This window comes from Dicentrarchus labrax, unplaced genomic scaffold (assembly GCF_905237075.1).
Source record: "Dicentrarchus labrax unplaced genomic scaffold, dlabrax2021, whole genome shotgun sequence".
Classification (NCBI taxonomy): domain Eukaryota; kingdom Metazoa; phylum Chordata; class Actinopteri; family Moronidae; genus Dicentrarchus; species Dicentrarchus labrax.
In genome coordinates, this window is record NW_026136709.1 from 5191090 (window position 1) to 5263178 (window position 72089).

General features: G+C 41.8%; 1 long non-coding RNA gene across 1 annotated transcript; it reads right to left on the reverse strand.

Moving 5' to 3' along the window:
- Window positions 1-2393: 2393 nt before the first annotated feature.
- On the reverse strand, window positions 2394-42112 carry LOC127369386 (uncharacterized). The gene is made up of 3 exons (XR_007886067.1): window positions 42059-42112; window positions 3063-3156; window positions 2394-2949 (listed from the first exon to the last, which is right to left on the reverse strand). It is a non-coding gene; the product is annotated as an uncharacterized LOC127369386 (long non-coding RNA).
- Window positions 42113-72089: the final 29977 nt, after the last annotated feature.

The window sequence follows — 72089 nt, forward strand, 5'->3', positions numbered from 1 at the left end:
ACACGGTTTCAGACTTTTTTTATTTTTCCCCCTACTGTTTTTTCTTTATCCCTCTTGTCTTTCACCCGAAGGTCTTGCTTGACTTATGCAAATTATTAGTCTGCACTTTCCATTTTTCCAATCCCTCCAGTGATTTCCGATTTAGAGATTACAAGTAAAGGAAGAGAGGGTTCAGTGTAATGAGCTGTCAGATTAATGCAAAAATGTAACTCTACAGCAGAAAAAAAAAAGCAGTATTGGACTCTTTCTTTCTTTTTTCTTTCCTGCTCTCAACACACATGGTGTCATCCTGGACTGGAATTTATGGGATGTTTGCTCTTCTAATCTTGTGAGTCTCATACGGCACTGATTTACGTGATACAGCTACTTGGCAGAGGCTCAAGTCCCCTGATTGTATCTGGTACGACACACACCAGCACACAATATTTGTCAAAACATGTGGCCTTCACGCATTCTTTTCTCCTTCTTTCCCTGTCTTCCTCTTCATATCAACTCCACCACCTCCCCCTTCTTTCCCTCCATCCTGTCCTCTACCATGGATCCTCCGAGGATCAGAAGCACGAAGGCGACACAAAACTCATGGTGACAGACAGAAGCATTTTATCAATGAGATCCCGCAGTCAGATGTCTGTGAATGTAGATGAAAATACAAACTAGAACAAATGTGTCTAATCCTGCTGTGGAATGTGATTGCATGTTTAAGAAAACCAACATGTCCAAGAGAAAAAAAGAGGAAGAGAAATCTAGAGATATCGGTGTATCTCCAGAGGTGTTGTCACGCTACAGCCGGGCTTGGCTTCTCCCTGACAACACGAAAGGATTAAACAAAGTCACTTGAATTCTGACAGGATTAAAATATGCGCTGGTATTTCAGTTACATTGGCTACTTGGCAAACTATTTAAGCTCCTGATTAGGTTATGTGAACATAGAGTGAGAATTGAAGAATTTGTTTGTGAGCTCAGTGTCTGCAGGGAGCAAATAGGATAGAGCTACAGGAGTGGTGTGGACTCGAGTCACATCACATGGACTCCACACTATTTTACTACCATTCTGACGTCTAAAAATGTCGAATTATGTTACAAAGAACTGTGCAATGAATCGGATTGCCCCACTTACCCTTTTGTTACGAGTACAACAGAAGAAGAAGAAAAAGAAATTCAATAAGAGATGTTGAAATTCGATTCAGAGTTGATATAATGCAATCCAACCTCAAACATTGTCACAGGACTTACATACCAATCATTTTCTTTAAAAACTAAATTAAATTGAGTGAAGAGCACAAAATGACTTGTTAAGAACTTGGACTTGGGATTAGTTGGTCTTAACTTGGGACTTTGGTGTTAATTTGTGACTTGACTTAATGGTGTTGACTCAGGATGCATTGGTCCTGACTTGAGATTTATTGACCTTGGATTTCACTTGAGACTGGTTGGTCTTGACTCGGGACTTGAAACTTGTGATAGGGCTTGTTGGACTTGATTTGCCCGGACTTGTTGTCCTTGACTTGACCTCAAACTTCCTGGACTTGGCTTTTGACTTGATGGTCTTGACTTGGGACTTGACCTCCAATTTCTTAGACTTGACCTCACCTTCATAGTCATACTGTATTATAACTAATAAGTTAAAGTTAAAGTAAGACTACTGAGGTTGCTAGAAATTTTCTGCCTGGCTTGAAGATACGCTACACCCCAGGAAGGTGCCATCTTGGGTGTTCCCTGCTCCCTGAGGCCTGTGGTGGCTGGGTGGGGACTCACTGTGGGACACTTGCCACGAGACACTGGGTCTTCGCTTTCCCCCTCTTATTTGTGTTAATCAGACCCACATGGAGAGAATTTGGGGCCACATATTCTCATTTATACACACACGGCGTAAGGATTCACATACTGCACGGGCAGGGAACTCAAGGTCACATCACAAATATCCCTATAAGGAAACAGACCACCACTGTAATTGCATGGGGGTAGTTTTACAAACCTGTACATTTATAACCTATACATCCAAACATCGCGGTTTTTTGATGAAAATGGTTGCCTCTGGAGAAATGCATGCATGCACTCTTTTGCTCAAAAAAAGTCTATTTATACAAAAACAAGCAGTGAAACGAGATACAGCACTGCGAGGCCACAGGTCCCCACTAGGAAAGAAAGTTGATTTATTAGAAGGGCAAGTGACTTCAAGTTGTGGAAAATATCCTTTTTTTCTGCCTTGTTTGCTGGACAAAGAGTCACTGTGCCATGTGAAGTGTTTTTCCTGTGAGCTTGGCGAAATGGCACTCTAATAAAGCTCTCATGGCAGACAGCTATTTGATTTAATTAAATGAAAAATCCATTTCACAGTCATCCAATTCTCAATGTCCATTCATAAAAATAATTCTGTGGATTGCTGAGCTCATTCATTTTATTCATGAAGATGAATAGTCCTGCCTGGAAATGGCTCCACACCACTCTAGTGTGTGTGTGTGTGTGTGTGTGTGTGTGTGTGTGTGTGTGTGTGTGTGTGTGTGTGTGTGTGTGTGTGTGTGTGTCTGTTTTGCATCTATTAATGAAGTTGCTCATGTGCTCCAACACATGACAAACATTCTTACAAAAGGTCAAACTAACATAGGCTCAGATAAGGATTTTCTTTTCATGGTTTTCCCCTCTAAATTCTGCTCACACACACTTCAGTGTCAAATGTGAAAGAGATATTTACGTCATTTTGTTCTCAAGTCATACACAACACAGTAACTTGAGTACACTATCAATCCTCATTTTCTCTGCCTGTGTAACAATAACAAGCTAACACCAGCATTCAACAGCTTTCAGTATCTCCATGGTTGTGGTTTTTCCAGCATTTGGCATACCTCTCTCCCTCTCCTCCAGCGCAGATCCCACAGTCTCATTACAGAGGCAGAGGCCAGAATCTCCCATTATCCCAGTCCCGTCTTATTACCCTGCCCATTATTCCCACTGCGAAGACAAAGTGAGACAGGAAATGAAATAAACGCAGTGCAGCGGTCGAAAATGAATGGCTTCTGATTGAGGCCACCGCTTTTCGTTGTTTATGGCGCCCGTCCACTTACTTGTCTTTTCCATCACTCGGATGCTGTGTCAGCGCTGAGTAGACTCAGTCACGCAGTGCATTCACTGCAGTTAGACTGCCTTTATAGATGCAATCTGCAGGGACGGAGACAGTATAAATGCACTCAGGAAAGTATGCTGCACACAAATGCAGTAGATGAGGTAAAGGTACTCATGATCATTACATGCAGAATTTTGTCCCACTCTGAATTAAAATCATTTACTTTGTCCTGGTTGGACTCTAGACGTAATTAACTGTTTCCAGAGAAGACATTTTTGACATCACTGAACATGAATGAGAAGAAAACAAAATATTGGAAGCACAGGATTGTTGAGAAACATAAATAATGATATTCCCTCAAGTTAAGTGTTCAGTGCAGAGCAGCTGTTTTTCCTTATTGATGCAAATATCAAGGGGGTTTTTTTGTGGTCTGGACGATATCTTGATATCAAATTTGTCATAACTCCAGCCAGCAGCCATAAATAACTGCCAAGTGACATGGACAGAAAGCAGATCAGACAGATTATCTTTGGTCTCTGAAAACAGAGGGGAGAACACAGCATGAACCTACATGAGAACTTTATTTCATAACATTTTACTGTCAGAGGTTCTACATTACATGATTACCTAGCTCACAAAGGTTTTTTACAGCAGAATATCATAGAATAAAGAAAGACAGTATAGTTTAGACAGGGCTGCATTGGGAAACGATGCTGCCACAAGTGGCGATGACATTCCCACAGATTCAGGGTATATTTACATCATTATCTTTCTCGGTCTGTGTTACGAGACTTCTTAATATCCCCATGGCATCTAAAGCTCTAAAGGGTCTTAATTTTCTATGCTGTGTATAGTTACATTACATGTTTTAAGTATGCATTCTGAACAGCCAAAATGTACAATTTCCAAGGTCATGGTCCATGTAGTACAGTTTGATTGACCACGTCATGGTTGTTCACACAAAACCTCAAATCTCTTTCCCATCAACAGTTCCAATGTTTTATTCATACAAGGTCACCACCTTCACCACACTAAAATGTGGACCAAAAAAGAGAAAGGAACTGATTCTTCCTGCAACACAGTGCAGTCTCAGTCAAGACTACAGTTAGCAACATGTTGTAAATCAGAGTGTGGAACTGCTCAAACTTCAAGACACCTGAGATCCATCTGATCATCTAACCGGCAGATTTCCAGGCAGTTTATCAGACATTGCAACTGCAGCCGATATGGTGGGAATCCAGAGGGATTCTACCCATTCGGGGGATAAAATTAGGCTTAATCCTCACAGTGTCTGTCTGGTCTAAGTGGTTAGATCAGAGGTTGGGTACAGTATAATGTTTGTTATCAATAACATTTTAAAATTTTCTTTACATGAAAGATTGTTTCATGCTGACAACATAAGGGGTAATCAATAACCTTTTTAAATTTACAAAAAATTCCTGATATTATGTATTAGGGGTAAGTACTGGTTAATTTTTAATAAAATTTTGTCTTTATTGCATTATGATATTGCTGCTATGATGACTATGAGAGGGCAGTTCCAAGCAAACCTTTTAAACTGTTTAATTGACAGAGAAAACTGTCAGATAATGTGTTCAACTGGACAGATGGAAAGTGATGGCTGTTATGACAGTATAAGTACCGTAAAATAGCATTAGTGACGGAAATGATCATATATTTGAATGGTTTTCTGCCGCACACAGCCATGATATTAAGAGAGAAACACTAGCAGGGTTACAGTAGTGTGTATGTATCAGAGTGCAGCAAAATGTAACTTCAATGTTTAACTTCAATTAAAGGAGAAATCTGAGCATAATTGGCTCTGATTTCACATTTAGAATTAAAGAACCTTTAATCCAAAAGTAAATGGTTCATGATGCTTTTCTTGGATTGGCCAGCGCAGCTTAAATAAGTGCCTCTGATTACCGGTAATGAGTTTGGGATACACTTTCCAAAACTCTTCACACAAAATGTATCACATCACAAGCTAATGCAGTAGATGGCTCACCAGGGTGATTATGCAAGAAAAATTGTTGGATAAACAACTGAACCTTGTAAACCGAGGCCCATTTTCTCCAACTCCCTCACTTCCTCCAAACCCCGTCGCTAATGAAAATATCCCCAACCATCACCACCCTCTGTTCACTGGAAACTCAATGACAGCATTACACTCTGCATTCCTGTCTACTGAAGTTCTGGGCTCCCGATTTCTGTTGGTAGACTATTGCTCCAAATGAGTCAGTGGGCACAGCTGTTCAAGTCTTGTTTAAGCCTCAAGCATGCAACAGCCAAATGTTGTTCTTTGCTTCTGTAACCTGTAAAGATAAAGGGGGAATTTTTAGCATCACAGTAACAACTTGCAGTGATCAGCGTGGGTTGATGCCCGTTACTTTTTCTCTGTCTGGCACCACCTCTCATCCCAGTGTGCAAACAATAACAGCCTGGCCTTCTTCCCTTCCCTGTAACTCTATTTACTTACGTGTCAAATTAACTTTCAGGCTCCACTGGTGGTCTCTCTCGGTCAACCAATTAGCAAGGAAGTGCGCTGCTTTTACCTTCCACCGGGATCCAGTGTACCCTGGACAATATACTCAGTTGCCAGGGAAATGCGATATCCAAACAAACAGAGAGGGGGACTGTTGACTCAGGATATTGCTAATGTTTTACATTAGCCAACACAAGCCCTGGTCTGTCTTGGCTGAGGAATACGCAGCAGCCTATCAGCAGGAGAGTGATCCACAGCCTGACAACTGCACAGGCTTTTAATAGTGCACAGCATCACCCAAAAGAGAAGCACACTTCCTGTCCCACACAGGCACTCTTATGAAATTAAATATTGTGGTAGCCAGAGCATTTGTTATGGCATTAGGCATATGGTCTTATCATCAGACAGCACTCTATTCTTCATGATAAAGTCAACCATCAGCCCCCCCTGTCCTGTCTCCTCTATGGTACCTCCTCTGTCTCTCCCTCACTGTGATGTTAGCATCACACTTCATTCATTAGGAAACAGGCTCTGCAGTTGTGTGGAACAAAAGGAGGGGGCAGGTTTAACAAATGCATTATCAACACTTTCAAACATGCAACACCAACTTCTTCTCACTTTTTTTGAGTCAGTCAATTATGTGTACATTTCATCAGAAGTTATTTTCCTTCTTCCAGAGAAAATCCAGTACTTCATGTGACGGTGCTGTGAGTGGGTTGCACACTACCCAGATACATTTATTCAATCCAGCCGGCAAAGTTATTGGCGTTCCAGTTGTGTTGTTAGTCCAACCGTCATTGTACACCTCTTCATTATGTTGATTAAGGCCTGAGGCTAAGTTAGCGTTATGTGGAGTTTGGCATGTTAATAGTAATTTCTGTCTGCATACTGTAATCATTTAGTGGAATAACAACACATACATTTATAGGGGGGTGGGCGGTGGACTTTGACATTGCTTCCATATAGAATTGTGGTTTAACTGATTATGAACTTTAAGAACTATCTTTGGTTTGTCTGGATAATGAGCTTCCTGTTTATAAAGAGTGAAGATTACCCGCGTTTTTGCTCTCCACCACTTTCATAAGAGCAGAAATCGTGAAATGTGCCTTTAAGATACTTGGGCTTATGGATGTTTATTTCTGTATGTTTCTATTTTGCTTAATGCCTTTTTGTTTCTTAGGTTCTAATGTATTTTTTGAATTTGGGAGAAAGGGCTTTTAAAATTTTTTTTAAAGTGTGATCCTGGTGTACCAGAATCAATCAATAAATCAGTAATTTAGAAATGAATGTAATTACTCTAAACAGTCATTGTGAAGAGATTTTCTCTGGTAATAGCAGATGGTAGAAAAAGTAAAAAATATACCTTATCAGTTATCAAGGCTTGAACATACTTCATGTGCCATTGTAAGCCTTGCCTCGCAGACATGTTTATACTATCAGCCACTGACAAAATGGCACCTCGTTATTACAAGATTTCAATGAGGCATTACAGCCTAGTTTTAGCAGCAACGCAAATGCAAATTGAGTGTGCAGTTGCCTGTAAGTTGCATCCAAACAGTTATAAAACTGCCACAAAAAATGGCACCTCATTCATTTCAATGAGATTACTAGTTTTTGCTGCAACACAATGAGATGCAATCCAACAACAAACCTGCATTGAAATCAGATATGTGCAATTGTATTTTCAGTATTTTTGAGTTTGAGAAAATACACCTATAGACACCTCATATCTAGAGATTAAGAGTTTTCTCCATCATGTTCCCTTCTGTTTAATCAACCCTTTAGCATAAGCCAATCATCAGCATTCTTATTTTGCCAGCTCTGTTCAAGGGTTTTTCTATAGCTCAGAAGCTACAAAAATATTTTTTAAAATGTCTGTCTTTCTGCTCTCCTGTACAGTAGAGGCTTGCATGTCACAGGTACGCTTTGGTCCTACTCTGAAGAAGGTCCATCTCGGGCGTGATTTGGCACAACTCGCCGCATTAAAAGTGGTAATGGCCCTCTTGGTTTTGTTTTTGTGTTCTATTACTACATATTAAAAAGTGGGGTTTTAGGCTCCGGAGAATCTGGAGCCTCTGGGCAGTTGCCTGCTTTGCCATATCAGTAATCTAACCTTGAACTATCTCATCTGTTATGAATCTTTACTGTCACTGCAGTGTATATCACACCACTCAGGACCTCTGGTGTCAAGGACCCTTTTAATGGCACTCTAAATTTATTTCATCCAAATGGTGAATAACAAAGATTTTTTATGTTTCACAATAAACCCCCTGCACCATGCTCACTTGAGCCACTTATTAGGAATAATTTACAATAACAATGACATTGTCAATGACATACAAAATGCATACATCACCTTTAATGAACAACACTGTTGCATTGGGTAGTTGTGCCTACAGCTCATGAGACATTAGGTAGAACTGAGCATGTACAGACCTATTTGTAGCTCTGAGACCTTATCTTGTGTTTGTTCAACCCAGAAAAAAAACGATGCATGTTGTCTGTTTCAACTCTACCAACTCATTTATTTCAGTTAGGGAGAAACAAAAAGAGTAAGACTGAGTCTATACTGGGATACATTTAATAACACAGGAAGTTTTTGGTTCAGAGACTGGTCTTGTTAGCCAAAAGCTCTGGACTTCTTTAACTTAGCAATCACAAAGACGATATCAGAGCATTGTGTTTGCTTTGGCTCGTACGCATGCAGCAAATACACAATGTGAAAAGCAGGGTAGCAAGTCACACACAGATGGTGATCCATGACTTTCAGTGACACAATCTCTTTGGTAAATTTCAAGACTGCTGTTATCCTTCACACCTGGCAGGACAGCCAATTAAAGTGGGCACAGATGTCAGCCAGCCCAGCGTTTCTGGTTGGATGAACATCTATCAATATAACAGAAGCCGTTTGTGTTTTCGGGGCAAATTCGCCCCTTTAAGTGTTTGTGAGGGAAAAAAGGATGTGCTTTAACGATGCCCTTTTTTGTGAATAAACCTCATTTACGAGATCGGGAAATAGGCAATGGAAACTCAAACAGAAAACAGAAGCTTTTTAGTTGTTGCTCCCTCACACACTCACACACAGAGTTGGATACAAACACACACACACACACACACACACACATGCGCAAGCGCTCACTTCACCGCAAACAGTAAACACACATGGGATCAAATGCATGCAGCAGTGAAGACACACACACACAAGAAAATCACATGAAATGAACTCAGTCACTGGACCACAACACACACACACACACACACACACACACACACACACACACACACACACACACACACACACTAACCAATGCCATTAAAAAAGTGAAGTAGAGACAATGGTGTGAGTCTCCGGCCGGGTCGAGTGAGTGACACACAGGGCTATAATTCCCTGCATTTCGGAGAAGCTTTCCAAGCCATACTGACGTCTCCGAGACTGGAGCGAGACAAGTAATGGCCAGTGTTTACCACCACAAACTTCCCCATCACTATAGGACTGACTCTATAAGTAGCACAGAGTCACTGAGCAGGCGAGGCAGCTTCAGTTCCCCCAATTCCACAGGGACAAATGGGGAGAACTGGGAGTGAGAGAACAGGATAGAGACAGGCAGAAACAGAGAAAGAGAGAGAGGGTACTGTGTTAGAACAACTCCACTTATGCTGAGCTGACTTTTGCCGACCCCTCCTCCTTTTATCCCCACCCCCACCCCCCAGCGGACACTGGTGCCAAACTGCCGGGTCGCGGTGGCGAGGGCGCATGTGGTGTATGTCTGCGTGCCTGTGTGTGTGTGTGTGTGTGTGTGTGTGTGTGTGTGTGTTTTGTGTAACAGTGTGTTGGGAATGAAGATGCAGAGCCAGGGCATACCTTGGGGCCATTAGTTCAGTCCTTGTCAGCCTCAGCAGAACACAGCATTAATTGGACACAGTAGCTGCGAGATCACAGCAGCCCCAACCAATTTGTAAAATGAGTAAATTGCCTGTCTTGTCATTCCTGGGCTCGCCTTTGCTGTGGAAGCTGTGTTTATAAGGGTAAAAGGGAGGGATAATGTCTAGCATATGAGGTGGAATAGGCCCTCATAATGGTGGTAAAGAGGAAAACACACAATTACAAACTCTTCCGCATGCACAAGTATACTATTACGGGTTTTTCAACTTGAGAGCTCATGACACATTTGTTCTTCTGATATATTTTGCAGTAGTTTATACGTCAGAGGAAAAAAGTAAGTCCTCTGGTTTTTCTTTATGTGAGCTTCAACTTAACTAGTGCAACTAATGAGATACCTGGTATGAACATATTTGTTATATATTTAAAACCTGTGCCATTATGTGCTATTATTATTATTATTATTATTATATTACAATATATAATCTATTATTTATTGTATGTATATCTTTCTTGTATACTCAAGTATCTATTATACATATGCTATATATCATATCATATCTTGTGTATATATATGTGTACATATTATATATACATATTATTATAATTATATTATTATTATTATTATTATCTACTGTTATTAACAATAACACTACCTTCATATCATCAGTACTATTACCACCATCTTGCAACTACAACTTCTTTGCACCTTATCTATCTATTTATGTTTTATATCTTTTCTACCTTAGTATTTTATTCTATTGTTGTATTTTATTCTATTGTTGTATTTTATTCTATTGTTGTATTTTATTGTATTTAAATGTACCTGGCTGCTATGATGACCCAATTTCGCTTTGGGGATTAATAAAGTCTATCTATCTATCTATCTATCTATCTATCTATCTATCTATCTATCTATCTATCTTATCTATCTATCTATCTATCAGTGCAACAGAACGGGACAATACATAGTTCATAGATGTAATAGAATAACTGTATCCATTGTCATTTATTGCTAAAAAACTTTTTCAGGCATCCTCAGGCTTCTGCATTTTTGGGCCCATAGAGCGTTACAGTCTGTCTCGGGCTGAGCCGGCAGAGTTCATGCATGATTTACATGGAAATAAGTTAATGCTACGGCTCTTTTCAGTTTTGCATACAGCTGCAATACAAAGAGTCATTTCAGAGTGTTGGTGACCATCAGAAAAACATCTTTTTGGGCCAGAGGGTGTAATCAGACTGTGGTTCGCTATGGCAAAATGGCCCCACAACCAAGTATAATTTAGACCTGACTCACTCGTAGGTCAGAAGTTGCCTATGAGAAACCCAGTGGACCCCAGAAGACCTCTAAAGAGCACAAGGACACACTGGTATATGCACAAGGATTCGTGATGCACGAATATCTGGTATCAGGACAGATACTGTGCTCATGTCCTCGTAATTCGGGCAGGTAGGCGGAGGACAAGCAATGTCAGCAGTTTGGAGACATTCATCTACGCATACCAGTACTCAGTATCTACAAGTACTTAAATTTAAGTACTTGTATTTGTTTTTGGTGTAAAAAAAAGTGGTATCTGTGCATCCCTAGCAGGCATTCCAGTTGACGCAACAACACAGTCCTGCTGACGGTTTCAACTGGTGGCAGTAATTAATGTGTGAGGATGTACTAGCAAACAGGTAAGGTAAGGTAAAATAGCAAACATTCACATACAAATTTCAAAATATATAAAAAAAACAGCTTTCTGTATATTGGAAGGAAATGCATTAAACCTTATTTGTTGGGCTCGAGCGATAAAACATTTGTGAATGTAAAGGCAACTATGATTGTTTATGCTTGTTTATATTACATAAAACTCCACAGGGCACTTTGAATTTCTTGTGCACTTTTTGCACGTGCACATTTTCATGAGCGAAATGGGAATTTCATATGTTCATTTATGAAAACCAACACGTGCTTTGAATGCACATGCGGGTTTTCTCATGTTCTTTTGTGCAGTGCGTCACATACACTATATTCTGTTCCCATGGACTCATTTCTCTGAGAGCTCTGAAGTAGCCGTAACACTGTTTGATGGAATTCTTTGTTTCCTGTGTCCAAAAACCACAGAGTGCTGAAACTGTACCCAAGTGAGCGCTGTGCACATTTATATAAACTATGTATACTTTTAAAATGTCTGGCTGCAGCGCAGAAATGACCCCGCATTTCACTCTAAACAATGGCTGAAATAGGAAAGTGTTATCCACATTAAACTGAACTTTCCGTCATAAAAAGGCAAGTCTTTGTTTTCCATGGTTCCTGCGGTGAGCGCGGAGGCCTGGGTCTATGAAGATGAATGAGTCAGTGCATTGATAGCAACTGGCATAGAAACACTGCAGCTCTCTTGAGCTCTGCACTTCTTCTACTATCCATCCGCCCGTGCATCCGTGCTTCCTCCCCGTCCGTCCCACACACGCTCATCAGGCATGCGGATGAGCACAAGAGCCTCCCACAAATCCTCATTTCCCTACACAGAGGAACACTCTCCCCTCCCTCTGTCTCCCTTTCCTCCTCAGCGGACCGGCTGCGGTCATCGTTGGTGTGTGTGTTCCTGATTCTCTGCCTCTGTGGCCGGGAAGGCTTCTTGGAGCTCTGCCTGGACATTTGTGATTCATCAGTGTGTTTGGTTGCTGCCTTTGTTCTTAACGGCGCTGGTGGAGAGGGTCCAGTAAAACGCTGATGACGCACTGCTGTGCTCTGGGCGTTCGACCCAAACACAGCTACTAACACCCCCCCCATTCCACAATCCTCACTGCCACCCCCAAAAAACTTCACTGGACCTCTGCTTCTTCATGGCCTCCTCGCATGCCACACCCTCCCACCCACACAAACAAACAAACACTCGATCCCACACATCCGCTAACAAAAAGCCTCAACGGGGCAGAGCAAAAGGAGGCACTATTTTATTTCTCATTTCACAAGAACAAATTACACTCCCATTTCCCCTCAGCTGGATTAGTAAATCTCTCCCCTCATCCCCTTGTGGCGCCTCCTCCCCTCTCCTCCTCCGTCATCACCAACTCTGGATTTGTGTGATTTTCCTCCATTACCTCTTCAGTTAGTAAATAAAGCCGAGAGTAGCTGGAGTCCATATGGAGCTAAAAGCACGCCTTGGGATCTGTGTATCTGCATGCTCCTGGGCGTTGCAGTGAGCATGCTTTACAGTGCAGGGCCGTTTGGTCAGCATCGTGTCAACACATTGCATGCATGTGTGGCATATTCCGCCGTGTGTGGTTGCAGCCGAGCGCGGGGCAGCTGACAGAAGCATAGCAGAGGGCCCCATCGCCCATCAGTCATCATAAATCTGCAGTCCAGCTCTGAGCGAGAGCGGAGACTGGAGGAAGGTATCAATCTGGCTCATTGTGCTTGTTGTTGGCAAAATTAATAACTCAACAGAAAACAAAGCAATGAATGGAAATCTACTCCAGCTGTCAGCAGAGAATGTAAATCCAGGTTCTGGCACCACTGTGATTTAAGGCAGCAGCAATAGACAATAATGCACTGTAGTGTTGTATTGTAGAGTTCTGTACTGTCTTTTGTGTATTTGATGGGTTTTATGTATTTTAAAGGCCCATCTAACGGTGATAGGCATAGCAAATTAGCTTAGGCTATAAATGTTGTGGCATGTGGCATTTCTTTATGCTACACAGATAAACAATTAAATAATGTGTAATATGATAGTTATGAGGTTTATTCTCACCGCTGGATAAAATGAAATAAATCATCCCCTTAGCAGGACCTCTGGAAGGTGTATGCCAGTACATTCATTACAACTTACATTAATGTACTGACAGTACAGTTCAGTACTAATTCCTTCCACATTATATCAGAAAGATAACAATGTTCTTACCCACAGGCAGCAGTTTTTATGTTTTCTGTGTCACATGATTACATTGTAACAATGAACATAAACATACACATAATATATGATATGTGTTGTCCAAAATATAAACTAATTAACAGAAATATCTGCATAAAAGAAAGAACAAAGTGCATACGATACTACCTGCATCTTTCAGCAGCCTAGCCTGATATCTGTGAACTAGAATGTTACAATAAAGTTCTGACTTTTATTCATAGCCGACAAAGTGAGTTTCATACCATTAGACTTACCTCTCCTCAGGCAGGAGCTTACATCATCAACAGGGTTAAAGGTCACATAGACAAAATACAAGCTCTGCAAAAATATACAAGCAGAATGATGACAGAATGGTTAATATGTTAAACAAGAATCTCTCCTTTGTTCTCACTCTTACTGAGGTTATTGCTCTCAGTATCTGTTTTTCAGTTCCAAACTACTGCTTATCAGAGTGCATTGTTGTTGCAGTTAGATTGCAAGAAATCAATATTGTTTTATACCAACAGGAAATCATATTTTATGTGTGCCTTTGGACATCAATCAAACTGTGACTTCTTAATGCCACTGCTCATTAAACTGCACAAAAAGAAACAAAAATGTTGTTATGAAGATATAAAATGGTTTTTTTTTTGTTCTTTCTGCCTCACCACCCATAATTTTTTTTAATTTTTTGCAGCTGTGAACGCCTTCATTTCGTTTGTGCAATTCATTGTGGGACACAACTGTGTCAACTGTACGCTCAAAAAACAAGTTTTTTCGTATGCGCCCTGACTTTTTTTAACTTCATAATGTTAGTTTTCCAATGTGAACATAATGTACGAATCTGCTTAGAATTTGTATGTAGTACACTGTAAAACCAGATAAGTTAATTTAACCTCTCTCTCTCTCTCTCTCTCTCTCTCTCTTCTCTTTCTCTCTGCCACCCCCATGTAGGTCTCTGTTTGAAGAAGGAAACTGGAGGGCCTTGTGGATCATGTAACTCGCTTCAAACCGATTTGGGTAAGGCTATGTGACAAGGAAATTGATTTTCCTTGTTGTTTTTCTTTCAAAATGGGTCCTACACAAAGCAGTACTGGGCTGTATGGCAGCAGGGGCATTTCCAGACTTTTTGACTCGGGGGCACACGTGGGGCACTGACTTATGCAGTGGTGGCATGAAGTACTATGTGTCACAGCTTCACATTCATACCAAATGTATGCAATTCCAAAACTGTACGGGGACCCCAGTCTGCAGAAATATTATAATATTAATTTTGTACTAGGGGAAAATAACATTCACAACAAACACCTGCATGGCTTTTGCCCAAAAACTGCATGGGATTAGCATAAAGTGGGCATGTCTGCAAAGGGGAGACACATAGAACCCAATATTTTCATTCTGATATCTTTAGGTCAGAGGTCAAGGTATCCATCACTATATTTAGCCTAATGTCGAAGAGCTCCCTTCCCAACATGCTAGGATGGCATTGGTTGGTAACAATGGATGCGTTAGGTCATCTAGTTTCATATGATACCAGTATCTTCACTCTTTGAAATGGTGCCTGCTACAGCCTCTGAAAACAGTGTGTGGAGTGGGAAAGGTTAAGGATAATGGGGTGGCAGGGGGGAACTTTGAGTCTCATATTTGGATGGACTAATTAATGGTCGAACAGTATTTGGTGTGTAAGTAGGCTTGGCATGATCAACTTGAATTCATTGTGGGAAAGCATTTCTCTTTGGAAATGTTAGTTTTCATTCTAACATAACCCTATTTGGATATTACGCCTTAGCCTATTCCTATTTTCAATCTGTATGTTTCAGTCTTACAAGAAAAAAGGATTTTAGGATGATGACGAACAGTTTCACAAACCTAATTCCTTAAAGTATCCTTCCAGACATGTAAAGACACATATACAAATATTCTGCTTTGAACAATGTGTGCCTGATATGATTCTTTTTTGTTTTTCTGTTTTTTTGTAACAAGTATTATCTCCACATCTAAAAAATCATCTACTCCTTCTATCTCAGTAAAAATTCCAGAATCTATGAATATGAAAATTTTGTTAATTTCTAAAGTTTTCCTGATGGACACAAGCTATCTCCTACTTCCATGTAAAGATAATAAAAATGTCATATATAAAGAATTGCTCCTACTACAACCCCATACACACCACTGGAGTGCTGCCATGCCAAGTTACAGTTAAGCTATGATCAGACAATCACTGTTAGAGGGAGGGGTTGCAAGAATGGTCAATTGTCAGTAAACAAAAGTCCAACAACATGATTTGAGGTCTATTGTAATCACTGAGTACCTTTCTGTGTGAACTCTCCTCATTCCAAAAGTTCAAACACCCACAGTTCAAGTCCATTACACGCCATCTAGCTCCGTGAGAAGCCTCAGGCAGGACCGCGCTCATCCCCATCTCTGGCAAAGACACACCTTTGTCTCATAATTGAATGCGAGACAATAGGCAGGGTTATTATCTCAATTTTACTATCCCCCCCTCCAGACACACACTCACACACATACTCCTTTCTCACTGCAAACTTCACAGAAGTCCCTTAGTCATAATTGTCTTCTGCCAATAGAGCGGGGAATTTTCTCCCCTCTGTCTCACAAAGGCGTCCCGTCACTCAGGTTTGCCACTTATCAAATCAAACATGGCACATAAAATGGGCGTCTTTGTCAGTGGGCTATGTGTGTGGGAGAGGATGGGAAGGCAGGACAGAGTAACAGAGGGTTATTCATGTCGCTGTAGGGTGAGGAGGGCCTTTCTACCACTACAGTAGACTAACTAACCATGATCACAACAACAAGGTGATTTACTATACTTATGTGTCTGGTTTCTTTACACAGCGCTGTCACGACTGTCACTGATGGTATCCTCTTTTGACTGACTGGCTAATACGCTGCAAAAATCTTAACCATCCATGTTCACGTTTAGTCTTAGTGAATTCAGTGTTGTGTATAATTGTGATTAAAAAAGAAGAAAGATAAATTATAAATAAGGGAAACCACTAAACCAGCATCAGCACTTTTACTTTAAGTTAATTTAACAATAAGAAACAAAAATCATTTTTGGCTGATTCAGATTTTTAAAAATTGATTCAAGACTCACATTCTTTTTCTTCTTCTGCTTCTGATTTGCTAATACATTTGTTTAATTACTGCTCAAAAATGCAACTGCATTTCTTTCCAACTGGTGACTAAAACTAAAGGGCCTATTGGACAGACAAGGAAAAAGCAAATAAATTACCAAAAAAGACGAAGAGGGGGAAAGTGAGGCGCCCACTGATGACCTTTCTGAACCGTGCAATGTGGAAAAGCTCAGGCAGGGGGAAAAAAACTCCAACATACTGTAAATCTAGTTTAAGGGGCCCCTCTCTCTTTCTGTTCCCGTGTCTCTCACTCTTTCTCTTACATGCAGGCCTCTGTCCTGGCAGCCTTGGAAAATGTCAGGCCGTGGACTGGCAGAGGATGAAGGGCTGTGGGCGGCGGAGGGGTGGGAGGAGGTTTTGGGGGGAAGGTTGAGGCAGGGGCGGAAGAACAACGTTTCTGAGGTTTTCAGACACCATATTTGTCTAACATTTCTACCCGTTTCGAACAAGTTCAGTCACAGTTCATGAAACAGAGCACCTCCATTTACCGGTCTCCTTTGACAGGCTTGTGCTTTATGCTCGGGGTATTGCGCACACCCATAAATGCAAGCAGAAAGAAGGTGCGCATGTGTGTAAGATGAATTCACAAAATACATCTTCCTCAGATTGTTTCAGCCCCTTCTGGATGTGAAAATCAGATCTGAAATCCTCATAAATACTTTATTTAAAGTTGGACTCTGCAGTTCCCCTTTTAGCCTCTTTTAGCTCATTGTTTTGGTTTCCAGGTTGTGAGAATCGCTCTCAGCAACCTAATTTTCAGCAGTTTTCAGTTAAAAAACACTAATAAACCTGCTGTACACTACCTACCCAGCACCAAACATCAGACAGAGACATTTAGCAACTACCTAGTGGAGCATTTAGAAGCTAAACAGCCAGATATTCTCTAAAACAGAGCTAAAGGGAGAGAGCATATTGGACTTAACTCGCCAGAAACACAACTTCAAATGAATGCTAATATTGCTCTGTGTCTGTTAAATGTGTAAATAGCATTTTTTTTTTTTGCTAACTCATTCTCCATATAAACTTTATAAGGTGATAAATGTTGTGTTTTCAGCTTGTTTTACGGCCTTCAAGTGGCCAAAATATCAGTCAGTGCAGTTTTAACTTACTTTCTTTCTTTATCTTCTTTTTTGCAGTTGGTGCAAATTTAATTAAAAAAAGATTTACCTGATTTTACATCATCATACGGTATGATACATGTGATGGACCTGTATGTATCATGTGTGCACAGTAATAAAGCCCAGTCTTGCAGATATTGGAGTTTTCTCATCTTAATTGATACATTCTGCAGATTGATGCCTTTAATTAAAGCTGGCCATCGACACAGTGTGTGTGTTCGTGTGTGTGTGTGTGTGTGTGTCAATGTGGCGCTACTGCCCATGATCCATCAGGAAGATTGGGTCATTCCAGGAGGGGGCAGACATCACGACAGAGACAGAAGGACCAGAGCTAGGTAAGAATACAGAGGGAGGTAGAAAGATAGACTCAGGCATAGTAACAGAGAGGAGAGCGAGAGGGGGGCACTGCCTGGGTTTATGACCAGGGCGGGCAAAGGGGAGCAGAGGTGGGCGGGGGGAGAGACATGGATCAGAGGCACTGACGCCTTCAGACAACAATGCACTGTTTCCCCTGTAATCCTGTGATTCATCGGGCTCAATGGAAGACACTTGATAGCAGATGATAATGAAACTTCAACCCCAGACAGCCTGGCTGCCAGGGGCTTTTCCTCACCAGGCCAACCGCTACTTAATGCACGCTGTCTGACCGGACTCTTCGCCTTTCATTTGCAATCACTGACACAGGGTAGTTCTGCACAGCGATGAGCTCATTCGGTCCTTAGGGGACTCATTTTTAAATCTACTGGTATCACCTCATTTCAGAAGTGTGTTTGACTCAGTGTGTGTAATGTTTGCTACCTGGATCAGGCTCAGGGGTGTTCTTAGGGGTTTGGGTCTTTTTGGGCTGTTGAAAAAATGTCTAAATATCAATAAGAACTCAAGAAAACTTAATTCAGTCCATCGTGCAAAGCAGCAAACCACTGCAAAACTGCACCTGTGAGAATGCATCTGTCTAAAGAGTAGAACTAGGCAGGCATTTATTGCAACATCCCTAAAGCACACAAACAGAAATACAATGTTGTGCAGGTTTCGGGTTTCAAATTTGGCAGTGCCAGTTGGGTAGGTTTGTAGGGCTGTCACTTTTTATTTGAAATTCAAACTACCCTTCAATCGTGAGAAAAAATCTGTCCAAATTCAATATTTCTCCGTGTATTAGCGCAACAGTCCCTGCTTTGTACTCCTGCGGGGGCGGCTATTGTTGTTTCTTTGCTAAAGGAAAATAGAAAAAGCTAGCAAGTTCATGTTCAGCAACACCAAACCATCTGAGAAGTATTGTTTGGAAGCATTTCGGATTAGGCTAAATAGAAAAGAATAAATAGAAAAGTCATGGATAACAGCTACTTTTACGTGACAAGCTAACATTACGCAGTTTACGGTAATGTTAGCGGTTTTATAGTAACATTGTAACCTAAATGAGAAACGATGAAAGGAACATTAATTCAACAAAGTATCCTAAGATAGGCGACGTGGCTTGTGTTCAAATTAATTTGATAGAATTTGAGCTTTTTGTCACTGTTATGTCATGGTTACAGAATTCAGCTTCATTCCCATGTAAACATCTGACATCAATCATGTAGTTTGTTGTGTTTTAAAGTGTTCACAGTGTTCAAATTTTTTTAATTTAATACTGGCTGTAATGCTTTGTGAAAACCTGTGGTCGCCAACACATATATGGCAAACTGATTTATGCCATTTTTCCTCCCTGCAGCTTTCATGCTCTGCCTTGCGTAAGCCCATAAAGTTGCTTTTACAAAGAATAAATGTCAATTCCAAATTATGGAAACAACAGCAGCCACAGGTAGTTAATACAATAAGAAGGCTTGCTGCCGTTTAGTCATCAGTTCTTTAACTTCAGCAGGGGAACAGAGAAGAGCGCAGTGAGGGGTCGACTCCCCCCGGCGATGTGTGTGGCGGCATTATTGCTGAGGGAAGCGTCCAAGTTTTGCTACATTCTGCACAAGGGGAGACGTGAGGGTTCTGCCAGAGCCTTTTCACGGTGAGAGAGCGTTCCAGTCCAATGAAAGTAATATGTTGTAGGCGGTGAAGGGAGGGGGGGAAATATAAATCCGTTGTTGTTTTAGCTCCTTCAGGGAAAATCCATTGTTTTTCTCATGGTGCCTGGCCGATGGTGAAACTGACACACATATATGCACACATTCATGCAAACACACATGCAAACAGAGACACGCACATACAAAATCAACAATATATATATATATATATATATATATGTAGATATGTGCGGACACAAGCTTGTACAAGTATTCTGAAATGCTGAAACACATATTGTACATGCTCTGCAGCACACACTCAAACACAAATATACACACAGAGAGCTAAAATGCAGCCTAGAAGAGTGTGGTGTGGTGATGAGAGGTTTGGCTGAAGCTTCACAGACGCTCTGGTTAAATCTGGTTCAGTCCTGAAGCACAAACCCTCTTCTAAATGTCTCAGCAGCCTTGTCATCAGACTCTTCTCTCTGAACGCTACACTGTAATAAGTCCTACAGCGTCCCTCCCTTCCATCCAGTGCGCCTCCACCACTCACACACTGACGGTACTGGTGAAAAGCTGGAGTGTGTGTTTGTGTGTGAGTATAGAGTGTGTGTGAACTCATTCAAAGCGTCCACATCATCAGCCTTCCACACCCTATTCCAGGCTCTCTGATGATGCCTTCCTCAGCTCCCAACCGCCAATTATTTTCAGTTCTTCACTCTTTTACTATGAATGGAAAGTAGAAGAAGTCGGCTGAATGAACAATGACCTTATGTTCTTTAAATAGCTCGTAAGTCGACAGGATACTTAAGAGTAATATCATTTATATTGTCAGGGAATTTTAGTCTTTCAGTTTTCCAAAGATATTGGACTAAAAGTGACCTGTGGACATTTGTTTTCTCCCTTGTGCGGCCTACTCATTTAATTTTTCTCATTGTTCCATTGTAATACATCTGCATTAGTACCTTTAGTTCTTAAATCCTTCCAATGTGCTTCATAAATCCAACTCATTATTATAGTTCTGTTTGTACATTTTGTTCATTCAGTTGTTTTTATTAAACTGCTGACACACCCAAGTAGAGGGGCACAATGTAGTCTGGGGTTCTTCAACCAGACAAAAAATTTTGTGGATGGGCTAATGCTGCATTTATCTAACCAAAAAACATAATAAAGTTAGAAAAATGTTGCCTTTTTACTTGAATAGTAAAATGTAGGTTATAATTTCCTGAATTCATACTACATCCCGACATACAACATCCTTTCAGTAACTTAGATTCTGTAACTATCCATATAGCCGTTTCCATTGTTAGTGGCGGAGTCCGCCATTCTTGTACAGGGTTATTATTTTATTGAATTTCTCTATTTGTCTCAAAAACATGTAAGTCCTGAGTTTATGGCAGCCTCTAAATCAGAGACTAAAAGTATTTAATTTTAAAAGAGTGAGGGGGAACATATACCCCCCATTCCCAGTAGAAATTATGCCCTCGGACCCACCTAAAAATCTTAAATCTGACAGTGGACAGATTTTGTATGTACCCATAAACAAAGTCAAGATGTGTTTAATGACATGTTGAAGCTTCATGTTTCATGAAATAATCAAAAAAACTCATGACTGAGAAAAGCATATAATGTTTCAAATAAAGTGCCGTGAAACTGCTCTCCGCCGTGAAATCAGAAAAATGTAAGAAATTGTCGCACTGTATGTGTGACAACAAAATGAGACCTGATCCTCTTCTCTGTGATCAGATTTTAAACCGTGGCTGACCGTGACCCTCTGACGCACACATACTCCAGAGAGAGATCCCGAGTTACAGCCCAACTCCCAGTACAATACTACTCTTATAACAGGGTTTGACATTTAAAATGCACCCCCACATTATGCAGTGTGCGGAGAAGGGGCCCCAGCACTGATGGTTAAAGAGGAAAAGGGCTTTCAACAATGTTACGCTTCCTACAATCATCAGCGATTTAACAGATGCAAACATTCTGGATGAGGGTAACAATAAGCCCTGAATTGCGGGGAGATTTTGACAAGAGTTAGTGATGCCACCGGATTTCACAGGCATGTAAAATTGGTTAAACAAAGACTGACACGTCAAGTACTGGCAGCCATTTTGGGTCACGGAGGATGCCTCTTTCCTCTGTGCTCACCAATCCGCCCTGTGGCTTTTAATGCAACTGCCTGGTGTGCTCTGATAGAGCCATGTCAGGGATGTTGGGTGACAGAGGTTAAAACCGCAGCATGTTTACCCATTCTGGGGCCAAATCTTCTCTTCCTCGGGATAATACTGGAGCGGGGAAGCCTGCCAGGAGCTGTGGCTCTTCCATACAGACTTCATTCCAGTCAGAACTGGAGACGAGACCACCAATTATTTTTATTCTGGGTGATTTGGGTTTCTTGGGGTTAGAATAGAGGGGGGGAGAGGAGTTGGTTGGATCGGCTAAATATAAATCCATGAAAGTATGCATTCTACATCACTACAAAGAGCTTTCTTTTTCTGTTTGTTATTCTCTAACTCCGCTGATGTCTTCTGGTTGTTTATTCTCTTATAGTTCACAATGCTAGCTCTATAAGCATGCAACAGCAAAGTAAATCAAGTAAGTGTGTCAGCCTTTTTAGCCTAAGAACTCAGAACTAACTGCATGTACTATTCCTTATCCCTAAGACGCTGAGGTGTCTGTTTAGGGTGAGCGTTTTGCTGACTACAGTCCTGTCCAGGGACAAACCAGGATGTCCCAGGGAGAGGCCAGAACAGCCCCAAGGCAAGGAGGGATAGACAGAGAGAGGAAGGGAGGGCTGAAAGAGAGGTGTGTTTACTGTTAGTTTTGCTGTTGGCCCGTCAGTAAACAGGAAAAGGGCCGTTCTGTCAAGCCAAAGCGTTCCTTAAAGCCACGGTTCAGTCCCGTCCGGGACGGTCCGGGGGATTTCCTGCACTCGGTTTGCCAAGACACAGAGGGAGACAACGTCTAAGGAAAGGAGGAAAGGAATGAGCGTGGTGCTGCCAGCTGTCCACCGGCACCACCATCAGAACTGTCCCGCTTGCTCTCCGCCCCCTGTCACTCCCTGACCCAGGGTGCCACAGCCAAGTTTCCAGCAAAGATCTATGGCCTCAAGCTGGCACTTAAAACCTCATTTATTCATGTATAAATGCAGTTAGGAAAGCATAGGTTGGAGTAAGGGTGCCAATGCTGACATATAAATGAATGAATTTTAAAAATCTGAAATTCTCACTATAAAATGTCGGGAGGCTTCTCTCTAGACGTTATGTAAATGACCCCGTGCTCATGAATCCTGACAGTCGACACATGATGCAATGGCTAAAGTGGTGCCTTCGTTTTTCCATACGTACTGGAAAGTGACAAGCTGGGGGCCTGTGGAGCAGAATATGGAGCTAGTTATAATATCAGTTTGCAAGCTAAGTTTACATCCAAGTGTGTTAAGTATGGAATTAGAATGGCGGAATGGAAATGGAAATATAATGTCCTCAATATCATGATTGTTTGTCTAGGCTGGAGTAGGTGGTTTTAATTAGGGAAAAAAACTCTGTAACATATACAGTACTTCAACATAGTGTAAAGACTCCTTCCATTAATCATGTGCATTTACGTATACTACCAACTTAATGCATGTTGGGCAGGCACAACAGATATAAAAAAAGCCAAATGTAAATATAACCAAATTAGATATACATTGCAACCTAATTGTTCAAACTAACTTTAGAGGTAGTTTGAGATGCACTCTTGTTGAATTATTGTAAATGCATCCATCTCTCTCTGATCTTTCATACTCTACTGTTACTACAGTAAGTGGATCAGTAAGTGGTCTGTGGAAGGAACTGATCTCTCTAGGCAGCTTCAACAACTTCAACACTTGTGATCTTACAATAGGTGTATTATGTAACTGATCCATAATCAGTGCAACCAGGATCTTTCAACTTTATCAGCAGTCCAGAATGTCGATATTACCCGTCACTATGTTCAATGTCCAATGCCAACTTTTAAAACATTCATGTTGTCTACAATCTCTGTGCATGGAACTATAATACAGTTATACTTTGGGAAATATCGTGGTTATAGCAAATGCTAAGTGAAAAATCATCTTCATGGTTAAAAGTCTCCTGCATGAAAGCCAGATGTGCTACTTGCCCATCTACTATCCCGACCTCCACACCCTAACTGTCCGCCTCACAACAAGAAAGACACACTCCTTCCTGCATTGGCACTGAACGTTGGCATCGGACATAATCCTGAGGGATACTGGAATGTAATCTGTTTGGGAGGGAAGCACCCGAGAGTGAATCCATGCAATTCATCCATGTGCAGTTGATAGACAGGTGTTCGCAGTATTTGGCAGTTACCAAACAAACTTAAAGTGCATTACCACCACACTTTGGACTTGAGTGGGGCCTACCCTGATAATCATCTGGAGTGGGAAAAGCAAGACAGATGTAATCTGACTGGTGATCTGGCTAATGTAGACAGATGTAGCTAAATGTGAGCACAAGGGTAAACAGGGCCTCTTTTCTAATTCCATGCCACATACACAAATGCAGCTGAAGTATGCAAGGTTTGTACATGTTCATAATAACGCCTGTGCATGTTTGTGAGTTTGATGCGTGCAGTGATGCATACGTCTGAAGGTAGCAGCTATCAGGTTTTATGGGGTCTGGAGATAAAGGCTTGTTGCATGGAGGTGTTACTGAGCTTCTACAGGCTGACAGTAGCAGCCCTGCATCCTGCTTCCCTCGTCTTCCCTCCACCTCCTCTTGCACTCCACACTCCTTCTGATCCTCTATCTCTTCCAGATCTATCGTCTCCGCCTTCTTTCGCCTCTCTATTTCTACTCCTTTGCCTCTCACCCCCATCCACCACTCTGCTTTTTATCTCTGCCCTTCAGTCTCTAACTTTGTGCCTCACACCGTGCATACCGGAACCCACTGTGGCCTAACTCTGGCCTCAACCATGCAAGCCTGGCAGTGAGATTTATTCATATGCCTAAACTGTTGTTTTGCTATTGTTGTTGTTTATGACAAGTTATAATCACAGTGCTAAGCCAGTTGCATGGAAGTTCCATCCTTTCCGTCCTGTTCTCCACCTCATCATTCACTGCCACTTCCAAAGTAGCACTTTAGCCCCAGACATGACAGATGGGGTATTATAAGTGGGAACAATACCAAAAGAAGGGTTTGTATGAATATGACATATGAAGAAAAAAGATCACTTGGTGGGAAGACCATATCCTGGAAGTCCATTTCGGGCACAGAACTCATTGCCTACTGAAACAGCTGCTGTGGCTCCTCGACCAAAAGAATGATGAAATTGAAGCGAGAGAGAGAGAGAGAGAGAATCCTCCAAAAGCATCGCCTCATCCCGGCAGAACAGGGGCTACAAGGCCTGACGTCTGCAACAATGCCAAGAGGAGATGATAGGCCGCAGTAAAACCAGTCTGAAGCGTCTAATTTAGGAGCCCTGGATGGCTCACAAAATACCGAGAGGGAAAAGAGAATAGCTCCCCGGGCCGACATGGAAATTGTCTGGGGGGAGTCGGAGCCAGTTAAAACAAACATGAAAATAATTGACATTGCCTCGCTGTTAGACAGCTATGATTTGTGTTTGCACTGCGACTGTGAAAGTGTTTGAGTGGCACTGCGGCTGGCTGTCATATCTCCCTGTCAGTAATGACGCTACAGTGTCTGCTGAGTCGGTGTTATCGGGAGGTCTCCAGCCTCTCCATGTGTTAAAAGCCTTCAACCCGCCAGGCCAATTAGCTGAGCCCCGTTTGAGGAATGGGAGGATGTCTCCCCAGCCCCGTGTGATGCTTTCCACTTCCTGTTTGCACTCCCTAGCTTCCCTCCGCTCGACTCACTTAGGGACATCTGGGGAACACATTCAAAGAAGTTCTGCTGCCACCAAGTAAACCACACAGTAAGTACTAACACACACCAGAGGCAGAAGAAGAAGCTCAGTCTCTTTCTTGTCTCTTGTGCTCAAATGCAAACATGCTCCAGATGATCTCTTGTCTTCTTTTCTCGTCTCTACTCTTCCCTTCTCTTCACTCCCTGCAGGGTCCAAGGCTATTATCCCAGTTACTGCTGACCTGTGGTCCGGCTGACAGAGAGGTCAGGGAGGAGAGTGATAGGAACGGAGATGAGGCAGAAAAGTGGCAGGCCAGGTCAAACCATGGGGACCAGGGGCCCCCGGGAATGGGAAGAGGGGAGAGCTCTTAGAAAGACTGCCAGAGGGGTGAAGGTGGGGTTCCTAACAAGACTGACTGCAGGGACGGGTCAGCTCCCAAAGGACATAAGTGCAGACACTAAAAATTAGGTGTTCAACTGGTTCTTGTTAGGCTGGTGATGCTTCTGGAACAGCTAACTCTACATCATTCATTATTAATTTAAATGATGCACTGAATCGAGAAAGCTCAGGGATTCCCACATTACCAGTTTGATGTTCCTCAAAAAGGACTTTTGATTTTTTTTCTGAAAAAAATCTTGCAAACTGGAGGTATGCTTCACAGTTTTTACCTGCTGTTTTCCACATCTAAGTAATTCAGTTCAGAGCCACTTTTACATGCCAAAGTCAAACCAACATCACATCTGGGTCTCTACAAACAAACTGTCTTGTAAATTGATTGGAAGGGAATTGGTTTAATGTCACCAAAATTAAGGCATTTCTAAAATTAACCATTTGGTTCACAAAGGGTTGTTGGCAGTGCTACACAGCATGGTAGCACAAAGCTGCCTTATTCTGTAGACCGTAGTTACAGAAACACGTTCAACTTTCCGGCTAACTGTTTATGCTAATGAGAAATGCAGAAAAACAGAAAATGCCTTAGATAGAAATATTTTTGTAAAACGTGAATGACCCCCTGAAAATCTTGTTTTCGCTGACCTCCAGTGGTTTGACTTCTCATCTTGCTGCAGTCATGTAAAAGTGTACGACATGTGTGTGACATCAAGGAGGCTGGGTGTGGTCAAAGATATATTATAATTGCATATGGTAAGTTTGTTGTTTTGCACACATTAATATTACTGTAATTTGTTGTAAAATGCAACATTGGCCACACATTTACTGCAAAGTCAGTGTTGTGGGGAAAATAATCACAAAATACAGGATCCATGAGATCCTGGAGAGACTGATTTTATACTGTAAAGTAATGAAGTAATGAAACCATTGCATAATATCCATTATATTAAGCTTGCCCCAAAAACACCTTAAGACTAAGATCATCTTAGCCCTTGCTTCACCCTCCCCTTGCAAGCATGAATGAGAAACTACAGTGGATTTGAAATGCTCAGTACCAGAGAAACATGGCAGTTCAACATGGTGGACCACTGAAGGCGACACAGTACCTTTTAGATGCTTTTTGGAAACATGGCCCTAATTGGCTGATACATGATATCAGTAAAAGGCCCATTAGTGCTCCATACACTGGTCATACCATATTACAAAAACACATATTAAACCTTCTGAAGATTGTAGCCCCTTTCCAATGCAGAAACAGTATCCCCACACGGACTACCACGCCCTCTTTTGTAACGTCCTATAAAACCACCACAGCTCTCTCGTTCCCTCCTTGCTATAAAAATGCTACATAATCAAGTATAAACATCCACCTTATTTGATAACCAAACCACACATGTACTGTTATTATAAAACCATTACTATCAGTGTATCAGATGACTATTTGCACAACTGTGAGTGTAATTTTATGAATCCTCAGCCTCGGACGCGGACGTGACATCAATACAACGGTCATATAGCGTCAGCTCTTTTAGTATCCAGCAGATAGCAGCATGTTGAGATAGCTGAAAATAGACATGGGAGGCACATTCCTTCCTTGTGTTTTTAATATGATAATTGAGAGTGTAATTACAGCTCGGTGCCAGAGAGCACTGGCCTGGTTCTGTATTTACTCTTAGTGTATCTAATCAGCTTCCTGCAAGTCTGGGGTCTATCTGAGGGCTATCGCCGAACAACGGGCTGGTTAACCATTGGCTCCATGCACCACATTGAGACAGATTAGATTTATACACTCCCTGTGTCGCTGCCAGGACATATTCTGGCTACAGTAACAAGCTAGTCGTCTAAGTCTGCTTCCTGAGTCACAGTCTGGATATGATGAATATTTTCTCCCCATATTTCCATCTTAATAAGACAGGGATCTGGCACGAGTCCAACGTCATTTTCTCCAGTGTATTATCTCTTAATGAGCGCCATCAGCTGGAGTGATGAATGGTTTTTTACCTCAACTGTGAGGCAAGTGGAAGCAGGAACATTCAGGAGCTGGAGTGGATTGCGTGTTGATGTGAACAGGCTGCTGTAAATGTCATCAGAGTAAATGTGGTTATATAAAGTGGAATGTGGGTCAATGGGATGATGGCCTTTATGCCACCTCCAGTCACTTCCAGACCAGTCAAGCAGAGCAGGCTTCATTAGATCACTGACTTCTGGTCACGAGTTCTGACTTATGGGTCACAGCACCAGCCTGTGTGTGTGTGTGTGTGTGTGTGTGTGTGTGTGTGTGTGTGTGTATGTGTGTGTGTGTGTGTGTCTCTAGAAAATGGTGATACACAGTGCATTCCTCGGTTCATTTTATTCAGGGCCAAACATGGACAGCGGGATGTCTAATCTTGATATTCCCAGCGTAACTAAAATGGAAAAAGAAAAACTAAAACTGGGCAATGGAACAACAGAAAAAGCCAGATCAGTGTACTGTGTACAGGAAGACTCTTGTACAACAGTACTTAGTAGTAAAATTGTTGTTGTAACTAATAAGCTTTTCAGCACTGAAATGTCCTTGTGTGGTGAGGGTTGGGAGGTACATTTCTCCTGGTTTTTACACATATCTGGGCACTGAAAGGTGTCTTCCACCTCAACTCTTTTATTCATTGCTCGCCGGAGCTGATCGCACCCATTCTAGGCAATGTTCTGAATTCCACCAGAAGCACTGTGATGCGACCCACTCATGTCAAGCTGCACAGAGCGGATTGCACTGGCAGGAAGTCAAACACAGAAACAGCATAGAGAATCTGGTCAATTAGAATAACATTGTGACAATAGAAAGGAAATTATTCAGTCAGAGGCAGGTTAGAGGAGATTTTAAGTGGAGAAACACACCACTTTGTATGCTTTTTAAGGACAAAATATACAAGTAAACATGTGGCAGTAGCTCAGTGGGATGGTAAGAATTTCCTCTATCCCAAAGCTATTTGTTTCCCTCCTCTTCCTGTTCAAAGCCGCTCCGCTCAATCTCATACTCATCTCACATTTCACAACGCTCCACTAAAATTGAAAGGTAACCAAAAACATTATATCAGTGCAGTGAATTATCTTCTGGGGAGCATGAATATCCACACCGAATCTTATGATAACCTGCCAAGTATCTGTCACAATACCCCACAATGCATCAAAGTATGGGCATCTTTAGGCCTCATTGTTTCTCTCTGATGTTCAACAGCTGTACAAGGACAACACAAAGTACAAGAGGCAATGATTGCACTTTTTAAAAAAGCTTCAGTATACCATGATGCAATGCTGCCAGAAGACATTCGGTCTTGAATATGGGGTGTGACTGCTGACACTCCCCAGTGTTCCCAACTTATTAGCAATATTTATACCTCTCTGTACCCACCTTTGACTGAAAGCAATAAGTTAATGCAGGTTATGTGTGGTTGAAATGCAATTTTAGTAGTTGCAACAAAGCTACAACTGAAAAGTGTGAAGGCCAACACCCAAAAGTTAAATCACTAGACTGATGAGAACAGAGGAAGAGGGTAGATTTCAATAATTAACTTTAGGATTTCCTGTCCATGTGCCCTTACACACATACTACACACCTACTTGCTCTTTGCCCTTCACTGTCCCCCTTCTTCCAGCAGACAGCAGTTTCCTCTGAGGAGAGCTGTGATGGGAGAGGAGATAAAAAGTTGCTCTCAGGATGAGGAAGAAGCCTCTGACTACTGGCCATCCGGACAGGCCCCGGCATGCTCTGTCTATCAGCCTGAGCTGCAAAAATGTTCTAACAAACCATTTGGGCTTCACCCCTAAAACCTTTTTTAATATTATTTCAATCTACGTGAAACAATTTACCAGTAGGGTGAGATATTCTGCTTCATTCCACTGTAAATGCTCCTACTGTGGCATGATGTTTCCTCTAAAATGGAAGTTTTGAACTCTGCTGAAGCCCAAAAAAGGCTTTTTATCTCCGTTCTTAAACCTGCATTAACTGATTTTCTTGCCACTTTGGGGAGGAAAATAAGCTGTAAACAATATATTAACATATTATCACCTTTAAGTTGTTAGTAAACACCTGCTTATTCAAACATCTAACAGACGTGAAGCAATTGGGCTTGTATTGCCTTTAATTGATAGTGACAGCTGAAGAGTTACAGGAAGGGGGGAGAAAGGGGGGATGACACACAGCAAAGGACAACAGGTCGGAGTCAAACACATAGCACTGGAACTGGAAGATGCTAAAATGCTGAGCTGAGGGGAACTGCTCACTGCCTTATATTCTTAATACAGTTTTTAAAAAGACATCAGTATCAATGCAGCAGATATATCAAAAATTCGCCTTACTTGTATAAACCTGGAGCATACATTACCCACAATGCAACTCGACCACTGACTCAGGGATTCAGGTAGTAACAGTTCATGTAGGCTGAAGCCGTTAGCCTCCAGCAGAGGTGAGGAGCGCGCTACAGAGGGCTGGTAAGCCCACTTCCTTCTAACTCCATACCATCAGATTGTTTTCATTTTCAGACCTGTAGTCTTCAGCAGCCAACTGACTCTGACTGACGCTGATAAATTACTTCAAGAGAGGCAATTTATCAGCGTCTTTGAGCAGTTTCCCCTGGAGCCACAAAAGGCTTTATTCAACTTTTCCAGATATGCATTAGACAGATATGAACAGACCTTGATGGGTAAAATCAGTTTCCTTTAAGAAAAAGTGAGTTGTCGTACCCAAGGCACACTCAGTGGTAAATTTGCGCTTGTAAATTAAATTATTCTAGGTTTAAATTCTAGGCTGAATGACTGGTGATGTTTTAGTCTCTTTGTTTGTACTGTGTGTGTGTGTAGGTGTGTAGGTGTGTGTGTGTGTGTGTGTGTGTGTGTGTGTGTGTGTGTGTGTGTGTGTGTGTGTGTGTGTCGTTGTGCGAGACAGGCGGCGCTGGGTGACTGGATTGGAGGCAGCAGTTGCTGCAGATTCTTCTTTTCCCTGGAGCAGACTGTGGCTGTGTGGTGGGGAGGTGAGTTGGGAAGTGAGATTGGGGAGGGGGTGCACAAGCAGAAAGCACGGACCCCTGGAGAAACAGTGGCTCCCTCTGTGAACAGACAAGAGGGCGAAGGGAGTGACTCCCAGTGCCTACCACCCTCCAACGCCCCCTTACCGCTCGCTGTAACTCTACCCCTGAGATAACCATCACACCCTGGGCCTTCTGCGTGCACCTTCTGGCCCCCCCTTTGCTCAAGGGTCACCGAGGAGGGGGCAACACTTTCACATCAATGCGGGCCTGTCTGGAGGCCTTGCATAGCTCTGCTGGAGCCGATAACTGGCTCACACATTTACACCGTCTTTGTTTTAAAGCCCGCCTGCCTCAGCCACGGCCGCCCTTAGAAAGGGTCTATAAATGCAGCATCTGTGTTTATATGAGGAACTGGGGGGTTTGCTCGCTCAACGGAAGACAGCAGTTATCATTATCTGTGATTATATGAAATGGTGGCTATATGATGACACTGCTATGAAAATAGGAAGACATTTTCTGCACTGTGTCGACGCCTGATGAGAAAATTGTTGGAGTAATTGGCCCAATGTGGAGGGAAAGCTTCCTTTGACCTGGTGTTATCAGACTCTCGCCAGCATTAGGACAGTAGATGTTTGCAGCGATTGGGTATCATGTGGGTACTGATCTAAATATTTGTCCAACCCGGCCTTAATTATACATCAGAGAGGGGCTTCTCCGAAAAAAAAGCCACCATGTCTAAAAATATATTGGGTGCATTAGTGTGGTTAGGGGAGCACTTTAGAGCAGAGTGGCCCTCCACTCATGGCGAGCTGAGCTGAGAATGACACTGCCGCTCCTGCTGTTCCTCGCAAATACAGAAACCCTTAAATGAAACGCAGATTGGCAGGCAGGCAGGCAGGCACCTCGAGCAACGTACCCAGCGGTTTGTCTGAGTTAAAACCCAAAGACACAACCATAACTGACACACACTTAGAGAAGAAGCTGTCTTCTATCCAACTTAAGTGCAGCAAACTGGTTTCACTTAAGCGTCTCTGTATTGTGACTGTTGTGGTGAAGATGAGCTCACATACATACAACAGTGACTGATTCATGAATAATCAGTCAGCGGACACCTCAAGGTCCATTTAGGACATGGACTACAGTTGGTGGGGGTACCTTTTCACGATTGGGCCCTGGCTGCCCACTGCCAGGAGTTACCAGCACTGGTGCAACTGTAATTTGTCACAGAAGGCTTTACCCCAGTGTACAAACTATTGATGCTTGCCTCCACTTCATTACAGTGTCATCCAGGTATGTTGTCATTAGTGTATAATCGCCTGAAAATAAGAATCGTGTTTTGGTTGCCTTAGAATGAGCTGTTTATATCTATGGAGAGAGTGGGTCCTCTTCCACGGCCACTGTAGTTTCTCCTACACGCTTGAAAGGCTGAGCTGTATTTACATGGTTGCAATCTGCAACTTCACCGGTAGATGCCACTAAATCCTACACACTGGCCCTTTAATATTAGGCTCCAACACCAATTGTCCTGTAATTTCTTGGTGGGGCTGTGATGAGATATTGTGATTCTAGGTGGGGCTATAGGTTCATGTAGCCCCACCCTATCACTGCCTATTGAGGTGAGACTGTTTTGCAAACTGCTGTTTCCAACATCAAGATTTTTTTCTTTTTCTTTTAAGCAAACATAAATGAGAAATTGGAAATAAATAAATTTGAGCATCTACAATAATCTTGACAACAGGGCATGGAAATTGTCCTCTCTCTGCTGATGAAGATGATTTGGTTTGATCAAAATCTCCAGTACAGCCACTGAATGTGAGGCTGTTTTAACAACTGACATTTTAAAACTCAAGAATGAACTTTAAAGTTCAAATTCATCCTGCCTGTGCTTGCATGGGAAATGCAGAAATGGTGAAAACCAAGAGAAATACTCCCAACAAAGTAAACAGACCATGGAGCCAGTTCCATTAAAGAAATCCATAAAGTTTAATTTTCATGAACCTCTTAAGTGAAATCACTCAGTCTTAAACATGTGAAATGACAGATGGTATTTGGCTGGTGAGCTGAGGCCTGTGGCCACTGACAACACACACACACACACACACACACACACACACACACACACACACACACACACACACACACACAGGGAGGGACCGGCAGGTTGTTTGCTCGACAACTGGTAATTGCTTTAGTTCCCTGCCATAAAAGCAATAAAGCCTTATCGCTAGGTAAATAAAGCTGACCTATTACCAACAAGGAGCACCGTAAATATTTCCCAATTATCAATAATCCAGCAGGGCGTCCAATATGCACCAATGTCCCTCCATGTCACCATAAAACTGAAGCTACAGCAACTAATAGCTGCTGGATAAGATAGCCCTGCATTCCTCTCCTCTGAGAACTCCTCTTGAAGGCGAGGAAAACAGGGCTCATTTGTGGAATGAAATATAACGTTGAGCTCAAAATGCTCGTTCTGCACACATGAACACATCATCCCTCTGTCTCTCTCCCCGGGCTGAATGGACAGCGAACCACTCAAAGGGATATCAGCTTTCTGTTTGTGTTGGTTCCATTGTGTCCTACACGGGATGGTCATGTAATTGCCCAGGAACAATACACAGTGAGTTGGCTGAATAAACACTGTGCTGGTTTGAATTGCAGAGCCTTTATGTTTACATCACGACGCTGACTTGCAGTTGAAGCCGGGATTGGGATTGTAAACAGGCTCGGTCACAAAGCAACAAAAACCACAGAGAAGTGCTGACTCTGGACTGCCAGCTCATCTAATGCAATCATAATGTTTTCTCTCAAAAGAGTCCTGCTGTTGCTACACTTGAAAAACTCCCCTCGTTATTGTTGGACTAGATTTGACCTTTTAGGTTTTCTCACTGGAAATAGATACGTCCCTGCTTTATGAAAACAGATCTGCTGAATTTACATTTGAAATTCCCACCACACTGAAGTTTGTGGTGATTGAGAGTCGATCTGTCTTCCCATAGGTACGCCTTACAGCTTCAGAATTTTATAAATGAACCAACAATTTTAGAGGTAATGACTCATCTAATGTTAAATTGCTGTGAGAGATATGGGAAAAGAATTTCAACGTGAGAAATGGTTGAACATCTTGGCAGAACATGGTAGACATGGTAAATGTGAAAAGTAATCCAAGGGGACGTTTACACAATAAAAGATATTACACACTGTAGCCGTTAATCAGACTCGAATCAGAGTCCGCAGAATGAAACTGATGAAGGATCATTTGGAAGAGCAGAATGGAAGTGGAAACTTTCTTCCACTGTATATGGGAATGTACTGGGTGCTGGGTGGATGGCTTGGCTCAGCAACCCCTTTGACTCCTCATTTATAATTATTAGAGGGCAGATGTCGAATGCCAAATAAGCCTCCAGATTTTTAAGGCGTTGGAAAATAGCTCAAGCTATTTAAGTAAATTGAATAATGGAGATCCTCTGAGTCTAGGCTCAGATTCAAAGGTAGCTTGAGCAAGGGGCTTCCTGGGACTGAGATAAAACCTGAACCCGAAGTGAATGTTTTGGTCAATACTGATATATAGAATAGGATGACTGGATCAAAATTATCTACATTCATGGTCCCCAGATGATGAATCCTACTGTCTTTGGTGATCCCCTAACTTTTCTTGCACCATCATGAGATTGACATTTTTGTTTTTAATTGTAAAATCTATCGGATCTAATCGGATTCTGTGAAATTCAGTACAGACATTCATGGTCCCCAGAGGATGAATTGCAATAACTTTTACCCCCTGACTTTTCCTGTGGTGCCATCATCAGTTTTAGTTAGTCTAATAATTTGGTTTTATGGCCAAATACCTGCAAAACTAATGGCACTCCCATCACCCTCAGCTGTACTTTGTGTTTAGTGCTAATTAATGGATGTTAGCAAGCCAGCACTAAACATTAAACCTGCAACAACAACAACATGTTAGCACTGTCATCATATGCATGCTACTGTGGCTATTTAGCACAGCGCAGGCAAGAAGAAAAAGAAGAAGAAGATATACTTTATTGATCCCCTAGGGGAAATTGTTCTTGGCTGTAGATTCTTAATTGTTATCAATTTAAGTTCTTTTTTTTTTCAACACCATGTCATGTAACATAGTGTCCTCTCCTGTAACACTGAAATTATCTGTTAGTAGCATTGTACCAACTGTTTTTTAGAAGAAAATAGCTAAATTAAAAAACCAAGGATGGTGTCAAAAGTGATTTTCCATTCTCTCCTATTGGATGACATATTAACATTAGATAAGTGCAGAAAATATATGAATTGGTTCAAATGCTTTTCATATGGTTCTCTAAACTTTTGGCACTCTGTTCTTCAGCATGGCAACTCCCATCTCATAGGCTAAAACAAACACAAAGCAATTATTATTGACCCTTTTCTGCACTCCACCTCTTAATAAAAAATGCTATACATATACATAATATACAGTACACCAGCTCCTACAGATTTATACATCAAACCTTCTGCACATACAGTTTTTCTTTGACACATTGTTGACTCTTTCTGAGGACCAGTGTGAGCTGGTGGCGGCAGCGTTTTATTATTTTTTTTATTTTCCAGTAGATGTTGGAGCACAGTTTAATTGCTGCATGAATCATGCTTGTTCTGCATTCCCAGGGTTGTGTATTAAATGCTTCATTAGACGGGCCAAGTGAACATTAGTTTCCAAAATCCCTCCTCGCCCTCTCACCCCCCAGGCGCTGGAGTGTGGGTGTGATGTCTGTTTCTGGCTGCGCGCCCACATGTGTCATATGGACAGACAAGTGTGTGTGTGTGTGTGTGTTTGTGTGTGTGTGTAGAACAACTTGTGTAATTGTTTATTCCTTTGCTTAAATGTCAGGAACACATTGACTCAATAGTATTAATTTTGTATTAAACCTATTAAAAGGTTGGGTAAACTGTGCTACCCTTTGTTCCTCAGGAAGTACCGTCCCCAGATTCTCCTCAGGCACATACTGAACTATTTCAGCAGTACACATGTACTGCTTAATTTCATGCTACTCATAGCTGACGTGTGCCACCCTAGGAGTGTTTTTCTGCCCTGATTTGACAAAAAAATGGTGTTGAGCAACTGTCAGAAGTAATTTATATTAATTATCCTCCCCTCTCGTTAGAGGTAATCACAGATTGTAGCATCTCTTTGCCAGTTGTAACATGCATAGATACGATTCAGTTCACACATTCTGTGTATGATGCCATTGTGTTACAAACCAAACCAAGAACACATTTAGAAATAGCTCCCTTGCAAAAGCATCCTCCCTTAAACCTTGAAGGTCTGGCAGGCCGCTGAGTCAGCAACGGAAATAGATTGCAGGAAATATCAAAGTTGGAAACTTTAATTATTTTTTGTCTATAAATTAAGAACTGTAAGCAAAACTGAGTAAGCAAAACATATCCAGTGTGTGTTGGCTGCACTGTTGGTGGCCTTTAAACTGAGATGCATAATTACACTTTATTTGTGCTCTGTAATATACAATAAAGACGCTAACTAGACCCACCCTGAAACAGTGCTGAGAAACCAGTCAGACTAAACAAACTTTTCCCATACATTTTGATAACAGAGGGCATGTTATCCCGTTTATATAATTTAAATAAAACCATCATAAAAGCTCAACATGTCCACACAGTCCTTCAGACATATAAAGATACTCATGAAAGGCGTGTAAGCTTATAATGGGACCGCCAATTTCATTGGCCTACAGCAGAGCAGAGTGTAAACTCAACACCTTCTGTAGTTCAGCTTTTATATTACCACAGAGTTGAGCAAGATGCTTTTAGTTTAGCTGTAAGTTGGGGAGTTTTTGGATACAGCAAAAATACATTATTTTTAGTCAGCTAGAGGTTGCAGTGTTGGTCTGTTGGTCAGTCCAGACTGAAATATCTCAAAAACTATTGGATGGATTGCCACACAATTCTGTACAGACATTTATGGTCCCCAGATGAATAATCTTAATTAGTTTGTTTCATTTCAATTTGAACAAATACCTACAAAACTAATATGAATCGATCAATTCTAATGTGTGAGGTCAGGACTACAGGTTACATCGCTGTCTCCATCTGTCACTATGTCATGAGGGTGGGTCTGAGCTACACACAACAGCAGCATGGCAGACAGGATGAAGTGTAGGTTCGACTGCATTCACACAAAATCTCTCAATAAGGCTCCTTGCTGCAGGGTTGTGCGGAGGTGTGTTTGTGTTTATTTGTGCTTTAGAACGTAACCAGCGTGAGACATTCTGAAAATAACATTGTATTCCTCTGATTCACTGCTTTGTTCTGGTACATTTACTCTCTGGCTCTCTCAACCACCGCTACTCTCGCCTTCTCTGGCTAATTAACTTTTAGTCCTGTGTTCATGAACACCAGCCAACAAGTCCTACTCACTGCGCCTTTACCTAACAAAAAGAGACTCATTTAATCCGATTAATAACTTTATTCAAACTGAGGATTTTGTTACAATATTTCTTTTAGGGTGATGACGGCATAAAATATAATGACAGACATTCAAAGGTTCCTTTGAATACCTAAATTTGCAAATGTTAACATGCTAACACACTAAACTAAGATGGTGGAAACACTGTATGTCATTGTGAGCTTGTTGCCATAGTAGCATTTGCATTTAGCTCAAAGCCTCACAGAGTAGCATGGCTGTAGATGTTTCTGTTCTTTGTCTTTTCCTTACATCACTTCTTCCACTAAATGTGTCCCAGGAACAACCTATAGGACACCAGATAATGCTTTGATGACCTGACTGAACTGCAGGTTAAACTGACTATTAGTCGTCTTTAGCCTGTGACACATTTTCAACACAAAGGTCCATGTGTGTTTAGATCCTGACATTTTAATGAAAATCCTTGTACAGACATACATGTTGTTGTTTTTTTTACTCACCCTAAACAATCACACACACACAGACAGCCAGCTGACTGAGGCAGACTGAGGGGCTGGGGCCGGTGGTTGTGTTGGTGCCTGGGGCCCCGGCGGGTTTGTTTGTGGTTTGTTTGCCGGGGTGGTGGGGGGGTGAGAGGTTTACCCACAGCGCTCTCTCTGGCACCAGCCTGTCCCAAAGGAGAAAAAACCAGCCTCTGTTCCTAGACGGATGCTGCCGCTTTGGGGATGTGGCAGGACAGATATGCGAGAGGAATACAGCAGGGGTTTATGGGATGGGACAGTTGGTCATTTTACATATTCAGTGATTAGGACATAGACACCAAAATCCACAAACAGATATACTTTAACACCCACTATATTTAGTTAGATTGAATTTAACAAATCCCTCCCCCGGGGATCAATGAAGTATTTCTGATTCTGATTCTGATTCTGATTCTGAATGACAAGTGATACTAAATGTGATATTAAAATTAAAAAAATATATGGTTAATGATTTTAATTTGATAGCCTAAAATGAAACTGAAACTTTTAACAAACGTCAAACAGCAGCACCCAGAAGTGATCCCGCCTGGGCTTTAACTCACTATAAATTCAAACATACAAAAAACTTGGACTGTTTGTTATATGTCATCCTAACTGGAGAAATGCAATCCATCCAATATTTGTGGAGACGTTTCACTCTAAAACCAGAAATTCAACCAGACTGGTGGTGGTGACATTATATATAAAGTCAGACAACCACCAGTCAGTAGGTTTCATCTTCTGGGGACCATGAATGTCTGTACACAATTTGGTGGTAATCCATCCAATAGTTGTTGACCAGTGATCAACTGTCATCGCTATCCCTAGAGCCATGTTGCTAACATGGCTAAAAAAATTAATTAGTCCCTTTGCTACTTTTGCACATTAGGACATTTCCAGTCTTTTGTACAAAATGCACAGACTGTGTTTGCTTGCCATTTAGCTGCAGATTCTTATCCTAAGTATTGTTGCCAAACTATGGTTTCTTCAGCAGAGAACACTAACCAGTTAAATGTTCTCAATTCTTTAAAAACCACATTCAAGGATCTTTATATAAAATATGTTAAAAAAAAAGGAAATGGGGCCATATATTATATTTAACTCTCAAATATCTGTACCTCTTTCCAAAATACAGTATTGATCGGGCTTTAAATGACTAAAATCACCAAAAACCAAAGAGTATTGCTTGCCATTTACTACACTTAAATATCCAGCCACTCTAGTGTGTGTGTGTGTGTGTGTGTGTGTGTGTGTGTGTGTAGGACTCCAGCTATTATCCACTTGGTCTGCCTCCACTATGATTTATTATTCTGTTTCCTAACAGAACCAGACAGGGCTCCACAAAATGGGCTTCCTAGTAATTGTCTTCTAACATGGCGAAGCCAGCAGTCAGCTTCAAAATATAAATAAGCTGTAATAATGGCTTTGAAAACACAGCAAATTAGAAAATCGACTTATCACAGAGACCAAGATATCATATGGCCTGCAGCTGAGACAGCAGCAGAAAGAGAGAGAGAGAGAACAAAGTGAACGCAAGCGAGGGTGAGAACAAGAGACAGACCTCCGACACGAGAAAAAATTTTGAGAAAAAGTAAGAGTGCAAACAAGGAAGTGGCACACAGAGGGAACGTGTATGGAAAGACAGCCAAGCAGTAAACATTAATTTATATCCCAAGGAGCCGAGATTAAGTTATTTTTTCTCCTCTCCTCTGCATTCCATACTTAGCCATAATAGGAGCCACCTTTATATTTAACTTGTGTTTAAAAACAAAAACTCTCTTATCCTGTTTTGCCCTGAACTTGGCCTGTCAAATATGCTCTGTAGTCACAAATCAATCTACAGAGGAGCCTACTGTATTTACAAATTCAGTTTTCTGACAAAGCCAGCTTTCAGTTTGTCAAAGAACTGGAAATATGACTCATAGGTATTAACAAGGTCCTAAAAGAGAAATATCACATGTGTGAAAATGAGTCAGAGAGCAGCTTAGCATAACCAAAACCATAATTATTATGATTTATAACGCAAACCTGGACCAAAAGCATCATTGTGAGATTTTACGTTGGAACACTGAGGAGCGGGAACGTGACTGTTTGCTCAGTACTTTGGTATATTGCAGGACTTGCTTGCTTGCTTCTTGATTTGAGTCAGATTTTGATCAAGGTCATTTTATTTCTATCTTGATACACTGGACCAACAATTTGTTTAATGTTATGGCATCAGCATTAGACAGGTTTGAATTGTATTTGTCAAACAGAACTTTTTCAGTAGTTGCTGCAGATACCTTCTCTTTCTTGGTCCACCAGACTTGTGGTGTTCCCCAAGGCTCTATCCTTGGCCCCTGTAGCGGATCGAGGGAGGCAGAAATGCCCCAGGCCCACAGTTCTCTAGGGGCCCACCTTTGGCCCAATCTGCCTGACTTAACATACATTTTGTTGTTTAGTTAAATATTTTGAATATGTGTCTTAATTGCAGCAAAAAGTCAGACTCAGACCAGTGCTGCTGTTAGCTCTGCTAGCCAAACAGATGACACTGTTAGCTAGCAGAAGCTAGCTCTGTGCAGGTAGCTGACAGCAGCCGTGATGATGATGAAGATGAAGGTGGAATACGTAGAGTTAGTCGTGTTTAACCATGTTGGACTGTTTGGATGTTTCATACAGGCTATAGTGGATTCAGACTGACTGTTTCATATCCATTATTCGTGATGCCTTTTTATTACATAATGTTTGTGGCTGCTGGTGCTGTAGACTGCAGTGTCGGCTGGTTATTGTAGTAATGGCAGTCCACACATTGCTTGCAGACTTGTTGCCTCATTTGTTGTCATGTGTGGGTTGTTTGTGTGATTACTGAATGCACGCTGGTTTAGTAATCTTGTTTTTTTCATCCATTATCTGATCATGGTTCTGAAACAGCCTATCAGAAGTTGGAATTAAGTCTTAAATATCAGCAGGTCGCTATTTAATGATAAACCCATGGCACTGTCCATGGTGGTGAAATAGCACACCTTATTGTCTATTCCGCTCTCCCAGCCTAGGTTGTCTACTGGTATACAGTTTCTTCACTGGCTACCAGTCAGTTTTACAGTTGATTTTAAGATTGTGTTTACTAAGTATTTCATGAGCTGGCTCCTCAGGCAGGGCTCTTCTGGCTCTTCCTGAGCTCAAGACTAAAGACCTGGATTTGCTCACAGGGAGAAGTTGAGTCCAGTGGAAGTTTGCTAAACTTTGACATGCAAATTTGCTCTGCCAATATGCAAGCAATAGCAAGCTGTCTGATAGTGCTGACCACTGAGGGAACAGAGAGCCTAGTCCATAATAGAGCAAGATGTTTTTTAAGGTTGGAGATGGTTTTTAGACATGTTGCACACTCCAGTTTTATTTAACCCTCTTCTGTATTAAGTGCTCAATAAATAGGAATGGTTTGAGGACAGTTATGCAATAGGAGTTAATGGAGTCCGCCATGTTGAGCTGGCATGTTTCTATTTGTTTGATTTTTTCTGCATGGTTTATTTAATCCTTATTTTCACCTGTAAACTTAAACTTAAAAACTTTGAAACTCTGTTTTGAAAGGTGAAAGATGTATAAATAAAGTTTGTCACTATTACTAAAGTATTACACCATAACAAACAGCGCTCTCCTGATTGGGTGACATCCTCGCCTTCATTATTCCCATGTGCTGGGCAGTTCAAAGAGCCTGACTTCCTGACAGTTTGGAAAAGGTGGATCAAAGTTGCTACTTTGGAATGGGCGTGGCTGCTGAATCAATCACAGAATCATCATTTGATGCACCTGCTCTATTGTAAACATGTCAAATCAAATCAGGCTGCTAATCCCTCATTTCACATACTTCAACAGCTCTTGCGTGCATGGCTTCAGAATAAAGCTCACAGTCAACAGAATTACTAAGATGTCCATTAATATTTCATGGCAGAGGTCTTTCTTTATGAGAGGATTTGAGTGAGTGTACTAGTGAGATAAATTGACTCAATAAAAGAAACTGTTATTTTAAAATCGTTCTTTCAACACTGAGTGTATTTCAGCCGTGTATCTGACATTATGCAAGTATTTCTGCAAGGAAATAAGATTTGCAAACATTTATTCAAACTAAAGAGCCAACATTGCTGCCCAAAAGTGCTGTATTTTTATATACACAAATAATCCAATCATGGGAGTCATTTTTTATACCCGTACAAGAGGATGTTTTTCTCATTTAGGCCAAATAAATGCTTTCCCCAAAATTATGCACAAGCAATTATGCCTAATTTTCCGTTTTAATCATGTTTTACTTACCTACTGCAGGTTTTGTTTTCTCCCTGTAAGCTGTGTCACGCGGCTCTGCTGTGCCATCCTGTTTGAGGAGGGAAATCTTTTAATTCAGGACCACAAACTCAGTATTTACTCAGCGTAGCAGATGATTAGCCTGTTGCTGGTGCGAGCCAACTTTTTCTCTCTTTTGGACCGGGCAATGAACTTGCTAATGTTTGTGTTTATATGAGTGTGTCTGGGCATTAATAGCACATTAGCTCAAGTCCGATCCAGAGGTTAAAGCAGCTGCCCCCACCTCCCTCCACCCTGCTTTTATAGTCTTGTTTACTGTCAGTTCAAATGACATTTGTTGCACAGTTCGTTTCAAAGAGCTTTACATGTCATGGGTGTTCCTGTCCTGGGAGAGGTGAAGCGGGTTCATGGATTTTTTGCTTGTCCGGAAAAGTTTTCCATCATAGAAAAAAATCATGGGGGAAATAAGAGACAGAATGAGAGAGAACGGAGGAGAGAGAAGGGTGACAAATGACTTACGAGGAGAGAGGAGGGCAGGAAAAGCTGCTTCCTTCCTCCCTCCATCACGATCACCCAGGGGCCGTGGCTCTCGGAGCAGCCGCTGTATTTTTAGCTCTAATCGGACGGGAAATGCCACCTCGGGGTCCTCAGGGGTCGTTGGGGAGCGCAGAGGGAGCAGTCCTGTGTTTCCTGAACCATCCGGAGCCACACCGACAGGGACACCCAGGGCTGACCCCTGGCCCTGCGGGACACCACAGCCAGGGTCAGAGAGCACTCAGTGTGCGTATGTGAAAGATTCAGGGGAGGCAGAGCTGGACAGAGGCCCCTGAATTATAGAAATTTAACATCTTATGGCCCTGGGAGAGCTGTGGTCAGGGGGGCCAAGAACATTTAGTAGTACCACTTTGTGTGTGTGCTAAAGAGAGAGGGAATACATTTTCAGTTTATTCTGTGCTGGCAATGACTTTATTTTCTGTGTTACTTTATATTTGCATTATTAATATATCCATAAGGTTTAATTAAAATTCTGATTTGTTATTAAATATATGATTTTATTTTTTGTTGTACATGTCATAGTAGCAGTAAAGTAAGGGCAAAAGTGGCCACTTGAAAAAAAGCTTTTCATAAAATTCTTTCAGATGTCCCATAACTCTGACCCTGCAACAGCACACTGTGTGGTAGCAGTGACTATGGGCAGCTGCCACATTGTCATGTGCTAATTTTAGCTAGCAAAATTATGGTGTAATGTCACTGCTGCATCTTTAACAAAAAATGTTTTTTTGTGTGTTTTTTTCTTTAACTAATGATAACTATACCACAATGTAAAAGTTCATTATATATAATGAATCAAGTTAATTATATGCATAATGGGCGGCTAATGCAAGTTTGCTCTAGAATCACTGTGACTTCTTTGCTTTCGATGAGGAGGATACAACATGTTGGAGAGGCTCTTAAGTCTGGGCAGTGCTGACTCTGAGGAGGAACAGGTTGTCTGATAAACACTTTTAGGGACTCCACCTCATGAGATATAACTGCTGCTTTAGTGATAAACACGTCAAAATAATCTGGACTAGTCTGCTGTAAAGCCAGAGTTCAGTGAGCGAGCGACTCAAGTGAGTTTGTTTGACTGTGGTTGGCTCGTTGAATGCAGTTCATGTTACGTGATCTCAGCGGAGTAACCCAAAAGTAAAGTAGCAAATTACTTTCTACAGGGATTACTTTTTTAGTAACGGGTAATACATTATCTTTTTTTAGTACTGACCCCCGATACTGTATATAAAACATGTTATGTATAATACATTATAAAGTAGCATAACATTAACAATACTCAAGGAAAGGTATCTCAGAAATGTACTAGTTTTTGGGAAAGTTTGGACCTACTTTGAGATTGAAAAGCAGTAAAAACCCTAAATAACATTCATTTAATTTGACAACTTTTTCTTAAGGGACTCCAAACAGTTTTTACACATTTCCAAAATTAAGATTATTGTCCAGCTGCAGCTGCACAGAATGACCTCCACAAAGGTATTATATCAAACTTAGCCAGCTAGACCTTACAATAAACTGCCGACTATAATATGATTGTTTTTTAGCTGAAGAATACACTCTTTCTTCTGCCAGACATTAATTAAGGATTACTCACCCATGCATTAGTTACCAATGGGGTATTTATGAGTGCAAAATATATTGCTTGGATCAAGAATTGGTATAATTTTAAAGGGAAGCTTGAGTTGAGTCAAGAATGACCCGGACCCTACTACGAAGGGATACGTACAGTACTTGAGTAAATGTACATTTAGAGCAAGTTTATATGTGTATCTGCACATAAGAATCTCTTTTGCGTGAAACCAGGCAATCCAACGAGCATGTTTCTGTCTGTGTTGATTGAATATTCCACATAATTTGAGTGCACTGCCCAGCAGATACCCGCTCATTAAGCGCCATGAGAAGTGGATAATCTTACTGTTCAATGCAGCCAGTGCCCCACCTCATTTATCTTCACCATTTACTCTTTTATGAATCAACATTTCCTCCAGATCAGGTCTCAACAAGGGCATCCTCCTGCGGTTCCATCCACCACTGTGGTGGTGTTTAGATCTAATGATTCCCTTTGATGTAAGAGACCCTCGCATGCTGGATCTTAAAGCCCGGGACTTTAAAGTGACCTTGGTAAGACAAGACTTCCCTCTCTGCCACCATTTTTTTGCTTTTGGGACATCCATATGCATGCAATCACACTGTAACTACATACACACAAACCCACAGTCCATCAATCTGATACAATACAAACTGTTGGAGGAGAAGCTAATCTTTAATCCAGATACTGAAAATTAGAGGCAGACTCCTCTCCCGGGCTGGCTCTCTCTTTTCCTTTTTCTTCCCTCTCTCCAAACGGAGAATCCCTCTCCCAGATCCTCTGGTTAGGAAAATGTTTAGTGGTCGGGCCTTGCTTCCTGTAATTACTCCATTATTCACATCCCACTGGTGGAAGGAGAGACAGAGGGGCAGAGGGCGCCCGGGCTTTACCCAGAGTACAGCAGGGAATTCAGCGCAGAATGTCAAACATGCAAACCGTGCATTCCCGAGTGTGCTGCAACGCACATGCAGCGAATCAGAGCTGCTGCAAATGTCACTGCAGTTTATGCTCGTTTAATGCAGGATTCAAATGATTTAGATTGATGTGAGGCCCAGCTGCAAAATGAATTGGGTTATGTCTGATCTCTAAAGGATAACCCTCCCTCCCACACACACACACACACACACACACACACAGCGGTCATGTCAGTGCAGTTTTAATGGAGTGGTCAATCAGAGAGAGTGAGAGCAGCCAGCCAAAGCAGCGAGGCAGCCTCTCTATTGAGTTAGAGCAGACATTAGCACCAGGCCTGTCTCTCGCCTTAGACTGTGTCTCCTGTCCGTGCGTCTCTAGCTGGTGTACAGCACAAAGGGGCCCGCGCTGTGGCCTCCGCTGCCCAATAGCAGCGACTGATCATAACCTAATTGGATTGATGTAACTTGTTTTCCAGCCCATTCAATCTAATTTGCCTGGAGCCAGCCGCACAGAAATAATTGTCAATATGATCCACTCTTTTTGCTCTGTCTCTCTCCCTTTTCTGTGGATTTCATGAGGAGGATGTGGGAGCAGGATGAGAGGCTGAGCTGTGCAGGAATGCACAGCACTCAGCAGGATGAGGAGATAGACAGCAGGTCTGAGGTGTGTAAAGGCAATTGAGTTTGAATGTAATTCAAGTTTCTAAGAGCTTTAGGAAGACAGAAAGATGTCTTATATTTGGTTTTTAAACTTTTATCAACACAGTTTGCAGGGCCTTTGCTAATACACCTTTCAAACTGCATTCATGTACACTCAATATGATTAAAATAACTGTGGGTCTTGTGAGGGGTAAGCTTCAGTATAATTATTACATTTATTATTAGCATTGTTTGATGTATTATGTATTTTCTTCTATTTTTCATTGTTATTACCTGTTTTTTAATTTTTTAAAGGTGATGGTACATGTCAACAGAGGTGTTTTTGGACGGAAGGGCTCGCGCCGGCTTCGCAGCATTGGAGACTTGTGGTCACAAAAGGCTACACCCTCCAACAACTGCACAAGCACTTCTGGCTGCACCTGATTTGACGCTTTCAGACCATCATGGTGGCTTGTTTGGAACTTCATTATTCCGAAAATCGTTTTCTCTCTCATTTTAGATCGACAACAGTTAATTGAAAAGTTTTACATGAATTCCCAGAGGTGACGAGTCGCGGTGCTGGAAGCCCCTAAATATCATAAAGTAGCCTAGACCTCTGCTTTATGCAAATAAGGAGCAACCAACGTGAGGCAGGAGTATCAAATTCAATTTACTTGTGGCCACTGCTGGTAATCACATGGAGGGGGGGCACTACAACTTTAAGTACAACAAGATAAGCACAATATTCTAAAAATATTTCATTACATTACATACTAAAAAATGCAAACCGTTTCTATACATTATTATATCATCATTTTATATCATCTTTGTTGTTCGCAGCCAAACAACAAATGAAGGCCCAAAACCTGCTCTCTTCTTATTAACCCTCTGCACGCATTTGCAGGAACATCTGACCGTTTCCATTATTTTGTGCCAAATTAAATATTAATATAACATAAAACTGGCTCAAGATAGTTTTATGGCCACAGTAGATTCTCCTGTAAGCTTGAAAGAGAGGGTGAGGTGAAGGGGTTGCAATTTGCAACTACACCACTAGATAGACAGCCACTAAGACCTTTAGACTAGGCTTTTAAAGCTGCAGTAGGTAGCTTTTCTAAAAAATCATAGTTCTCCGGCTCGTTCTAGTGTTCCTAATGGCATTTGCGAGAATCCACCGAGCATGAATGAATCAACCAATCACAGCCAAGAAACATAGTTGTTAGGAACACTATAGGAGGTCAGAAGAAACTCCTTTTTTTCACAGATTATGTCTCATGTGTTGTGAAGTGATTTTTAAAAAAGTTACCTGCTGTAGCTTTAATCATAACCTTAAAAACAATGACTTTGTCTCTGCTCTGGAAATCTATATGAGCAGTGTTTCTGATATTTGTGAATGAGTGAGTGCACACCTTTTTTCTTTGCCATATCTCAGTTTTATCTTTATCTTTGAGGTGGGCTCTGTATTCACCGCCACTTTCATCATTTCCCTCAACTCGACCCGAACTCTCATGTCAGCAAGAAACCGAGAGAGATTTAAAGACGGTGAGAGAGGCTGTTTTGACATGAAAGAGCCAAGAAAGCCATCCAAAAGATAAACAGTCCAAAACATCCTCAGAGTTTGTCCTCAGTCCAAATCTATTCCTCATCCAAATCCACAGGCAAAGAAAGCACGAGCCTAACATAATCACAGAGTGCTCGTATAAATTAGTAAGCACTCACCCAAACTGTTAAACTCTGGTTGACATCTGTGCGCAGCGTTAAATGCTCTGCATATAGACAGATAGGCTTTTCTCTTTCTGTGTGTGTTTACGCAGGGTGTTGGCATATGTACGTCTGTGTAAACAGACAAGACTGCTTCAATATATATTCCGTCAGGTCAGGAGGTTACAACCAAACTCACTTGTCAGTGGTGAAGGATTCTTTTTCCAGTGGTGTAAAATTGTGGCTGGCAAAAGTCGACAAAAGAAACTGATCTGTGAGCACTCGAGTAATGAAGTATCTCTCGCCACGGCTTTTGTGCGGACGCTCACAATGGCCCGTGTGATATGGATCCCTCTCAGACGGGCAAAGTGGCCACCTATTGTGAGAGGCGAGCATACAGGATCCGAGGCGAGCCTCTCTCCTCAATGCGGCCAGAGTAATTATGATATAATTTTTCTTCAGGATTTCAGCAAGTCTTCTCACTTTACTCAAAGGGCCTGGAATTGGGCTGGAGTTAGGTGGCGAAAGCTCTGATGCTGGAGGGTGTCAGGATTTCACAACAGGCTTCCAAAACCCCTGTCTGGGAATGTTTGTGCAGTTTTATACTCTGTGTTTCGCTACTTTGTGTATTCTGATACAATAAAGGATCATTTTGAACAGTAATGACAACAGTTAGGTACAGAATATATACAGTTTTTGATTGTAGCTGGTTTGAAACCAATAACCCCTTATTTTGACCCTTACTACAATTCTTTTTTAGCATAGCCTCAAGAGTATTCCAGCCTAAGACAAATAAAACCTTTTAATCCTGAACATTTATTGTGGCTTTTTGGAACATTACTAATATGATAAGATCCACATGCATGTTTTCTTCAGTCATAACCAAGACACCACACACCCTCCTTAGCGTCAGTGAGTGGTGACTTTAACCTTTTCTGTTTATTTTAAGTTCAGCAGTCTGGTTGACACCTGTTTGACATGTCTGTTCCTCAGAATGATGCAACTGGTGTAATTATAACAGACAGTAAGAAAACTAACCAGATCCATCCTCTGATGCAATCCGTTTATTTAGTTTTATTATTTAAAGCATTGCATCAATAAAAGCTTTTGGGAGCTTGCAAGTGTCTGTATGCTGACAACTTCTCCTTTTCTCATTATTGCCTTTTTCATATGCTGTATTTTTGTGATTTGAACAAATTGTTTGCCATAAAATGTTCAGTTGCTAATTTCACTTGTAATATTGATTTACATTGTAAAAATGTGCATTATATTAAAGTGTCCGATGTTTAAATTGGGGTACATTATCTTACATATTTTTCCTCTTAGTCATTTATTATTAATAACATTTTTCTTTTGTCTTTTCTTGAAAATTGAAATATAAGGTTCAGCCCCCCTTCCCACCCCGATCATTTTTGTCCCTAAATGGAAAACAAAGTTGCTCAACTACCTTAGACTGAACTGACCCAATACTGAACAATATGTGTTGCAATAAGTCCCAATCTATTTCAGTTGTGTCAATACTGCATTGCGATGAAATAAACAGCTCAAGTGAGGTTATACCAACTACAAATACAGCAGTCACTTTGGGTGTTGTCCTTCATGCGCTGTTATCAGAGGCTCTAGCATGCAAACTGACATCATCAACACTTTCCCCTACAGATATCCAATATGATTTTGTTCCCACAACTTGTTCCCACAACTTGTTGACACCCGTATGAGCTGATGGTCTCTGTTACTACAAGAGGACAAGCCGCCTGCAGCCAACAGGTTGTTCCTGCTGTTTACACAATAGGTCGTCTCTGAGATGGAACGATAGCAGAGACTCCACGTCTCCCCAGTCCCCAACCTGACCACTGTATGACCGCATTTTTATGCATAAAACCGAGTCATGTACGGGTAAATAAAAAGAATCAGCCACATCTCGGTCCCAGTAATCTCCCTGACATAGGGGGGAGGGGGGAACCTGAGAGATGGCCAGTGTTTACCCAAAGCAGGCGGACTACAGTGCATATGATAGCCGGTCTCCGAGGTTACACGTCAACGAGGAACGCGAGAGCGCCAGTCTATTGATCCCATCCGCAGGGAGAGATAAGCTGTCGCCACTCATGAAGTCATTTCATAGGTTACATGCTGGGAGTGTGGGGCAAGAGCATGTGGACTGTACATACACTGAGCTATTATGTTGACGCAAATAAAACAAGACCTTGATGTGAGTGGTAGCAGGTGGTGTACTGGGGAAATAGTTATATTATTTACACTCAAGTTTGAGGATTAAGTCTGGTGATACGACATATTTTTGTTTCCATATATTTATTGACAATAAATCCTGAGACCCAAAACGACAATGAATGTATCCTTCAAGTATTGTGAATCTAAATCCTGATATATCTTATTCCTCCATACCATAGAGCTCCATTGTTGACTCAATCTTACATGTTAATGTTAATGAACTGTTAATTTGCAACCTGATTTTGTAACTGATTTTAATTTATTGTAAGTCTCACTCAGTTGTGATTTCCAAACACTGTCCATTTGAACGATCGGCATAAAAAAGATGGACGTCTCACGTCTCCCAAAAATGAAGGTAAAATGTATGGCCACTGCGGAGCCAGAGACTGCACATTAGTGATCGGGGTCAATCTGCTAACATAGAGCAGGCTTTATGACCTATACTGCAGTCAGCCACCAGGGGGCGATCAAGATGTTTTGGCTTCACTTTCGGAGAGCTGTCATGTCGCCCATCTTTATATCTGTCGATGGTTTGAGCAGAGCTGCCCACTCACTGTCGAACTCATCGGCGGCTAACATCAATGCAGCAAACCTCCAGTAGCAAACAGCTGGAGGAAGATTTAGATGGCTGACAGTCGACAGGTTGAATGCCCTTGATAACGCTACGTTGGCATAACTTTTCAGAAATATCAGCGTGCTGGCCTGCATGCTTGCGTAGTTTGTACCATCTAGCTTTTTGTCTGATTTTGAATGTGAATGCATTTTGTCCATTTTTTTTTACTTTTAAAAACTGGTTATGTTAGCAAATATTACTTGCAGAGATATTATGGAAGTAAGGTGCTGCTGATTACTGCAGTCACACAGCTAAAGAAGGCACTTCTTTAACCTCTTTGGTCATTGAACAAGCTGCAGTATTTGACAAGTGAGGCGGATGTGCATAAACTGTTCTAAAAGATTTACATCTTCATTAGGAATAAATGAGCTTGGGGGAAAATCATAGTACTCACAGGTATAAAGAGTACCAGTGTTTGTAGCTCGGCTAAGTACAGATTTTGTTCCTTTGCTGAAATCTGACTTATCTTGGACAAATTCTCCAGTTATGCTTTTAAAGAAAGTGCTATTGAATTTCCTGAAACATTATTTCTGCAATACACAATGCTTGAACGGGACAAAGTGCTCACAGCATTAATCAATAGTAATTAAGGGGTTCTGTTAGTTTTGGTTTCTGTGCAGACCACCGTTCAGTTATTTCCCAAGATGCAACGTTTTCCAAGCTCTAAAAGAGGTCGAAGCCATGTGTGAGGGGTAGGGAAGTGGTTTACATATGACGGCTAACCTTTCCTTGCCTTGTTCCCTTCACTCACCACTCTCATTGGGGCCGGTCTCCATTGCAATGTTTATGGGGAGTACGAAAAAATGCACTGTGGATCAGATTTCATTTAAATTACAGCAAACTATGACATGTAGTCAAAATAAAAGTTGAATTCATAAGTTGACAAGCAACAGAAAGCAGGAATAAGTTCATTTAGTTACGTCTGACGGAGGAAAATCTTTAAATGTTTGTGTTCTTTCTTCTTCATCATCCATATTTTTGATGCACAAAAGCCAGATGTCCTGCATAATCAGTCTGCCACAGATAACGCTGTCTGCTCCGTCTCCTGTCGACTCAGTTTTTCCCTCCGGTTTCTCAGCACACAAAAGAGGATGACTGACAACGCCGGCCACGGAGAGTCAAAAATCCATCTATGGATTTCAGAGTCCTGTTGCTTGGCCCCCCCCCTGTCCCCATTTCCACTCTCTTCCCCTGCCAAATCAATTCCATGCAGGGACTTTATTGACTCAGGTAAAGGGGTTGTGATCCAGCAGTCAATGTCTGTGTCTGCACAACGGAGGGAGAGATGGAGACACACAGGGAGCAGGCAGCATTAATGCACCCCTCTTACTGGGGTCAGGGGACCATTGCGTATGTCTGAATGTACTTATTCTATGCATACTCAAGCGTGCATACACATGGATGCATACTTTTATGCCTGTGTTTATGCTTGTGTGTGTGTATCAGGCATCTTTATAGGAGCTGAAGAGGCAGGCCTGGGCCTCGGGGTGCTGAGGGGCAGACATCGATTATCAGGCGCTGTGGAGCCACTGGTCTGTCTCCACTGGTGGGAGGAAGGCTGGGCTGGTTTGCTGAAGAGCTTCTATGGCTGGGGGCTACAGAGTGAGACGGGCCAGGGGGGTTAAATGTTAATGGTGGTTGATTGGTGGGGGTCTTCCTGCTTCTTTAATGATTAAAGGAGGATGTGACACCATCCCCGGAGTCACACAAGCCAAGAATCCACCCTGAGGCGCTTTACTGCCACTGTCCTCGTTACACCGACTGTTGTCACTGTGCTGATATGCTGTTAGACCTCTCCACTGGAGCCTCGATGAGAGTCTTGATCACACCTGGAGAGACACTTGTCTGGCTCACATTATCCCAGTCATCACATCTTTTTGGCTTTTGACTGAGGTTCCAGAAACCCATATGAGCTGGTTCGTCTTTCTTAAAAAGTGAAACGTGGTTCTGGGTTATATCTATATTCTGATTATCTGAGAGATTGGAAACCCTTCATGTTTAAAGCACCAGGGTGTAACATCTGGTAGAAATGGAATATAATATTAATAGGTATGTTTTCATTAGTGTGTAATCACCTGAAAGTAAGGATTGTAGTGTTTTTGTTAGATGTTTTTATCCACAGAGGGAGCGGGTCACCTTCCATGAAGGCCGCCATTTTGAACAGACATTTTTCTACAGTAGCCCAGAATGGACAAACCAAAAAACGTACATAGGGTTTTTTGCAGCCACCATAGTTTCTCCTACACACGTCACAGCCCCATTTTAACTTTACTTTTGATTCTCAGGAAAGAATCCAGAACTATTTGTTCTGTACACTTTGACATGTCACAGTAAGGAAAGTGTAGGTATACATAATAAAATGAATGATGACTGAATTCCATTTGGCTGCTTCAGTTTCTGGGTCTTGATATTGTACAGGCTGGCTCATTGTCACACACTTGGGACACTTATATATATATATAGAACAAATCTATCCTTAATGTTATTAGAAACACTTTTACTTCTATGACGAGTCAATTCAATTCAAATGTATTTGTTATTATTTATTGAGTCAAAACGCTGTGAAAAGGACTATTACTACTGTAGTGCCTTGGTAAAGCTCTAGTCTTATGTACCTTGGTCTCATGAAGGGAGCATGGGGTGAAGCCTCGGTCTGGCTCATACGTCTTGCTTCCCTGTCTGAGCCTCTGCACTGTACAGCAGTGCAGGTCACCCTGGCCCAGTCATGGTGCCAGCCTACCTCCACCAGCCCTTTGATCAATAGCGGCCCGACTGCCTTGTCTCCGCTCCCCCATTCGCTGCTCTTCAGTTCAGCCTGCTCTCTAACCCCTCCATGACTGGAGCCTCATTAAAAATACATCACATCCAAATTACATTGATCTCTTTTACTTTTTTCATTTACTTTCACTGAATCTCTGCCCCCACCTCCCTTCTTCTCCAGTTCTGCTGCGTCATGATGAATAGAAGAGGAGATCTCTTACTGTGAATCAGTAAACAACTTCTCTTATTTTCTCATCCTTTTGTATGTGCAGAATCTTTTCTGCAACTTCTTTGGTGTTTTGGCATATGTGTCTTCACTGAGAATAGTTTTTTTTGGTCCTGATGTGTCAGAAAGGTTTCAAGAAAGGATGCACCCCTCATGAATGTCTGTTTTCATATAATACGCTACACTTATTTGGGTGTTTTTCTGCATTCTTGTTCAAATTGCAGTTTCTCTATCTGACTTGGGTGGCATTCCTCTGGGAGATAATAATGAGTATAGCTGAGGGCTCACCTGGGGACTGCAAGGCGAGTCTGTACAGGCCGCTCGTCTCTCGACAGCAGGCAGACCAACCTCACTGTGCGATGTGCTGATACCCAGCCTGCCCGGCCCACTGTCCCTGCTGCATGCACAGTCACTTACTCCCTGGACGCAGCCGCATTTCAAATGGCAGGATTTCATGGCAAAATCAATTAATTCCAATGGAATCGCCTCAATCAGTGGATTTGCTTGTGAAGGCAAAGTAAATTTGCATGAATGTGTGTGTGTGTGTGTGTGTGTGTGTGTGTGTGTGTGTGTGTGTGTGTGTGTGTTCGTGTGTGTTCAACTCTGGCTAAGCAGCAAGCTGTCCTCGCTGTGCTGACGTTTGAGGAAAAACTGGAGGAAGCTAACATATTAGCTGTGTGTCAGAGTTCCCACAAATGAGGTCTGCAAAAAGTTTTGAGACAGGACTCAATGGTACAAACATGTCTTTTGAATAAACCATGCAAATGTGAGACACATTCCTTTAGTAGCTGAGCTAACCAGCTAGCTAACTGTTAGGCTTCAGCTTGGTAATTAACTGTCAGTTTTCCTAAATTACTTTTTATTGGATGAAATGTTGTAGGCTATGCCGGGGGGGGGTTTCATGATTGCATGTTCTCCAATGGGCTAGCGTGTTAGCAGTTTGCTCATCAGTAGTTTTACCAGCTAGCCCTGCAAGCAGTCTACACCACCAAGTATCAACATATTTTGCAGAACATGGATACATTTTGTGCCAATTTCTGAGGTGGAACTTTCTGGAGGCAGAGATCCACAGCAGAATATGAAGAAGAAAAATATTGTCCAAAAAAAAAATCAGAGAGCTGTTTGTTGAAAAATGTTCATATAGATTTATTTTACGATTTTAAAAAGAGACCGTTTCTTTTGCCTCTAAGGGTCAAAGGTTATTATTTGCCTCTTCAGGGTCAAAGGTTATCTCTGTTGTAAGTAGAATAAGAAGCAAATGTCTTAAAAGTATTTTTTCATGTATGTTCTGTCATTTAACTACTGTCTGAGAACACTGCACAGTATAAACATAGGAAAAGCACACTAGCCTGGAGGAACTGTGCTCTCATTGCATAAGATGACTGAAAGAAGAAAGAAACAACACACTGCCATAATCCCACCTTTATCCCTTGCGCTCCAGGTAAGCCTGACCCAAGGTTATCACTCTGACAAAAATGTGGGGATTCCTCTTTTGTTTTTCCAGTATTTAGCAGCACAGGTGACTCAAGCTCATGGAAAACCAGAAAAATGTACTTAAAACATCTAGAGGCTATTATCAACATTTAAGTATCCAAGTGCCTTCTCTATATCCTGTGCTGTGAGAAAATTGTGATATTGTGTTTTCTTGCATACGTAAATTGGAACTCCTCATTGGAAAGTGAAAATGTAAGTTGTATGTTAAATTTAAAGCTGTCTTGTTTTCCAACATAACTGAGTCAACTTTGCTGCCTGTTTCCATTGCTTGTGCAACCTTGTTTCTGAGGTGTAGTTTTCAAGGCTGTAGCCACCACTGAGGATGGGGGAAGTGGAAGTTTTACCAGCCCGAGTTCACATTGTACAATTAAAAACCTATACATGGTGAGTATTTTATTAGCTCATCCAGTATTTTACACTCCATGCAAATATTAAAATTTGATTACTTTTAAGGCCAAGAAATATTATTATATAGACTATTTCTCTCCCAGAATTTGTTCCTGACAGATGCTTTGAAATGGACTGCAGGTTTCTACCCTAGCCTGGTCATTTGGAGCCACTGCAGGTTTCTACCCTAGCCTGGTCATTTGGAGCCATTTTGTGTTTCGTGTCTCTTGCTGGAAAGGAAACTTTGACATGAAGGAGGAGCCAGGGATTGAACTACCAACCCTGCAATAAATAAATGACCCAGCTTCTGAAAATGTACTCAGGTGATCCCAGATGACACTGGACAAGAGGCAGTGTAGACCCTGGCCAGGTTAAAAGTCAGTTATAGAGAGTGTTTTCAATTAGAAAATTAAGAAAAAAATCAAAATACAATTCATTTTTGAAAACATGGACAACTTTTTGTTGTCCCATGAACATTTTGATAGGGGGTCACTTGGGGGTTGCCTTGACTTGTGACTCCAGTAAGTGCTGGCTACCACCCTGGCCAAGGTTATTTATTATATTTTCTGTTCTGATGTCAGTAAGTTGTGTTTTACATGTGTATTCAGAGTTTAAAAGGATATGCATTTTATCTGGGGACTCATTCTGCTGCTTGTGAGAAGAACAAAGCAGTGGAAATGACCTAATCCTTGATGATGAATGGAGGTGACAGTGCAAGAGAAAGAGCTTAACACAGGCAGTAAGTTCAGGTGAGTGTTGACGAGAGGAGAGGGGGCTGGAGTGAGCTATGGACTTTGAGCTCAGCAGAGGGAGCCCTTTTCTTCTGTGTGTGTGTGTGTGTGTGTGTGTGTGTGTGTGTGTGTGTGTGTGTGTGTGTGTGTGTGTATGTGTGTGTGTGTGTGTGTGTGTGTGTGTGTGTGCATCCATGCATACAGTACGTGTGGGCTTACAATTGAGGGTGTGCTCAGAGAAAACAACACCTGCATGTGTTGCTTGTACGCAGGCTACGAGTTTCTTGGGAGGCCTGAACAGTAGATCCACCTTCTTCTTTCACGTTTTCACTGATAAGCTATTATAAATAAAGGTGTCCTGCAGGGTTCCAGAGTGGGACATGTTTTCAAAAAAGACAAATTACCGCATTTAGGAGACACGGCTTCTTCTCTGCATGGTCCCCTGTACAAAAGCATCGACCACAGTGATGCTGGGAAGAAAGAAAACACATCTCTCCCAGACGCTACAAAGAAGGAACCTTTGGCCAACCCTGCACCTAATATGTAAAACATACACACTCATCACAAGTCTCTGACATGGCAAATACCAGTGGCCAGATTAATCAAAAATAATGGACTTGCTGTGTTCACTGGGCGTTTTCTGCCTTCATAAAGATCATAAAGATCTTTTTTTGCTCCAGTATTGCCGTCTGGAGCTGTTCCAGAGTCAAGAAACCTGATCCACACCCTCGCATTTCTGCATCCGCCAGAAATGACCTGTTCCCAAGAGTTCAGAGAGGAAAAGGTCTTGGAACGTCACACTTAATATCACACGCTCCTGCTCACACACACACACACACACACACACACACACACATACACACACACACACACACACACACACACACACATACACTAGCTACCGGCCACAAACACTGGAGTAATCATCAAGTCACACAGTAGTTCCTGTTATCAGAAGATTCAACCCACACACACTGACACACATGTACCTATCGCTCCCATCACTTCTAAACTGCTATAAACATTCCATTCATCTTCACACTGTGGGAGGGGTCGCCTGGAGGTGATGAGGGGAGCGAGTTTCTATGGCGACCGTAATGAGCGAATGAGGTCGAGTGCAAGGACCCGGGGCTGCGATGCGCTTTGTGCCTCCCTTTGTCCCCATAACAGTGGAAATTAAGGGACGCAGGAACAACAGGATTGAGTACACATGACCTAATGAGGGTCCAGCGTGGGCCAGGCCTCCGGGAGCGGGAGGGGGGGGTATGGGGTGCAGGAGGTTTTGGAAGATGAGGGGAATGTGGGTGGGAGGTTGCGGAGAGAGGTGCACAGTGTAAGGGGTGGGATTATAGGCGTTATGTCACTTCGGGGTTTGCTTTAACTTGTGAGGACATTTTGTTTTGTGTGGTGTCCTAAAAGAATAACTCTGCAGTTGAGGTCCTAAATATAGCAGATACTAATGTTGTCTTGGTCTCCTCTCCCAAAACTCTGTCTGTATTTCCATTCACACATTTCTTCCCCTCTTTACTCTCTTTCCTTCCCCTCTCTCTCTCTCTCTCTCTCTCTCTCTCTCTCCCTCTGTCCGCTGACTGCCCTGACTCGAAGCGACAGCAGCTCTCATTAAATACGAAACACCGGTCACATGCGGAATTGACCCCGCAAGTGTTCTGGCTCACCCTGTCCGTCCACCGGGCTTGACTCCCATCAGCCCCCCTGGGGGGAAGCGACCGAAGCCCCAGAGGTGTCAGGTATGGAGAGGGGAGGAGGGTTTTTTTTTTTATCAGTGGGTTTAATGTGGGCCGCCAGTTATCACAAGTTTAGTGCAATGAAACTGGAGGCTTTTTTCAAAATATCCTCTTTCCCACAGACTCTTCTTCAGACAAGCCAATTTTGTGTTCACTTGCACAAATTACAGTCAACAATTTACTGATTTTAGACATCTATAAAAATGATTTTTAAAGTATTTTCTTTAGAGTTTGCCATTTCTAACTGCCATGTTTCTACTGTAGCCCAGAACAGACAAACCCAACACTACTGTATTTTTTCTTACACACTTCACAGCCCCATAGAGACACGAATGGTGTTCAGTTAGTTGCAATCTGCAACTTGACCTCTAGATGCCACTAAATTCTCCACACTGGTCTCAAATTAATAAATTAACATGAACCTATTCAATACAAGCAAGTATAGTTAATCTCCATAGGAAAATCAGACCAGTCTGGTCTGAAATAGACGGGTCATTTTTAATCTGGTGGCTCAGGAAAACGAACCTACTTTGAAAAGCCTGTTTTGAATGAGCTTAGCAAACTGAATCCGGATTAAACTGTTTCATAAAAGCCGTCGGACGGAGCCAAGCCTGGTTTTAGTTGGCTACTGCTCATTTATGACTTTGAAACACAAACGAATAAAGAGAACTCACATGTAAAAGGCAAAACTGCAGTGTGCAGCCACAGAGCAGCACATATTAAACATATTAACATGGAGAGTCAACTATAACAGCAGAAACGCACAAACCACTGCAGTTCACAAAGCGACAATGTCAGCAGCATGTCAGATGATTTGCTGCCTATAATAAGCCTGGTTTAACTGGTAATCCTGGACAGTGACACTAGTTTATAGGCTCTGGCCTTCTGCACAGCCAGCCCTATAAGCAGGGCTGTGTTTGTATGCCCTGTGCCTGTCTGCCTGTCTGCCTGTCTATCTGCCCGTCTGTGGATGGACGGGGCCCAGCTGCTGTGTTATTGCACTTGGCTGCCTCTGACAACTTAATGGGATGTTTGATTTTCACGTCAGACTTCCTGCACCGCCAATGCTCGACATTTAGCCCTTTGATATTTTGACTTCCTCTACTCACTACTCAAAACTCAAAACAAACACACACACATATTCACGCATATATAAATACACAAACACTGCGCTGACCTCATATCACCTGCAACACACATTACTAATTTCATTCAGGACGGAGCCAAAACACACACACACACACACACACACACACAGTGGTCACCGGCTCTTACTTTTAGGCTAATTATTTCCATAGTTTCCCCTTAAAGTGTAAAATACCTCAGAGTGGGAACAGGTCTCACTCCGAGACCATCAGCCGTCCTGTTTGTCATCACTTACAGGCCATGAGGATGACCCACTCTCTGCTCAGCAGTATCACTTACACCCAGCGATGGCTATCTAGCAGCATGTCTGCTCTCTGTCTCTGAGACATATGATGATAAAAGACGTCTTCTAATTCTCATAAAGTGATGACTCCGGGTTATGGCCCCGCGTGACCTTTTGGACGTATCCAGTGTGTTTGAATGTTTTGTGTAAAGGATGGAATTGTTTCCACGTCATTCATTTTGTAAGCACAAAACAACCTCTATTTACGTATGTTCAGATGGCCCTCTGTTTCCCCTAAAAATGGCTAAAATGGTTAGCATCAACAGAGGCAGCATCAACATAGTAACACTGAGTGGTGTCTTTATTGATGAAAAAAGTCGAGGTTGCTGGAAATGAATCGCGAGCATGAAATATTTGGTGTAGCAGCGTGTCAGCATTAATGACGTACATGTAGGAGGATCAAAAACTGTTATAAGTCTGTTTTCTTTATTATAATGAATGATAATAATTTATTTGCTGGCAATGGCGAGCCGGTTTCTTGTTTTTGTCATGGCCCACATGCGGGTAATGACACCATTAAAAGAAGCATCTGTCAGTCGCATTGGTTTTAATAAGGTCAACAGAGTCTCATAAAATATTGCATAATGAACACAAACTTCTATATTTTACACTGGGGCCAAACGTACTGTAAATGTCACAAACTTGCTTATGTGCCAATAACATTAAGCAGGCCTTTTTGTTTGCTAAGAGAGGTTTAAGTAAGAGTTACGATTGGTTAAAAGAATACTTCTGATTTAGCATTGCACTCTTACAACATAGTTTGACTTATGATGTATATATTTTTAAAGAGAACCAGATATATTGTCTTTTTTATTCCAGACATCCCTCTTTTCCTTATCAAAACCTGGCACCAACTTTAGAGAGAGTCCGAACTGAGCCTGAACCACAGAAGCCGTTCTGGGCCCAACCTGAGCCTGAATTTCTGCTTTAAATCAATAGATAATTTAAAGTAAGCTACATTGTCCATCATTATCAAAACTTCTGGTCCAATTGGGTTCGGGCAGAGAATCAAAGCTTTACCCACAATTCAACTTGACTGCTGACAGTGCAGTCGGAGAGCCGAGTGTGCAAGGCTAGTTTAGCGGCTAAAGTAGCTTTGGGTTGCTAGCCTCAAGCAGAGCTGAGGAGTGGTATCTTCAGCCCCAACCAACGCTGACTCAAGTGACATCACTTGAGGCCATTTATCAGACTTCATGCAGCCCCCTCTGGAGACATAAAAGACTTTATACAGATTTTTTTCACATCTGCTGTAGTGCTCCCCAACACCTGGAAACAGACTTTTAAGTGTAAAAGTTCCTTAAAGTGACCCTTTAAGGTGTCAGCTCAGAATTTGGTCAGTCATCAATTAATTAACAGTGAGTTCACTTAATGCCAGCAGAATTTAAAAACACACGTTGTTCTCTCTGTTTTGGCTCTCCATCCACAATAAGCCAAAGTTTTTGTCACCCAAAAATAGAGCTTTTCCAAAAGTGTCCAGAGTGAATAAATCTTAAAAGGCTTAATGTGGTCGTAGTCTCAGTGCCTTCTTACATTAATCCTGGTCCGGAACGTATTTGTTTTTTCTCACACAGCTCGCCATTTGCATCAGCGAATCGCTCACAATCAATTTAAGTCTTAAGAAAACTTAAGTCCATACAAATAGTAAGCAGAGAAAGTACAACTCCTTATCTGGTCCACCATGCTGGACGTAGCCTGTAAAGCAAACAAACACAGCAACCAGCAACTGTGAGCACTCTGTGAACCCTTCAGGCTGTGTGTGTGTGTGTGTGTGTGTGTGTGTGTGTGTGTGTGTGTGTGTGTGTAATCAGAGATCATGCAGTAGATTATGCACACGTAAGTAAACAAAAGAAGCAGAGGATTAAGAATTTAAAAGGAAGACAAACAATCCCTGACGCTGTGTATGTTTGAGTGTACACGAAACAAGTGTCAAAAAAAGTTCATCCTTGGGCATGTGTGTGTGTGTGTGTGTGTGTGTGTGTGTGTGTGTGTGTGTGTGTGTGTGTGTGTGTGTGAGTGAGAGAGAGAGAAGACAGTATGTGGAGGCAGAGAGAGGTCCTGCTGCTCTGGCTCTGTGGACAGGTTCCCTCTGCCCTCATTAGATGGTTAACCAGTGTCCAGTCAGGCACACAAAAAATGGGCCCCTCCAACTGACCATCCGTCTCATCTCCAGAGACAGCAAACAAACCTCCCCGCAGCATCGATCCAGCGCTCCAAGAGAACACCCGCTGCAGCTCAAAACAATCCAAGAAGACGGGTCAGAGGAATGAAAGGGCTGGGTTGTTGAGAAAGCAAGCAGGGGAGGGAATTTTCAATAGATTGGCTTCATATAACCGCATCTGACATGCATGTCGGTAGCCGCTTGCTAATTACGGCCCAGATCTACACTAGGAGGTTGTTGTGTCACCGGGTCGCAGGAACAATCTGCTGATTGTTGTGTGAGAAGATTGGTCAGACAAGGGCCAGCCACTTTCCCCCCAATTATCCCCATTTAGTGGTTCTGCTTCAAGCTGCCTGGACGGGGAAGAGGGGAAAAAAGGAGGAAGCAAAGGAAAAAATGAAAGATGTCAAAAGAGAGACAAGAAAGAGGCGGACGAGAGAGAGCCGTCCGTCAGCCAGCGAGCCACTTTGTCAACAGCAAACTGTGGAAACTTGAACATGCTCGCAGCTGTGAGGTTTGTACTTTGCAGCAGCGGTTATTTTAAGAGCGAAGTGAGCGATGGTCCTTGGCCTAATGAGCTCAGCTACCTCCCCCCCACCTACCTACCCAGCCAGTAGGGGCGGGAGGAGGGGTGGGGGTGGCGAAAAGGGACGATTATGAATTGAGTTAATGAGCCTGGACTGGGGCGGGGGTGGATGGGGCAGCCTGAGAATTCACCCTTTCCCCCCTCTATCCTCTATTTCCTTCCTCTCTTCCTTGCCTGGTGAAAAAAAACCCTCCAGCAGGTGTTTTCACAGTGTGCTGATTCCCACTGATGGATTCCTGTTGTTAAAAGTAGAAAGTGTCAGATTGTGCGGACGTGATTGGAAAGTGATGTACTCGACACTTCTCTCAGATCCCAAAAAAGCTTTGTGGCTGCTTTATTGTAGCTGTTCCTGACCTCTGACCCTTTACAGAGGGAGGGCGAGTGAATAGAAACAAAAACAAAAAAGTCTCACTGTAATATAAACTATAATGGCACTGCAGGTAATGTGCATAGTTTTTCCATTTCTCAAAACAGGATAAAGTCACTTACAGAAAAACACTTACAGAAGCTGGTGGAACATCCCCCGATGTGACGTCTTGACTTTGGCTCTTTAAATCGCCAACCTTTTTCCTTTTTAAATGTATTGTGACGCACTTTGGCTCAGGGACATTCTGTATTTTATTGATATTTCATATTATCTTCAAAACTCAGTGACTGCACAAAGTTTGTGTTAAATAAGTGATTTGGATGATTTTAATGTATTGTACAGATTATTTCCTTCTGATACAATTCTGTCTTCAATAGGATTCTGTTTTTAAATAAATACATTTTGTGTTTTCTTGTCTCTGACCCTTCTATTAAACAATTTACTTTACATTTATTTTTGTTCATAGAAGTGAACCAAATGCTAACATATAGGCCTTTTTTTATGTTCTAGCAGGCCTTAAAATTAAGAAGGCTTCGTGACCTCCCATGATGTTTTGGTGACCCCTAATGGGGGTCCCGACCCCCAAGTTGGGAACCACTGCTTTAAATCAACACCTGCTGAGTCAGCGGCAGCTCCTGTACACTCAGTAATGTGTTTGTGCAAAAAGGGGGGTCTAGCTAGAAGTTGCTGTCTCTCTTTCATGGGTGCAGTTGTGGTGATAGTAAATAACCATACTGTCAAAACTAACAGCAGCAGGTAGTCCTGTAACTTAAATGTTCTCCAAGGAGTTTCTAACTGTTATGAAACAGTCTCACTTTAATACTGTTGCCTCTGTATATAATTATTCTTAAAGCCTACAACCGGGTTGGATTCACCTGGAAATCGATGAAGCAAGATGGTAGGAATACTACCATTTTTGTCCACAAGGGTGGCCAGAATCAAGGAAAAATGTAAAATTCCTTGTAGCTGCTTTAAGCTGTATGAACTTTACCCTGTGATTCAAATCACGATATGGTATAATAACATGCGTACATTATTACACAGAGTAACGTAGAGGATGGAATAAAAAAACTTCAGCTTCTTATTTTTTGCCTCTTCTTTTATCACAGTTTTGACCAATAAGTACAGAACACAATAGATATATACACTGGTTTCCTGGCAAAAATGAATTTTAATTTAAAGTATCATATTTTTATCCACTAAAATTACTTCTTACAACTCAGTAGAAGACAAACTTGGTTCTGGGAATGGAACTAGCCCTGTATGTGATTTATCCATCCCCTTCTCCATCCGTCCATTCACCCATGCTGGTGTGAGAGTGGAGAGGTGAGCCTGTGGACACAGTGAACCCTATGGCCGAGCCGGGGCAGGACGGAGGATGGTGGAAGGACAGAAAGACGGGAGGGGAGGTAAGGTCTGTTTATGTTCGGCCTAGCCTACTTAGACTGATTTCAGCCCCAGCAGCAACCCGTCGGAGCTCCTGCACTTCACCCACTGAGCTCGCCTCAACACCCCAACTTGATCAGTCAACCATGTGACTTAGGCCTGGAGCCAAGCGGACTAGAGACAGACAGACAGGAGGGGAGAGAGAGGGGAGAGACAGACAGAGAGAGGCTTGATTTCATGAGAGTCAACATTACTCACATTTATCAATTTCATTTTCAATCTAATAGGCCAAATATGGTGGCTGGAGATTTGTATCAAACCACTTATCTGCACAATTTATCAAGCATCCTCAAAGGCTCCGCTCATTAGCTGAGCCCATGGGGTGACATCGGGTCAGGGCGATGGACAAAAACCCTCTTTCTCTCATTTGGCCTCTTTTAAACCAGGCTGAACTTTTCCATCGCAGATGATAGCAGACTGCTAATCTGCAGCTCTGTATCAAAAGAAGGACATTTCCCACACTGAGGCCTGTCTCTTTCCCACAGACGACTCCAAATGCGCAGCGCAGAGATAGCCGCGCTCTGTCTCGATGTGTTCAATATGAGCCATGCCAAGCTTATCATCAGCACATTCTGACACAACTCTCCACAGGCCCCCCATTCATTCCCTGTTTTCATTCTCCTTCACCCCAAAAATGAGTATAGTTTGCTGCAAAGACAGAAAAAAAGAGGACTCAAACAAGAGAGCTTTTTGTCATACTCGGGCACCGACAGTAAACAAAGCTTGATAATAAAAGAGCTCAGTTACATTGCTTTTCAATCCCTCACATGAGGTGACGTATGATGTTGCATAAACAGGAGCATTGTCCAAGATGTGTTCACCTCTGTCTGCAGGACGTTTGATGTTTTCACGCACCTCAGCAGCCAGACTGTAGCTTATTGTTCAGAGAGACTTGACATGGCAGACAGACGGGCTGGACAGAGCAGGAGTGGCCTAGTGGCATTTCACTGGCGACAGCAGCAACACACTGTGACCTTTCAGCTCCATGTCCTGCACTGAGGGGACGCACGCTGCAGGGCCAACACTGATAGTAGAGATAGGGCTCTGTGTGTGTGTGTGTGTGTGTGTGTGTGTGTGTGTGTGTGTGTGTGTGTGTGTGTTTGTGTGCGTGTGTGTGTGCGTGTGTTTATGTAGGACACGAAAGAGCAAACACTGATGGCAGTGATGTCTCCCTGCCTGTCTGTCTCCATGGCTGCAGTGATCCAAAGCTGGTGTCATCAGGGTAGGCGGTCAAAGTGGTAAAAGTTAGGAGTGTGTTCACACCGTTTGAAATGAAACTGATTAAAATGTCTGTCCATGGTGAAGGTTGTACTTCTACTTCTTCTGATAATTTGTAATGAATACTGAATATTGCCATGGAATGTAATGTTTTCTGATTAGAAACTGTTGTAATGTTATTTCATTGTGTATTTGGTGAAATTATTATTTTTTCCCAGATATTATTTCAGTGTTTTAAATGTAAATACAGTCACTAATGAGCTAAATCCAGCTTGATACTGTTAATACTGGTGATAACAATTTAAAGGACAAGTATGTAGGATTTAGTGGCATCTAGTGGTAAAGATTGCAACTAAATGAACACCATTCGCGTCTGTATTTGTAAGGCCATATCTACAGCCAGTGTTTGGTTTGTCCGTTCTGGGCTACTGTAGAAACATGGTGGTTCAACATGGTGGACTCTATGGAAGGTAATTATACACTAATGCAAAAAACATTCCCAACCTTTACCGAAACACAATGACACTGAAGATGTAACTTCTGCCCGACAGGTGTGTCCACATTGAAGTGTATAGGAAATACTCTGTTTATTTTAGCTAAATGTTTTATGTGTAAAATGTTCCATGTCTGTTGAAAATGCATTTTTAATATAAAAGGTACTGAGAAATCTGAATGCCATAGGTTGTTACATAAGGTTCATTCGGCTCTACCAACCCGAATAACTTTTGGTAGCAGGTACGATTTTGTCTTCTACTTCAATGTAGGCGGGAGCTGATTGTCATAGCGACACAAACGCAGGAACAATGGAGGATATGGTAGGGGTGGCTGTCACAGCAAGGAGACAAACTTTGTTTCAGAAAAGGCTGAATGCAGCGAGACAAAACAGTGCTGAATAAAACTGGACACCTTGGGAAATCCTACATCAGAGGACAACAAGGCGACTCCTGTTGCTCTGTGTCGCCTCAGTGACAGTAAGATTCTCGTGATGATTCTCTGACCAATCAGCTCACCTGGAACCTGGACGGAGGTGAAACCCAAACAAGTAGCAGGGACCAGGTACTATCTAAAACTTCTGACAATGGAAACCTTACAAAGAGACTTATCATGCAGTGGAAACAGACAGGGGTCTATTAAAGAGGCTCCATGATGTCCTGTAAGCTCTTTAGCACCCAGGTGCCATGGGGGCCTGCTTTAGTATGTAGGTGTTAGCAATGTAATAGGGATATTAAAGACGAATTCTGGCTTCCACTCACCTTTCTCTCCCTCTGTGTGTCAACTCTTTTCATTCCCACTGTGACCTTGCTGCCAGGGAAAAGTCATTTCATTTGACTGAATGTTTTCTTCAGATGGTATTTTATCAGTTGATATCACAGTAGGGATTTCCTTGTACAGACTACAGCCTTAAAACTGTGCTCAACTCTGAGAGGAGAAAGAAAATAGCAACAGTCTTTTCTTTCTTACTATCTGTCTCAATATTAAGCCATTGATCATCATTAGGTTTTATCTGAGGGAAAAGTTCAATGGGGGCTTTGTGCCTTCGTCTGACCAAAGTTCATTGCCATGCCATTGGCTAATAGGCAGAGGCTCAATAAACCATGCAGATTAGAAATATGTACTTCTATTAGATTCAAAACAAGAACGATAAGTGCATTGATATTACCATATGAAGCCAATCTTTTTGTGCACATTAGTTTCTATCAGCCTGTAATGTCTCATGACTCGTAATCTCTCTGTATCTCTGCCTTTGTTCTCCACAGCAAACAGGTCAAGTCATTCTTTTTTAATGCTAACAAGAAACTTGTGTTTCTTTTCCTGTTCTGCTCAGAAATTTATTTATTTCATTTCTGAGAATGTGATGGAAAAAAATGATTTTGTAAGTCATTATAATGAGAAACTTTCTCCAACTATTGACTTAGTATCTCAAAATAACAAAAAAAAATTCAGTCATTCTTTTGAGATACTGAAATGAAAATGAAAAACGTTCTTAACATATTTAAAAAGTTTCTCAATATTTTAAGAAAATATAAAAAATATTTTTTCATTATAATTACTTACAAAATCCTTTTTCCCCGGTGAGATTGGCCTTCCATAGAAATGAGAATGTACACTGCTTGATAAAAAATGAATGTTTGATTAGTCAGTAGTTCTTGAGTTAAAAAGGTCTTCAGACTTTCTGTTTCCTACCCTACATCATTGTGCAGAGGTCTTCACTTCAGTAGTTCCCACAAGCAAACAGAGGTTAATGTGTTGTTGAGCAAAAGCAGCTCTCTCAGCAAATTTGACAGGAAATTCCCGACGACGATCAATTCCATTTTTTTTCTTAACCACCAAATCCCTCATTTGACTTGAGGGAGGAGAGGAAGGAAACTGCTGTGGTGCCAAAACCGACAAGTGAATTAACTGATGGTTTCAGTTTTTTGTTTTTTTTTACCTGTGCTGCCACAGAAACAAGCTGTCACACAAAATGAAAGGCATAAGTCATACAAGTGCTTAAGAGCCATGCAATACTTCCTCATTCTGGCTATCATCATTAAAGCCAGGACTCTATCCTCGAGTATTTTCTTACACCTCTCAAAGGTTTATTTAGATTTAGGGTCATGCAGACCTATCAGCCCTTCCTCTCACGCATTTATTTCTCTCTTTATTTTCTTTGATTAAAATAAATGCTCCTCCAGGGTGAGACACGGAGGAAAAAATGGTGGAAACAAAATTTTTTAGATGTGATGTTGATATGTGGCGGACAGGGTTCCACAAAAAGGTTATTGTGTGGCTTAATTGCGCCCAGTGGATTGTGACGGCGGTGGGGAGTGAGGTAAGGGTGCTGCCCAATCGCGGGTTGGGCCGAGCCTTGCCCTTATGTTGCAACGGTTCCACAGCTGTCATCGCCTTATTGTCCCACCAATTACCCGTAATTACTCCTGGCAGCGTCAGCGCCATTCAGAGATGCTAACAAAAGCTGCTACCTTCCTGTCTGTTTGATCAGAGAAGTTGAGGATGTTACAGTCTTGTCTGGAAGGTGGCAGAGAGGAAGAACGTGAAAATAATCTGCTTTTAAAGGTCAGAGCTTTGGTAAGCCGTCGTAAAACTTCAGCGTGAAAAGCTTTCTTTACTGCGTTCGCCGTACCATTTGGAGGAAAGTCAAGGTGCCTTGTCCAGCCTGTGTGCTTCATTCAAGGCCTGTTTTTGCATTATTGAAGACAGAAGTGCAGATACCAAATCTCACTCACATACAGCAAGGCGGACTCAGAATAAAACAAGACGGACACAGCATTGTTGGCTTTTTATTATTTACTATAAAGCACTTATTAATGCCTTATGGTTTATTCTGTATGACCACCTAGAACTGCTAGGCTAACTATGAGATTTCCATCAATAGCCTCATAATTACTGCATATTGATAGGAAGGACAGAAGTTGTTGTACATGAATTAGGATCTTTAAATATTTTGCTCAGCATGGGCCTTATTAGGTAGCAGACAAGCATAATCCTTTAATAAGAGTTAATAAATACGGTCTATTCTTTAACAAAGTACAGAACTGAGTGTTGCTAGTGTCCAAATAACAAAGCCTAATGATGTCTTTCTAACTCAGAATATGTTCCTCATTCTAAAGTGAGCTTTTGCTCATAATGTGCTTTGTTCAGTGCAGGCCAAAGTCACAAGACTATTTAACTCGTATTCAACTTGAATTTAGAGTAACTTGTAGTTTTGTTAGTTTGTTATTAAGGGAGAATATTTTTATTTATAACATTCTTGTGGTATTACCACCTTATAAGGCAAAGCATATCAAGATCCCAATTCATGTAGAACAATTTCCTAATCCATAATAAAGAGCCAATATGCTACTAAGATGCATGATAAGAGGCAACTAGTTAATAGTGAATATGTTCATATAAAGTGTTAACGAAAAAAGATTGTGCTGCTGACAGGCATTAGAATTATTGGTCCCACTTTCCAATAAGACACCCTTTATAATTAATGTTCTAACAAATGATCAATTCTGCAATCACAAATGCGTCGCAGGCTTCTCATTTTCTAACATGCCAAAAGTAAAAGTTAGCAAGTCATTCTATCATTTAGTAAGTCTGCTATTCTTAGTCTTCTGTGATAGTTAACTCAGCATTAGTGGATTTTGAACTGTTGGTTGAACAGAAAAGGCAATCTGATGGCATCAACTGGGGCATTAGGAAAACTGTCTGGAGGTGGATTTTCCACAAGCTGCCAAACCCAAAAGTTATTCGTATTAATGACCTATAGCAGATCAATAAAGCCTTTATAAATTGACCCTTAGAGGCCCTTAAACCCTATATTCTCTCAGTCAACTCACTATAAGTAATGGGGTCCTAAGAACACACACTTTTAGTTATTTCACATGACAGATTTCTGTGTTTGTGTTTTTGTCTGCTTTCTACTGACTGGACTGAAGCAGGCGGGTTTCAGATGGAAAAAAAGAAAGCAATGAGGATTTGGCAACATTTGAAAAAACAACTGATGACAGTCTGTGTGGTTGTTGGCTTATGTTGCCAGCCCTGTCAATCAAATCTGATCAAATCACACCCACAGTGTCAAGATGAAGCAGATTAGTGTGTTAGAGAAGTGTAACTTCTTAATAAATAATACCAATGGAGGTTTCCTAAGCTTTAACTTTGATTGTTTTTAGTCATGAATATTTAATAATGTAGAGCTATACTTTCTATGTATCACCGTGCAGAAGGAAGCAGGCATCATGGACGAGCACAGGATGTAAACATTGATGGCGTTCTCCTCGGCTGTGCTGCAACGTTAGCTGGCTTAAACATGCATGCCTCCTTTCGCACGAAAGAAAGAAAATAGTTCCTACGTGAAAGGAAAGAGACATTGCTGTTGACTTTCAAATTTATTTTTTTGGCACTTTGAGCACCACAAGCTGAGTGCCATCTGGTTCCATTATATTGGAGAGAAGGCAGACGTCTCTATGGCAGAAATCTCCAAAACTCCAAAACTCACACCAAAAAAATCCAGATGGATAAATAGCACTGCGGGTGAAAGGAAAAATATGTATTTTTAATTTTGGGGTGGACTGTCCCTTTAATATTTAAAACCACATTTACAGGGACTTTATAGCCAATTAGTACTATTAGCTTATAAGTTCTTAATAAATGCTGCCTTATCTAAAAATGATAGCAAATCATTTATTGTGAAAACCAGTAAGAGATAAGACATTAATCTTCCTGTTTAAGACTATTCCTATTAAATTACATTGATTATTAATGTGACAACACGTCACATGGATTTGTGATCTTATAAACCAGCGAATGTTATGTTGTGGCAGTGTTGATAATTGGCTTATAACTCCCATTGTGCTCCATGTTACGTACACTAAATCATCCACTGTGAAGCCTATTATGTGATAGTATACTGCAGATGTTTCTGCTCTCCTAGTTATCATGGCTCTATATGTGTCTGCCTGCTACTGGTTATCCAAACCAGAGGTTTAATCATTACAGAGAGCCCAGACATGTTCCCATGCTGCGACTGATTTCACTGTCATTTTTCATCCATGAGCGGCTGGAACAAACTTTACAGCCACAGCTCCTTCACTTAATCATGTTTTATTGCTCCTCTGACCCTCGCTGCCGAGAGGAGATGGCAGAACATGGCGGGCCGGGGCCTTAAACTAATAATTATAAACCAGCCCGCTCTGTCTGTTTACCAGACAGCCACTTCCTCAGATAATACGCAAAGCTGGGACAGTGGCAGTGGGCCATAAAGAATGTATAGGGGGTAGACAAAATAATAAAAGACTTAACTCTTAAGCAACATTCGCAATTACCAACAGTGCTACAGAGACAGGCCAGCACTGAGATGTGTGTTATTTGTGCACAAAATGCAGGTGGATCCGTCAAAAACACTGCAGCATTACTTGAAATGTCAGTTCAAATAATGTGTGTAAATATGTCAAAGACTGCTAAACTGCATGCAACAAAAGGAACAGCAGTCATAACTTAAAACTACAAGTAGTCACCAAGTCAGCAAAGTGACCCAGTAACGGCAGTCACACAGCAACATCTATCCAAAGCTAGCTAACATTGCTAGCGCCACCATAAGCTAGGCTACAACCAGACCAAGGCTGTGACAGTAAAATCTGTGAGTGCAGTGAATTGAGCAAGGGCACATTTTATTGCTCGTAAACTCAACTTTTCATGCGAAAGAAGAAGATTGTTATTTCTTCTTTGCATAGTCTCGCTTTAAATAACTTTTTCAGTGTTTTGTCTACCCCCTGCAACTCCCATAAGCGCAGACACATTGCCAAATTGCCCTATTTCACACACAAGCCCAGAAAACGGTGGCACACTGAACAAGGAAGTTCTATGAAAGTCACAAGTGAATACGATTTTGTGGTGTGACTGAATAACTTTTACACCTCGCTGTGCCAGCATCAATAGCCGAGGCCTCCAAGCCACACTGCGCTCACTTCCAGGACGCACACTGTGAACTCACAACAACATTTCTGAAGAATTAGTTTATTAAGAAGACAGGCCTTCATAATATTTATGCCAGGCAAGACCAAGGTCAGCTGGAGACCTGTCGCCGAGCTCAATGCAGCGGTGCCAACACCTCTGCCATGCTGGGTGGAGACTGTGGTAACGTTCTGAGAACAGCCAACATTTCTAACTCGACATGTAAGACTTAAACACAGAGAACTGTGAGCCCTACGCTGACGTAATATGTCCTGGACGGCCTCCTTGTTTCAGTGACCCGGTGAATTTCCTCGCATTCAATTAACTTGCGTTGCGGTTTCTGCACAGTATATCAAATGTGACTGAATGTAGGTTTTATAAAGTGAATGCAGATCTGTAATGTCTAAACATACTGAAACACGGCTCTCCAGCTCTTGGATATGACCCAAATCAGAGAGGACACAGCTGAAGCGATGCCTGCTCCGACCCAAATCTATTAACTGAGCTCCACTCGGCTCCCACAGTCAGGCTGAAGAGCCTTTTTATGATCTGTTTATGTTAGTCAAAGCAGCGGCCATTTTCCAGTTTGGTCTTCTGTACCCCCTCCCATCGGACAGATCAGGAAACCAGCAGCGTGGGAACATAGAAAGCAGTCAGGGGTGCCGGCACAATCGTCCGCCTGACTTTACACACACACACACGGGTGCGCCCCTGCTCATGCAGTCAGACACAAATCCGCACACCACCACTCTTCCGCCCCACGTCCCCCAGCGCTGTCCTCACCTGCAGCAATAACTTTGTCACGTCATAAAAAAAGAGTCGCTA